General features: G+C 41.1%; 2 protein-coding genes across 3 annotated transcripts; one reads left to right on the forward strand and one right to left on the reverse strand.

Moving 5' to 3' along the window:
• The first annotated feature begins 3609 nt into the window (after positions 1–3609).
• Positions 3610–15736, forward strand: LOC116310717 (N-lysine methyltransferase SMYD2-like). The gene is made up of 13 exons (XM_039598764.1): positions 3610–3938; positions 4132–4346; positions 5828–5891; positions 7237–7347; positions 7458–7518; positions 8327–8451; positions 8833–8900; positions 10630–10732; positions 11414–11524; positions 12544–12664; positions 13400–13574; positions 14133–14241; positions 14948–15736. Exons 2-13 carry the CDS (start codon positions 4153–4155, stop codon positions 15026–15028), a joined length of 1323 nt encoding a protein of 440 aa, XP_039454698.1. The 5' UTR covers positions 3610–3938; positions 4132–4152; the 3' UTR covers positions 15029–15736.
• LOC116310716 (tyrosine-protein phosphatase non-receptor type 14) lies at positions 15479–58129 on the reverse strand. Of its 2 annotated transcripts, none has more exons than XM_031727594.2 (20): positions 57738–58129; positions 43209–43621; positions 40770–40945; positions 31391–31488; positions 29711–29778; positions 29212–29282; positions 29019–29106; positions 28840–28928; positions 28642–28729; positions 28362–28444; positions 28062–28122; positions 26517–26595; positions 25080–25549; positions 23690–24988; positions 22228–22368; positions 21023–21241; positions 18151–18279; positions 17681–17915; positions 17405–17568; positions 15479–17128 (listed from the first exon to the last, which is right to left on the reverse strand). In XM_031727594.2, exons 2-20 carry the CDS (start codon positions 43380–43382, stop codon positions 17000–17002), a joined length of 3861 nt encoding a protein of 1286 aa, XP_031583454.1. In that variant the 5' UTR covers positions 43383–43621; positions 57738–58129; the 3' UTR covers positions 15479–16999. The 2 variants fall into 2 exon arrangements, with proteins under 2 accessions (XP_031583454.1, XP_039454697.1); XM_039598763.1 differs by lacking the exon at positions 57738–58129 and adding an exon at positions 43766–43988.
• Positions 58130–72089: the final 13960 nt, after the last annotated feature.

Below are 72089 nucleotides of genomic sequence, written 5' to 3' on the forward strand. Positions count from 1 at the left end.
AACACACTCTTAATTCACTGGCCCAGTCTTGTATAAACTGGGAAGACTGGGTAACAACCTTTTCTTTATTTTCTTTAGGGTTTAACCCAAGCACTAAAAATCTACCTATTTATACAAAAGACTTTCTTTTGGGCCAAACAAGCCTTGAGTCTACAACATCTTGTTTTAAATCTTTCCCCCCTTGGACACGAATAGGGGTAACCCTTGTTTTTCTTTTCTGAACTCAGCAGTATGTGTCATATTTTGGGTCTGCTTCTAGAACAAAATGATTGGGTATGTGTCAGAGAGTGACAGTCAGTGAGAGTGACAGTCTACAGTTTACTAGGGCTACCCTTGGAAAAACCCAGAACCTGTTCTAATGGTCGTCGAACCAAAACTCACCATTAAAGGTACACTGGAGGTCACAAATGTCATCTTTATGGGATGGTACCGTGATTAGCACTCTTATCTCACAGGAAGAAGGCCAGTGGTTTAAGCCCTGACTGTGTTTTTCTGCATGGAGTTTTCTCCATTATTCTCCCACAGTCCAAAGACATGCATGGTCTGTTATATGATCAATCAAGTGCTGTTTGAATGATTTGAATAAATACTCAAATTGAGGCCAAAAATGTGTTTCACAGGGTCATAAATACCTTCAGTCCTTTATCGCAAAATTGAATTTATTCAAGTTTGTTTTGAAATCCCAGAAATGCATTCATGAGATCTCCCATTCACAGGAATTAGATCGATGGACAGTAGACACAGCTAGACAACCAGGAGACATGTTATGATAAAGTATCAGTAAAATATCTCAAAGTGGGCTCAATCAAGTTCCTGTCAGCAAGATAAAAAGAACTGAACTTGTTTTAGGCCAAACAGGTCAGACCTACTGTATCTATTTAATACATCTGTCCTGTCTCTTCTTTTGATTTGCCCTAACAGGGTTTTCTTGAGAACTAAATCTACTTAGGATTTATTGTTTCTTATTGTTCCTCATCATTGGAAAATTATAATCCATTCACCTAATCTCTTCCTACCTCCCTCTCTTTTAGATCATATTCATCAAGATCATCCCCTCTGACAGAGCAAGAAATCAGCACAACGGGGAGGTCTAAAGAGATAGCGTACTGGAACAAGGGGGTTTCTTCCAAATCAAATCAGGTTCCTCTGATGTAATCAAGACGAGACGCCAGAGACGACCGCATAATCTCCCAGGGACATGCTTCCCTTGCTTGCCACGTTATTAAAAAATGAGGAGGAACAAATCTTTAGATTGAAAGACTGGAAAAATGGAATTATAATAAATCGGGGGAATCTGGGGCAAGGTTGGATAAAGCCTTCAGATACAGATGAGGGGCAAATCTTCACAGTGGTTTGTGCTTGTATGTGCGTGCATGTGTACGAGAAAGCGAGCAGGCACGCGCACATGTACTGTAATGTGTGGGCATGGTTGGTTATGAAATATTTCAATTTGCTCAAGATCAAGTACCTGACCTGAGCCTGTCTGCGCTGGTGGGGAAAAAACAAAACAACCTCCCCTGAAAACCCCCCCCACAGGAGTCCTAGTTGTCCCATCAGATAATCTGTCTGTATCTAAGGTGGCTTGTGGACTGTGATGCTTCCTCGATGGGTTCTCAATCACTTGAGGCTGTGCTTACAATAAAGCACCACATGATGGCACAATGTGACAAATGTGGATGCCAGACAGAAAAGGAAAACTCCCTCTCTTTCTTAACCTGGGCATTCATGATCTCCAAGATGAATAATGTGCCACTTTTATTACAGAAAGTAATCAAATATTAATATAGCTAAATGTTTAACTTTATTATTTTTATGGTAACTTCAAAAAACAGCACCCACACAACACAATGATTTAACCTGTACCACAGTGCGAGCATCAAGTGTCAAGACCTTCCTGGCCTTTACCACCAGATGGCCTTGTTGAATTGCACTTTAAAAGAACATAACACTGTGGATATACTGCAGGCCATACATATGTCTTATACCTTTCTTGTGTTTTCATAGTCCATTAAGATATGCAGCACAGCAAAGAAATAAAACTTAAATAGTGAAATAACTGAAAATAAGAGAACTGGTTATTGTTCCGATACAATGATTAGCTACAGCACAAATTAAAAGAATGAAGAAACTCTTAAAAGCAACACCTTCTGCACAGGTGACTGAACAACCAGTCGTGGTTATTATATAGTTAACTAAAACTAAGCTCAAATAATTAGATAATCAAAAATAAAAACTTAAAAGAAAATAAACACTGACCAATAAAATATTTTTAATAAATCAAAACTAAACGAGACTTGATTGTTTAGTGCTTGTTTGTGGTCCCAACAGATTTGTGCCTTAGGTAATAGAAACTCTTGGTAATCCTGCTACATTTACTAAATCTTCTATCAGGAACTTCCTGGGTGACTTTTGATGAAGCTTTCTTTTTTATCACTTATCACTGTGCCACACTCTGAACTTTACATTGCATTTTATCAGGCCTGAATTATTATAATCAATTTTCACTTGTCCTTATAAAACCTACCAGAAATGCCTGCAGGTTGCTCAGAGTATCGGTGCGCGGCTTCTAACGAAGTCAACTATGTATCAACATGTCACACTGGTGCTAATTCAGCTGCACTGGCTCCCCGTTGACTTCAGGGCGACCATTAAGATCTTAGTTTTGACTTTTAGGGTTCTGCAGGAACACACACCAGTACGCATGAGAGAAATTTTATCTTCATACGTACCCAGCAGGTCCCTGAGATCATGTGATTGCGGCCTGCAGGCTGTGCAGCATCTCTCCCACTGAGCTTAAGAACTTTTGACTCTGTGGTCTTTGTGCTATTTATACTGAAAGGTGATACATAAATGAAACATTACTTTACCTTTTATTTTCAGAAGGAGCAAAGTCACTCTGACAACTAAAACAAAAAATAAATTGGTTATGATTGTCACTTATAAATTTAAAGTTAGATAAATAACTGATCTACGCACACCGGTCACTTCACTTCAACAACTCATCAACACAAATATCTACTCAGCAGTAACTCAATTCATTTAGAAATGTAGGCATGGTCAAGACGACATATTAAAGCTCAAACTGAGCATCAGAACAGGGAAGTGTCTCAGAAGGTGCAGATCATCTCTAGTGTAAACAGAGCAAATAGCCAGTGAGCGGCAGTTCTCTGGGTAAAAATGTCCTGTTGATGTCAGAGGTCAGAGGAGACCAGACTGCTCTGAGCTGAAAGGAAGGCCACACCAATTCAAATAACGTCCTGTTACAACCAAGGTATGCAGAAGAGGATCAATGAATGCACAACAAGGCAAATGAGCTACAGCAGTAGAAGTAGAAGAAGTAGAAGAAGAAGTAGAAGACTACACTGGATGCCACTCCTTCCAGCTAAGAAGAGGAAACTGAGGCTATAATTGGCACAGGCTCACCAAAATTGGACAAAAGAAGAATGTGGTGCATCCTGCCTTTTATTAACGCCTCAGACTCATGGTGGTGTTGTAATTATGTGGGCGACATTTCCCTTGCATACTCAGATGCCCTCCACAAACATCAGAACAAGAAACGTGGGACAAAAATCTGTGAGCAATGTTTCCAGCAACTTAGCAACGCTGGGGTTAAAGAAAGCTCAACGGCACTGAAGATGTATCAGAGAGAAATGTATCAGTGAATTTGTAAAACATTACTTGACGCCAAAGAGAATCCATACCTTTCAAGGAGATGAAGAGCTCAACATCACACCTGCAGGAATGCGCAATGTTTCACGTTAATCAGACTAATTTCCTGTTGGGTGTAATGTTCTAATGATGATTGTCGACTGTTACTTTTTTAACTCCGTGTCCACTAGGGGCGATGTTGCACTCATTTTTGGTTGCTCCTCATATCTTTCAAACACTTGGGGAAGGTGGTGGGGGGAAGAAGTTCATTGATGACGACATTTACACTTGTGAGTGCATGAGTGACTTTTGCCAAGAGGCTTAACACTTTAATAGCTGTAAAATTGCTGTGTAGCTCCTAAAACCCATCGGCTGCTTGTTTGCTGAGTCCATTCTGTGCCTGAATGCCACTGTGAACTATTATTGGAATGGTGACGCCCTAACACTTGAAGCTGGGATGCCACATCCCCCTTCTCTTCCAAGTCTCTGGGCTCATTCTGAGAGATGACACCCCGGGCAGGAAGCACAATGACGGGCAGCATCGAAGGACTGGAGAGGTTTGACAGCCCGGGGAAGGGACGAGGGCTCCGGGTAACCAGACCATTTAAAGTTGGAGAGCTCCTGTTTTCCTGCCCTGCCTACTCCCACGTGCTGTCAGTGAAAGAGAGAGGCTGCTACTGCGAGTTCTGCTTCACCAGGTTAACACTTTGGCAGTGCATCTTTTCCTCACCTCATTTTTTTTAACTGGAAATGTGCTTATTAGTAGTGAGGACGATGTGAATTGTAACTAATGTTCTACTTGTGAATTTTTCCTGCAGGATCATATAAATTCTGCATATTTAAACACAAATATAGGTGCTTGTGCTGTCTGACATTTTTGTTTCTGCATGCAAGACGTTTGAATAAATGTGCATATCTCCTCAGAAGTTGTAGATTACTCTGCAGTTGTTTGTCCTAGCCTAAAACTGAAGTTAGGCCATTGTTATGCAGGTGTATGATAAAGGCACATTTAGCTAGAAAACCGGAAGACTGCCAGTGTATCTTCTGAGCTGTCAGCAGCCAAGAAGAGCTAGAGGATGGAGCCAGGTTGCAAGAAGTATTGAGAAGAAAATGTAGCTTGGTCAAGTTAGCTTTTATGTTTATTTGTGTTTATTTTGACAATCTAGTAAGATTTGGCTAACAAAATGTAGAGACTGTTGGTCAGTCGCCAAGTGTTTTAGGAATGAAAAAGATATTTTTACTATTTATTTGGCACTTAAAATTGTAAAGTAGCAAGAGTAAAGGTACGCCACATTATACATAGCCTGTTACACAAATTTGCCACAAATTTGCAATTTTAGGTGAAAAAATATAGTCTGGTAATATGTTAACACAGTTTCAGGGCTTTAATTTTATCAATCTAAGAGATGTGTGCCATATTCTAGTAGAAAAGTAGAAGAAAAAAGGTTTGGAAAGGCTTTTAATTAACTTTCAGTTTGGAAACAGAACCTGTGGAGGCAGATCTGTTCATAAATTGGTTCGATATACTGAAAGATCATTGTTTACATTCATCAAGAGCCATTAAAATCAGTTCTGTAAAGCTTGCTTTAACTCAACAGTTGAGCAAGAGACAGCATCCTAGAGACAACGTCCTTTGTGACTTACGCAACTTTACACAGTTCAGTGGTAAGTTGACCCCTGAGTTACAGTTGCTCTTTGCAATAGGTAGTTTTAGTGCGTCATGTTTTCCCACTGGTTGCTCCAGCCTGTAAGTGGCTTATGTAAACCTGGTGTGACTGCGGATGGTAAGAGCCTCAGAATTATACTGGTGAACTTTTTGGCTGCTTTACTGATTCAGTGTGTTAAAAAGACAGCTGGCCTGTCAGAAGGCCTGCTCTATTAATACCACAGTAGGTTTTAAAGCCCTCCATTGCTATCAGTTACAACAAGCCACTAGCAACTGCTATTTCATGTGTCAAAGTTATGGAGCAAACATTTAAATGTCTGTACATGCACAACTGAATACTATTATGCTACTACAATCCAGTGTTACATAACCAGATGCATTCTTGTGGATACGTTGTCCCTTTGAAAATAAATGGTGCAAAGATGTGTACGGTCTCAGGCTGATTTCTTTTATATCAACTCAGTGCCATCCGCAGGGTAATAAAAAAAAAAAAACTTTTTTTGTAATTTATAGGACACAGCATTTGGCAAGATGTGGGAAGTGCAAGAAAACCTTCTACTGCAACGTGAAATGTCAGGTAAGAAAACATCCTGCAAAGTTACAGCTCTTGTGTGAATTCTTATTAAAATGTCTATATTAAAACTTGGAGCTTAAAAAGTCTATTCCAGTAGTCATAAAGCCAGGGTACATCGCTGACAGGTCGCCTGTCCACCAAAGGGGCCAACACATAGAGAAACACAAGCACAAACCCTCACATCTCATACTTACAGCCAAAATAGATCTACCAGTTGGACCGTGGGAAGAAACCTACACAGGCATGGGGCCTCTTTGAATCATTAGATTTGAACCCAGAACCCTCTTGCTTTGTCAAACACTGTTCCATGCACTGCATTCACTACTACGTTATATATCTCATCATTATTTTATGGGTAAACATGACATCTAATCAATGTCTTTAGGCTCTTCTAATGTAAATCCTAAGAAGTGTAAAATGACAAAAATGTGCAACTGTAGAGAGGACAAACAAGTAGCGACACATCCTCAAGCTAAACTCTATATTTCTGCTTCAGTACTACTAAAGGTACAGTTGACAATAAGTGATAAAAGCCAAAAAGATTTTCAAATTACCCTGCTCTTGCAGCTCTGCTCTCAATGTTCCTCCCAGCAGACAAGCACAGGCATTTGCAGATGCTTCATGTGCACATCTAAACAAAGTAAGTCAATTATAACATTTGATTTTATGTAAGATTGAAACCCGATTCTCCTTGGTGAAAGTCATCAGCTTAACTCATTGCACCATGAGAGCTTAGCTTGCATCTTAAAAGGATTTCTATGATCTTTATTTAAATATCTCAAAAGACCTGCTATTGGCCAAAGTCTCCCAACATTTGCTCATTTTTTTTAGCCTGAAAACCCAGAGCAGGTGTACTGGTCTAGTTCTCTCTGAGACCTATCAAATTAGAATTTAGTTTTCATATCCAGTGTCCAATGACATAAATATATAATTCATGTGTCTTGTAATGTAGTCTCAGCAGATGTACAGCTTAGCTGAACTTGGTTGTTCTATGCAGTTCTATATGCATGTGTACATAGCATGCTCTCTTATGGAGTGTGTAGGATGCAGTGTTGTTTATAAAGTTGGGGACTAAGCAGATAATTGAGTGGACCATTCCATGTTGGAGGAGTGAAGAGGCAAGGGTAACATTAGATTAACAGAGTGCCAGCATGCCACCATGCTACAGCTTAATGCTACAGCTGGTGGTGTCGCTTAGGGGTTGCCAACTGTTAGGCCTTCTGTTGTAGTGGGACATAAACTGTCAATAGTTGACTGAATTGAATGTACTCACATTTCACTTGGCCATAAAGTAAAGAGGTGCTTTTTGTTTTTTTGTATGCTATTATTACATTTACGCACTCCTTAGAAAGGAGACTGGGCCATGCACAAGCTGGAGTGTTCAGCAATGGTTGCTTTTGGAGAGAACTGGTGCCCGTCAGAGTTATCCAGGCTGGTGGCGCGAATCCTTGCAAAGAAGGTTGGGCAGTTAATAATACATAAAATACAATAATCTCTTTCTGAAGCGTTGTCCAGCACATGCTGGAGTTTCTTAAGGTCATTTCTGCTAACCATGTCTGTTTTCTGCAGAAAATGCAGAAAGAACGATGCATTTGTGAGAAGATGTTGCTCATAGGAGAGATGCAATCACGTGAGTACTTATTTCTTTACAACACAAGGAGAAAAAGCATACATGATTTCTTGATGGTGACTTGGCTGTTGTTGCTCTTTATGAACCACACTTATCTAGCCACCTGTGTAGTGTCTGTGCAGAAACACTCTAAAAGTCATTCTAAGAGATCCCTAGATACCCTCAAGATATCTCAGAGAAAAATCCACTGAGAAACATCCCCAACCACATCTATATATACCCTATAGATGTGGGTCAAGTGGTGTCCAGACTACATAACAAGTGTAAATGCTTGAACGTGAAATAGGAGCTCTTGGGCACACAGTGCAGATTGCATAAGTGTCTCTGAAGTCAAATGATGTTTGACCAAGTTAACAAGAAGAAACTTATAGTTCTTAGTACAGTGCAAACCATTAAAACATGCATTTAGTTCATTTATGTGAAAATCCAAATAAATCATGTAAACATAAATAGAGTTCAGTACAAGTGGATCAGTTTTTAGTGGCTTAACAAAACAAATGGTCTGGTACAAAGACTGGGCTGAACATTAGTTCAGAGTTCAAAGAAATATTTAATAAAAACTGAACTGTAACCAGAGCTCAAAAATATAATAAGCTTGAGCCTCGACATTACTGATAAGACAGGAAAATAACAGGAATCCAAAACTCAACTTACAAAACACTTTAGACCTCTCTAGACCCATCAACAAGTATAACCAAACAAAAAAGAAAATCTTAGGGTGAAATAAGCACAGCGCCATATCCTGGTTAAACAAACCAGTGAAATAATAAAATATTTTAAATGAAACCAAATTCTTTTATTGTAACAGACACAGAGGACGAAGATAATGAGAAAAGAGAGATGACCGAGGCAGACATTGCCGGATTGCATCGCTTTTACTCCAAACATTTGGATGTGCCGGACCACAAAGAACTACTCACACTCTTCTCCCAGGTAATGCTTTGTTATACAATGTAATTTTGATACAGTGAGGACCTTAAATATAAAAAATAAATTGTGGTATGAAGTGGTAAAAGTTTTCTGTATCTGTCCTTGTGGCCACTGAGCTGAAACGGGTGTTATGTAAGTGGTGCAGAGGGTGGTAAGGACCCATTAATTACCCACAGCCATTCTCCACAGTCACGTGTCTTACCTCTGCATCAGTATAGGAAGGAATCAAAACGGTGTGTTGATCCAAACTGGATTTTACTGACTTCTGGGTGACGTGTCAAACGCCAGCTAGTTAGTTGATAGCTAAGCCAAGCCAGCACACACAGTTGTAGTCTTATTTTCATCATAACTCGTCTCTGTTCTTCTCTTTGTCTTAAACAATAGGTTGCCTGCAATGGTTTCACTATAGAGGATGATGAACTTTCCCACTTGGGTACTGCAGTCTATCCAGAGTAAGAAAGAAATGTCACACACATGCATATGAGCACTTTTTGATCGATGAGGCATGGGCATAACTTTTCTTCATAAAACAATAATATATGACAGTAAGAAGGAAAAGCAAAAGTCCAAGAGACTGGCTCAAGGGTCATATGGAAGTAATCAAACTATGAAATGAATTGAAACGAGCTTTAAAGACCGAAGAGACAGTGTTACAACAGCGAGTGCTGACAACTGGAGGGGAAAAGCAAACACAGGAAGTAGAAGAGAGTTAAGTGAAACTGATTTTGGGATTTCCTTAAAAACAGGAATTGACTTAAATACAACCCCCACGCCATGAAAGGTTTTGTGAACACACGTAAGGTTTCAGCAGCACATATGCTCCACAGTACTTCCTTACACAACTCTACCTACTGTTGTCTCAGTGTTTTCTTTTTGATTTCCTGCACTTTGTGTTTTCTAATGACTTCTATGGATGTCAGTCTGTTTATTTAGCTTTAAAAGGCAGTTTGTTTGGTTCAAGTCACCAAAGGCCTAACTGTCCACAGGCAGCAATGTGCATGATCTGTTGATGTCAGTTCACCTAGTTACTTATACTGTAGAGTAGTTCATCAGTGCAGCTGCCTTAAAAATTAGGATTAGCAAAGAGTGGTGCTGGTTTAGCTCACTGGATTGAGCAGGCAACCAATATGCCATAAGGCTAATGCAGAGGCCTGGGTTTGAATCCACCCCTAAAGCCATTTTCTTATTGTCTTTCTCCCAGCTTACCTGTCTTCTCTCTAATGTCTAATGGATAAAAGCTTAAATCCCCAAAATATGTAAATTAGCTTCGGAAAACCAAATCAACAAAAAATGTGATGCTAGAAGGAGAGAAGAGGGGAGGATCAGTATACCGCCAGGACTTTTCATTTGAGCAGGGTTGTCAGTGACTTTGCTGAGTTCAAGGCTCAAAAGATGAAGTTCTGATGGGCGAGTAATTTGTGTTTTTGTAAAGGATTTTAAATATTGTTATCACATGTTGAACACTCGTACTGTAATATGCGCATATGTAATACATGTAGAAGCTGGTCAATTGGAAATGATTGCTGAATGGGGAATTCTAGGATGGGGCTTCTTTGGTACGGTGACTTCATCCAGTCAGTCTGCAAGGACCTGTGGTTTATGGGCTTCTCTGGTTTGTTCCATGCTTACAGACATTGCAGTTGTCCTTATTTTACTTTAGAAAGCTAAATCTGTTTGGGGCTTGTGGTAACCTATTTGAAAAAGATGGTGGGAGTTTGTGGCATAGGCTTAAATAAATGTGTCTGTTGCCCTGACTTCTGACTGCAGTTGTTGTTCATGATACTGATGAATAGCTGGATTATTGATTAATGCTACATGTTTCTGCACTTGCAATGCGTGTGTGTGTGTGTGTTTGTGTAACATAGAGAGATAGAGATGTGTGATGCTGTTTCCCCCAGTGGGATGTGGTGGTAAAGGCCAAATGAGGCTGAATTTGCCTTCTCGGGTCTTTGCTGAGGCATTTCCAGTATGCAGCCCTGGTAATAACATATGTCAGTGTCATGCAAGAGCTCTGTGCAAGCACAGTTTTAGCCTTGTAGTAATACCAATTAAAAATAGTGAGTGATCATGCAAATGCTAGGATTAATACTAAGCCTCAGTTTTCCCACCTTATCCATAGTAAGAAGGGTTCGCTTTTGTTTAAATCACTTTCTTTCTTTTGATATCTTTCTCTCTGCACAGCATGGCCCTGATAAACCACAGCTGCCTTCCCAGCGTCATAGTCACGTTCAAAGGGACATCGGCTGAAGTTCGGGCGGTGCAGGACATGAAACCTGGAGATGAAGTGAGGAAAAGAGACAGCTGCTATTAGAGGGGGTTGGGTCTTGATCTTTTTTTTTCTTTTAAGTGTGTGTGGAGGAGTTGGCTGGCCTTCCTATGCTAGGGCAGCACATGATAGTTATGTCAGAGTTATTTGTCAGTGGAAGATTGACTGAACAGCTTTTATGTTGGTAAAAAACTAATGATTTTTTTTATGTTCAAATTAAAGTGTGCAATCACAACTTTATTATAATCACTTAACATTAAAGCTAGAAACAGGGAAAAGAGCTAGCCTGGCAAAGGTGACAAGGTACAATTATAATAATAAAGTTTATTTCAACTGAACTCATCTTGTTTGTTTAGTCAGCATAAAACTCTTAGAATGACAGGTTACAAGTACATTACTAAAAAAAGACAAAAGAAGAAGAACAATATGACTGAGACACCATTCTAAAAATTATTAAGGGAAAGGTAGAGCACAGCAACATCTCTAATGAAAAGCACCATGTCAATGATAGGTCAGTGTGTCAAGAGAAGCAGGAGATCTGGTTTGAAGGAGGGATGCAGCAGTAGATTTCAGCCGGGTTATTTTTAGCAAAACCTTTGCCCTGCGTCTTAGGAGCTATGTGGCAGCAAAGAAGAGTTAACAATGTCAATGACAGAGAGTGTGCTTTATTTTGAATGCGTGTGTTAAATCCCCTTATAGGTGCTTATCAGCTACATAGACCTCCTCTACCCAACAGATGACCGCAATAACAGGCTGAGAGAGTCCTATTACTTTATCTGTGACTGCCAGGAATGCAAAAGCAAGTCAAAGGTAAGACCTGGTAAAATGTAGAATGGAGATTAAAGCCGAAAATTAATAATATGCATCATTTGGATGGGTGCACTTGTAAGGACTGGGAAATGCTACATGCCACAAGGTATGTACTCGCACCGGCCACTTTATTAGATACACCTGGCTGGTACTGGATTAAATCTCCTTTTTCCTTCAGAAGTGCCTCAGTTCTTTGTGCCATAACAAGGTGCTGGAAACTCCTCAGAGATTTTGGTCCACATTGACATGATGGCAACACACAGTTTCTGCAGATTTGTTCAGTGTACATCCTTGATACAAATATCCTGCCCCACCACATGTCAAAGGTGATCTGTTAGATTGATATCTGATGATTGTGGAGGCCATTTGAATACAGGGAATTCATTGTCGTGTTCAAGAAACTAGTTAGAAATTATTTGAGCTTTGTGACATTGTACATTTTCCTGCTGTAAGCAGCCATCAGAAGATGGGTACACTGTGGTCATGAAGGGATAGAGATGATCAGAAACAATGCTCATTTGGTACTAAGGGGACTGAAGTGTGCCAAGAACCTAGCCCCCACACCATCAGATCACCAGAAGCCTGAACCATTGAACCATTACTTTCATGTTGTTTAGACTAATTTCTGACAAAAACATCAAAATGAAATTGAGACTCATCAAACCAGGCAAAATTTTTCCATTTTCCATCAACAAGGCATTTTCACCTAGAACCCTGCTGCATTTCACACAATTCTCTATAAACCCTAGAGATGGATGTGTGAGGAAAATCCCAGTAGATCAACAGGAAGTCCTTTCTTCCCCATTCTGATGCTCAGTTTGAACTTCAGCTGGGCATCTTGACCATGTCTACATGCCTAAATGCACTCAGTTACTGCTATGTGCTTGGATCATTAAGATATCTGCATTAACAAGCAGGTGAAGAGGTGTACTTAACAAAGTGGCCAGTGAGAGTATAATTTAAGAATTTGGAAAGTATTGTTTTGACTCTCATGCTCTCTCTCCTGTCTTCATCTATAGGACAAGGCAAAGTTAAAAGTACGTAAGCAGAGGGATTCCATTGAGCCAGATGTCATCAACAACATGGTTCGCTACGCCCGGAAAACTATCAGAGAGTTCCGGGAATTCAAACACACAAAGAATATCCTTCACTATCAATAGATATCGTTTTGGGCCTTCTACATTTTATCGTAAACTTCATAAGGACCAAGAGGTGAAGAGTTCCTGCAAGAAATACTGTCAACAAGTAGAAACATATCAGCAACGGTTCAGCATTCAAGCCTAAGTTCCACATTCCCCTGCTTTATTCCAGTCAGTATATTATAATTATTGTCTTACAGATGAAATAGCTGCTTGACATGTATCATTTTTAAATAATTTATTTAGCTACTACACATTTTTACCAGCAGCAACAACATGACCGAGGGGAACTACAACAACAACACATTTCTGTACCTTAACACGTTTATATGACTGTTTGCCGTAAAGATAAACCCTGATATCAAAGATGAAGTCACAAAAGTTAACAAGCGTTTAACTGGGAACAAAATGAGGATTGGAGTTTTACACAGGTACTGAGTAGTGACCTTCTGAGGTGGAATGCTTCTGTCCCAGAGTCTTAAGGATTTTTAACATATTTGGAACTCCACAGATGTCTTCATCATATACTAGAGTGACAATAAAATACAGTGGGTGTGGTCTGACAAGTCCACACACTCAGTCTATGAGTAGACGCTCAATGAAGTTAAGACTGGTGGTTCTAAGACAACCAGTCTTCTCAGTCCAGACTTTATTATTTAACAAGGCTCACTATATCATCAGAAGCCCATGTGAATCCTTTGCCAACTATGAGCTTGTAGCCTTGACTCAGTGCCACCCCCTAGTGAGTTGCTGGAGATGTGCGAGCAGAGCCTGGAGGAAATGGGAGCCGTGTTTGATGACTCCAATGTGTACATGCTCCACATGATGTACCAAGCCATGGGGATTTGCATGTACATGCAAGATCTAGATGGAGCTATCAGATATGGCGAGAAGCTTCTCAAACCTTACAGGTATTAAACATAAAAACATGTCCCCTCCCTCTGCTGTTCTTTCCAAATGTATTTGTTGTTGCTGTGTTTTTGTTGTTTGTTTGTTTGTTTGTTTGTTTTGGGGGTTGTTGTTGTTTTTTGGGTACTTAAAACTGATCAGATATTACACACTGTATTCCTGCAGGTTTCTTTATTCTGGGTAATGTGTTCATCTAAGTTTATCTGTGCCTTAATCTTCTATTTGTTTACATCGGAAAAATCTAAATATGAATGAATTATGCTCATCTAAACCCAATAAGCCACCATACATACATACATAATTTCAGCTTTTAAAATCAGCCTTTTTCACATCGCTGCATTTGATCAACCGTTATGATATTAGCTCGTGTTTAAAAGCATTTTTCAAGTAGTATTTTTATTCCAATCTCCCAAAAGCTGGTATAATTTTGAAAATTTGCAAAATTTTGGGGTTTTTTGTGTGTTTTTTTACTAACTGTACTGCGTCTAAAAAGATCGGTGTTATCTTAGATGTGTCTTTTTTTTTCTTTCATTTGCTTATGTGAACCTGGTCCAATGCAGCCATCTCTATCCACCTTACTCCCTTAACGTGTCGTCCGTCTACCTGAAACTGGGCCGATTGTACTTGGGCCTAGAGAGGCAATCAGCGTGCACCAGCGCTCTAAAAAAGGTAATATGACCTGCTGAGGTTTTACATTAGACTGTCTAAATACTAAATAAATACTAACCAGTGAACAACTATTAATAAGGTATCAGCAATATTTTTTCTATTACACTGCCTGGCCAAATAAAAGTCACCAGCTGGATTTAACTAAACTTATACACGTAAGCGCTTCTCTCTGTATAATTACCTGAAGTGATTGAAATGTTTAACCCTAACTAACTCTTATTTCTTAAACAACCAGGTCGAAAATGTATAATTATGTTTAATAGTGAAATCAAGTGCATTTCTACATTCACAATGTGAAGAGAGAAACAGGAAATAAATAGCTGTGTAGGCCTAATGAAACCACTTATCAATTGGTTAATTAGAAAAGATTGGATCTGGAACAATGGATAAAGGTCTTATGAGTCTGGCTTTACCCTGTTCCACAGTAATGAGGCATCAGGATAAGAAAAGAGGCAGATGAAGTGATGCACACATTATGGCTAGTGCCTACAGTACAAGCCTGTGGGGGGCAGTGTTATGACCTGGGTTTACTTGAGTTGGTCAGATATTATGTGCCCAAAAAATGAGGTCAGCTGATTACCTGAATACACTAAATAATAAGGTATATAGAAAATTGTTCAGCTTTAGTATACCTACACATTTAAATAACATACATACAGCAATTGTGTGATGTTAATTAATAATATATTTACTTGCATATCCACAGGCAATGGCTATAATGGAGGTGGCTCATGGGAAGGATCACTTTTACATTGAAGAGCTGCGTAAAATGATAGCACAAAAATAAAGAGAACAAGAGAGAAATACCAAGACTGATCCATATGGACTGCATACACTTTCCAAACTCTGTCTTATCCAAATAATTTATCTTGGTTTTTCAGTAGTATGTCTTCACAGTTATTTATCCTGTATCTACCTATCAGTTAGACGCAGGATACTTTTGCAACAAGCATTTATTGTGGAATTTGCATGAAAATGTGACTTTGTGGAAGGTGTTTTTTTTTAATCAAGTAAATAACTTTGATTTGGCTTGAGACTACAGCTGTACTTTGTAATCCAAGAGTTGAGTTGTTTATGGAGGTACGCAAATAGGAGGATCAATGCGTCATCCAATCAGGAGCGCTGCATCACCATATGGGGCCTGTTAAATAAAATGAATGTGTCCCAGTGATGGCGGATGCTTCATATAACTCCTTTCATCTGATGTTGATGTTTCACTGTGATCTCGATGCTGCACTTTTAAAGAAAATAAGGCTTTATTGCATAATGAGCAAGTACAACAGCTTCAAACATGTCTGGGGAGAGAAAACTGAAAAATGCATATACAAAACATATGTACACATATTGAAATGTATTTAGAAGTTCTGCCAAAAAAAATTAAAAAAAGAAAACTTGAGGGGAAAAATTAAATATTAACAAACAGTGGAATGCTGTGTGAGAAAATACTGTCAAAGAGAACCGGAGTGCAATAAAACACTTAAATGTCAAGAGAGCACGAAGCTTATATTTATCAGAGAATATATACATTGAAATATTTTTTTAAAAAAATGCATGCATAGTTTACTATGTTGCGGTATTTTAAGGGTACCAAGTCGAGGAAGGAAACTATAAAAACACTTGCAGAAATCTTTTTTCACATGCCCATTATGTACAGAGTTATGCTGGACATGGCTGGCTTTGCATTACAATTCAGAGAAGCAGGAAAACATATTTAATGCAATATGGAAATAAATCATTCAGAATGCAATTTTACAAACAGGACAACACATTTTTCTTCAGCTGGGTTTGGATACGATTACTAGAATTTCTTTGTTTCTACAATGAAACCTAAAAAGTAATGAATTTAGCCAAAAACCTAATCAGAACAAAGAGTGTATCAGCCAATCAGCTTCTCCCTGTAGTTACATATTACTACAATAAGGCACAATGACACATTATACACAGCACTTACTGCATATGGACAAAGTTGTATCACCAATTTCAGAGTTTTGAAATATTTATGATGATAAATGATAAATTTTATATCAATTCTTTAGATGATAAAGAATTACTAAAGTGTACTTTGTTTGCATGTGTGTGTGTCTGCTTGAAAGGAGCTTAATAGAAAGCTGGGGTTTTTCCAAAAACTTAAAAAGAGTTCAAAAGATCAACATGGTTGCCATGGCCAAGGTGACCACAGCCTTTATAGAAATAAATAAAAACATTTCTTACAAATTTGAAGTAAATACGTGCTGTATTAAATCAATACAGGAATAAAGGATCATTTTAGAACAGTGATTTAAGAATACTTTTGTTTGGCAAACTCTTTCAGAGTATAGCAATAATACTGCTGCCACCTACTGTTCATGCAGCATAATGCCATTTCTAATGATGGCTAAATGAGAAATGTACCAGTCGTGCGATCTCTCCTATTTGAAACTGAGGTTTAATTTCTCGAGATACTTCTTAAGAAACCTGAAGCTGAAAAAACCTGAAGGAATATGCATGTTTCACACAAAAAGTCCAAGATCAAGGGGGAGAAGGAACAAAATTTGAAATACACCGATTAGGAGAAATGGCTGTCAGTTTCTATACAGGCCCACCAGATCTGTTCCTCCCTTGAGGTGAGTTTTGGGTTAGAATTTACATACAGATGAAGTGCCACACAGAAAATACGAATCTCTGTTCTTCCTTCCCTCCAGCTACCAGTATACTGTGTTTGTTGTACAGTCCTCATGCTGACTTTAAGTACTCCGGATCAGCCGATAGGTGCTCGGGTTCAAATAAGGCGGGAGTTCTTGAGAAACTGGATAAGGACCTGGTGGACAAACTTATACTGGGATATGGTCTGTACCATTAGCATCCTCTGCTGCCTCAGCTCTGATAGCATTGTGGGAACCTCCACGGGCTGAAGGGGAGAGAAGAAAAAAGAAAGAAAAGGACAACAGTGAAAGCCGGTCAAATGTTTTTGATTGAGGTGTAACTTTATGTAGGAATAAAATTAGATAAAAGCGGGATTATGTATATCTTGCATGTAAAATGTCCTAATTTACCAAGTAAAAAAACCTGCTTCTAAGGGATGCATGTATCCTGCGACTGTCAAAGAAAGTCAGGGACTCTAAAAATGTTCTATACCTTCACTAAATTTTAAATTTGCAGCCCCTTAAGGACATCATCCACACACCTCATTGTGCTCCAAACACCTGATCATGAGCTCAGTTAGGATGACCACTCCAGTACGACCTACGCCGGCGCTACAGTGCACCACCACAGGTGGATTGAGGCTCTTTGAGGTGTCCAGCATAGAGTTAGTGTGTCTCCTCACAGACTGGATCTCCTCCAGATATGCTGCAGAAAAGAAAAGTCACATTGATGACATGTCTAGTCTTTATGCTGGCTCTGTTCTTACACATATATGATTAAGCATATTTATAATAAAGGACGGGGCGGTGGCACTTACAGAGAAATCCCAGTACATATTCAGGACAGCCCTGCTCAGGCCAATCTGTGTATTGCAGGTGCCAGACCGTCCTCTCCTGGCCAGACAGCAGGTGTTTAACCTTCAGCCCCGTAGTGGCGTAGCACCCCGAGTCCGTGCGAAATTTGGTGGTCACCTTGAACTTGCCGTGAGTGGCTGAGTTGTGTTTGGAGCCCAGTTTAGGCCAATAGCGGTGACTCTTGGACCTGCCACCCTCCTAGATGAAAGGACGACAAGCGCCAGATGAGAAGTGATTCGTGGGTGATGGGAACGAAGAAAAGAAGCAGATGAGGCAAAATAGATGTCAACAACGAGTCCTGACCCTTAGAAATAAACCTAAAGTCACAGTGACACACACTCGCCACTGTCATTTCTCTCACAGACAGGAAGCTATCGGCCACTAAAAAAGAAAAAAAAAATCCACATCTGTGTGTAAGTGTGTGTCAGTGTACCTCCTCGGCAGTAACCATGGCGATAACGTTGACCCCCTGCTCCCAGACCATCTGCCAGAAGTCAGCACAGGTGTTGGCTAGTGGACCCTGGGTAGCAATGTAGTGCCATTCCTCCCCTCTGATCATGACCTGGGAAGACATGCAGAATCAATTAGTGGATATTACAGTATGCAGTGCATATGCAATCAGCCTCAAATATACAAACAAACACTTATTTGTTTATCAAGAAATTAAGCCAAATGAAAGAAAACAAACACAGGAGCAGATCTAGTAATGAACTATTATCTCCAAGTAGCATAAATGGAAACATTGACAGATAGCTAAAAGTAAATGACTGGCAGTTTACATATTCAGACTCTAAAGGCCTTAGTTAGCATGTTAAATGTTAAAGTTCACAACAGTACAATTAGAAAAAGACTGAATAAGTATGGCTTGTTCGGCGGGAATGATAGGAGAGACCCTCATCTCTCTAAAAAAAGAATAATGTGGAAACATGGATTAGGTTTGCAAAGTTGGACAAATGAGACCACAGTGGAGATGTTTGGCCATAATGCAGCAACGCCTCCAGCATAAACACCACTGCCCACTGTCAAGCACGGTGGAGGAGAGGTGACAAGAAGTATTCTAGTCCAATGTGAGGTCATCTGTCCGGCAGCTAAAGCTTGGCCAAAACTGGGTCAAATGTGACAATAACCCAAAGCAGCAAATCTACAATTGAATGGCTGAAAAAGGAAAGAATGAAGGCGCTCCAATGGCCAAAAGTCTAGACTCAAACCGACTAAAGTGCTGCGGTAAGAACTGTGAATAAATGAATCCACACAACCCTGACTGAACTGAAGCAGCATTACAAAAAAAAGACTGGACTTAAATTCCTCCACAACAATCTGAGCAACTGATTAAAATCATACAGAAAATCATTACATTCATTTTACAAGCTACTGAATCATGGGATGTACTTAGAATATCACAGAACTGTATAGAGTCTAGTGAAAACCTTATTTATTTATAAAAGTACAGCCAGCGTTTGAAATTGTTGACTATAAGTAAAGTTTAACTGTTGAAAATGTTAGACTGATGTGTCAATAATAATCAGCTGCAGTGGAAGTAAAAGTAACGAAAAGACGGTACTCATTGATAAACAGCTAACGCAGTTTATTGTAAATGATAAATTGCAGACTGATGCAATTCCTCAGAGTAAAAAGCAAGCTGAAAGGAGTCCAGGTCAGGTTTAAAGTCTGTCTTACAGGGCGGAACAGAACAGGCTGAAACCAATGTATTAAAGTCAATGACTGTATATAAACTATAATTAAAAAATAGTGCTGGCTGCTAACAGAAGTTCAGCTCACCTACAGACGTCTATAATATTCACAACCACTGGAGGGCAGTGTAAACACCTGTTACTTTTATCCACAGCAGGATCGCTGTTCTTTCATTTATAACTCTATTAACTCCTTATCTCTAGTTTTCTTCCATTTCCCCTTCCTGATAACCACAAGACCACAAATAGCACTTAAATACATCCAATCTTTAGCTCACTCCGACCACAGAAACTTCAGTACTATTACATAAAGGGCATGTCTCAGCTGATTTCTCAGGCCACCTCGTGACTATAAACACTGTATTAAGAGACGGATGGGGAATACACAAGGTCTTTTTGTTCTGCGGCAACCACCTTAAATGATAGGGGAGTAAGAGGGTTACACTGTGGTAGGCAGCGATTCAGTGCTGCTTGGTGCACAACGTACACATGGCATGCAGACGCACGCGTACGCACAAGCTTGCATAAACATACTGGTTGCAACTAAACATGAATAAAGAGCCAGTGAGAGCGACTCAGGTTGTTTAAGAGGGTTTTGGAGTTTGGACAACATTCTTTGGGAATTCCACAAGCTCTGAGAGCTTAAAGGCACAAACAGCCTTCAATAGCTGCCTTTCATCCTTTCCTCCGAGCCATTCCCTGCTTAGCAATGACCACAACAAAGACTAGAACAAAACTGAAAGCATCAACTTTATACTCTGTTTTCATTTAGGCTGTATGATGTGGGTGTTGCAAGCCACTTTGAGACTGCAAGTCTGTTTAAGAGCCATGTAGATAAACCTAAGTATTGTAAAACAACTTGTGATATATTTTTATTACTCAAGTATTTCTTCTTAAATTGAAACCAACCAGCAATCAAGTCACAGTTGCAGAGCTGACATTATATGAGCCACCCGAAGAAAGCCACAGCTACATGAGTTGGGGTGATATCTCTTATCATCGCTGTCCAATGAAAAACATGTGCTTCTGATTTTGGTTTGGATAAAGACATCTTGATTGATGAGTTTAGCTTCTTAAGTTTGGATTGTGCTTTTCTTTGGACATCACTCTTCAAAATGTACGAATTTCATGGGGAGACACAGAAGGCTTTAAATCTGTCTAACTCAGCACTGTGCAAAAGTCATGAAGTGATCAAGTACTCATCTTTTTTGTTCTTTTTTTGTGTGTATATACAAAAAAGAAACAAAATATGTATATAGATATGTATAGATACAGATATATAGATATGTATAGATATAGATGTATATTTGAATGTATGAAATATGACAAAGATAACTTCCACAGTTTCAGTTTGACACATATTTTCTGTTTCCGTTTGAGTAATTTTTCAACAGGAAGGTGGTATAGATATATATATATACATATATATATATTTACATACATACATAATGGAACAAAAGTCAGCCAGCATCCAGAAAAGAGCTTTGAATATCCATTAAGGCACATGGAGAAATATTACTGAAGACTACAGGAAAGGAAAGGAAGGGTAACTCAAGACTTTTAAACAGTACTGCAAAAGCCTGATCACACACAGATCAGCACAGCTGTGTATACCTTGATATGCGAGGCATTTATGTAGCCCGTGTTGTTCTCCTTGTTGGGTACAAGCTCAACTCGATTCTCCTCATAAGGAACAACATCTCGGAAACGGTTGCGCTCTGCATTTTCGGGCAGAGTTGCTGTTGTGAGAATACAGTCTACCCTCTTCTTGGGCACCTGCTCATACTCAGTAAAGACCCGCTCTTCTTCTAACTTCAACTCCAAGGTCTTACACTAGAGAGAGAGAGGGAGAGAAAAAGTACAGGGTGTTTATTATTCAGAAGTCTCTCTTTCAGTCCCCAAAAAGGCACTCATTCATTTACATTACACCCCGACAAAGGCATTCGAATCCAACACTGTTATTGTAACACGCTCACATTTTTAAATTCTCATCAGTCTCCTCATGATGCTCACAAGTATTCATACTGAATCAATATAGTCAGGAAAGAGCCGAATACGCAGCAGCAGTGGTGTTTATTAGGCCAGTCATGTCTGAGAGGCCAGAATCTCTGTCTGTCTCTCTTTCTCTGTGGCTGGCTCACTCTCTCTCAGGTCACATTCTTAACATACCAGCAGGCCCAGAGGCGATAAGCACCACCGTGCCACACGTTCCACAGCCCACTTAGGGTTTGCCCCCATTAGCTTAGCAACAGTTGGGACAAAGACTGGGATTCACACCTCCACACTCAAAAGGGAGCCAAACACACTGGGGATCTATTTGGGCAGTGGAATTCATTAAAATTATGTGATTAATAGAGACTGTGAGTTTTGGTATGACGATGACCAAATAAACTTTTTGGGGAGCTTTAAAGCTTTTATGATTATTTAAATAAGTTTAAATGAGTAAAGAGACCTAATCCAGAACATCAACTCTGATATGTTATTCTTGATATCAGTTCTTTAAATACTTGTTTTAATAATTGTGACTTTTTTTAAGAGATTAAAAAGCCTTTTCTATCTTTAATATGATAAGTTTCCAAATACATACATGTCAGTAAATCCCAAAGGTTTTGGGTATAGTAAATGTAGTAATAAAGTAGCAACAAAACAGAGGATTAAAATGAATTCACAGCAGCATATTTTTAAAGGTTGTCTGTTAATTAGCAGGACTTTTTTACTATATGTTACAAAATATACAGAATAATACAAGGTTACAGTCATGAAACCCTTAAACTTTAACCATAATAATGTATATGTTGTACAAAAAGCAAACATCCTACCCTTTCATCAGTAGCCGCCTTGGCGCCTTCCTCCCCTGGACTCTCGGGGACAGGCATTCGGGCGACGTAGAGCCCGTTGAGTGCGGCCATCATCAGCGGCCTCTTCATGGAGTCCACAGACATCTTCTGTCTCTCCAGCGTCTTCAAGAGAGAGAAAAATCCTGTTGTCATGCTTACAGGCACCAGCAGGTTTGCAAGACTGACTGACCTGCCATTGCACGAGTACAGTGTTCACGCAGATGTGCATGAGCTGTAGTGGGTGGGGAGAATTTCACGTGCATGTGCATAAACTGCCCGTACCAATCCCCTTGTAATAAGTCCAAAGGTGAGAAACAGGAAGCCCACTACACAAAGCCTATTAAGAAAGAGTTCTTATCCATCTGGTTGTCTTCATCCTCATTTGTCCTTCTTACATGTTATTAATTGTTTCATCTTTGTTTATTCCCACCTACCTCTTCAGCTTCTGTTTGATTACAACACACTCTCTGTCATCCTGACTCTCTTTCTCGCTCCCAAACACTGACCCACATTGCACCGTCTCCTTCCTCGAAGGATTACCTCTCCTAATCTCTGATGCTATTAAACCTCCAGGACAGTGCCGCCCTTCCCCTTTCCACCTCCTTGATCCCCCATGGGGCAGTCAAAACAACAGCTTGGGGGTCATAAGGGGGTATCCTCTATGCATAAGATAAAGCAGCTGGCATAAAAGGGCTCTAACAGCTTTGGACAGCAGTAAGAAGAAAACATTCTTTAAGTTTTATTGGCTAAAATCACACACACCTGCAATCACAGACAGACGGGTTTATCTCTAGGAGACAATTATTTATGACTGGACTGGTGCTGGGTCAGATGTTTGCATATTAACAGAAAGCCCACCGACACAAAAACACCAAATTCAAAGAATAATCGGAAGGCTTAGTAAGGCTTTTAGCTGCCTCGGGGAATTCAGAGTCCAGTGCTGCCCTTTCAGGTGCTGAACCCCAGATTACTGCTAATCAGGAGCTTTGAAGCTAGTGAGCAGACAACAGACTGTAATATTTAAAACTATACCAGTACATTGGCTTCAGAGGTGTCAGGCATTGATGTTTTATTTAATAATTTCATGCTAAAAATTTTTATTCCATATGGAAAGGTAATCGAAAAAAAATTGTGAATGTTATAAACATAGATAATAATACAATGCAACATATGATGTTAAATTTTAAGTTTAAAAAATGTATTATTAAACAGAAAATGTCTTGCATTGTATTATTAAGTAAAAATGTGTTAAATTGTATTATTACGTAAAATAATGAGTTACATTGTATTATTGAGTAAATGTGTTATATTGTAATATTAAGTAACAAATGCATTACATTGCATTAGGTAAAAAATTTGTTACATTGTGTTAAAATGTAAAAATGTTTTAGTTCTAAAATTTGAGGGAACGGCTGTGAAGATGTACAATGAGTGAGTATCTTACCCTTTGAGCGATTTCCCTCTCCACTATGCTGTCTTCCAAGGAAAACATCTCTGATACTGGCCTCTCTTTGACCGGCTCCTTCCTCACCCTCTCCTTCACACTGGTCAAGTCCGGTTCTGAAATGGATGGACCTAAAACTGCTCCATTCACAACACTCTGATCCCCCCGGGTCAGTGTCCCACCACCACCACCACCTCCACCACCAACCCCAGGCCCACTAACACCCTGGCTCTGTCCAGTCTTTAGGGCGCAGCCATGGCCTTGGCTTGGGTCCACTGGTCCCTGGTTGCCCTGTGGTCCTTGATTATGGTTGGTGTGGTGGGTGTTGTTGTGATTGTGGGTGTGGGTGCGAGCTTGAGCATTGCTTGCAGGTCTAGGAGGGCCCGGGTATTCTGGAGGGGGTTTATTGGGAAGTTTGGCCAGAGCAGCCTGGAGTTGTGCACTGATGCTAATGTCCTCGTTGAGACCTGGAATTTGAACGTCCAGTTCAGGCCTCTCCTCTTCTTCCTCTTCCTCTTCTTCACTTTCACTGCTGTGTATGAGCATGGTGGCATTAGAAAGAGTCTTTTGGTGCTGATAAGTCACTGCCTCAGGTGCATTCTTGGCAGGCTTCATGGGCAACTCTTTTGGCTGCTGAGGTGGAGGCTGAGGTTGAGGTTGCGGCTGAGGTTGTGACTGAGAGTTTTGAGGCTGGGGCTGGGGAATGGACTGAGGCTGAGATGGCATCACATGTTCTCTCAGAGTATTCCGCCGATGAAGAGGAGCATTCATTCCTTTCATCACAAGGCCTTCCATCGCTCCTCTCATGCTGCTTATAACCTCCATGCTGTGTCTCTTGCCCAGCGTGGACCGGTGCTTAGCAGCTGCAGTTAATGGTTCACTGACCTCCTGCAGGGACTGGTGCACCACAGCTGAGCTGTCAGGCTGGAAGGTTTTGACTGACAGCTGCACCATGCGGGTAACCAGTTCTGGACTGCTGCCGCCAATGCGATGCCGATGGCTCGCTAGGTCTGGCGTGCTGGTGGCCGGGCGAAAGGAGCTGGAAGGGTAAGGTGGAGGAGGCCGTGACATGTGGTTCCTCAGCATGTTGGCTGTAGCTGCATAGTTTCCCATGTTGTTCCCCTGTTGTTTGGTATTTGCCAGCTCGGGTGTGCTGACTGTATGAGAGATGGAGCTTCCTCCACCTCCACCGCTGCTGCTGCCTCCACTTTCATTAACTTGGGGTGAATGGCACGGACCCTGGCTGTTGGCTGGTCCTCCCTGATGAGGGCCATGGGACACCGGCTTACTATATGTGATCTGCAAGATGAACAGTCACAAACTGATGCATTGAACTAGGAAGCTAAATAAACTTAATTAAATAATAATCTCAGAGCATCCTAACCCTTACCTGTGGTGTATACGGAGCAGGGCTGGGTGCCACACCATGATAAGGGCCCCTCTCTCGCATCTCTGGCTGGCTGTACACTAGAGGCTCAGGCTGCCGGTAGGCACAGGCGTTGCTGATATTCAGACTGCGTAGCGACTGGCTGTGAAGGTCATGGTGAGCAGGGAGCATGCACCGCTTCTGCCGCATGACAGCATCGTACTCAGGCGTGGGCCGATAGGATGGTGCGATGATGGCACTGTGACGGTGGCTGGGGATGTAGTCAGGCCGCATGAGCTCACTGCCAGGGATGCTGAGGTTGGAGGACATGGGCGAGGGTGGGACAAAATTCTGGGAACGATTGAGGGAGCTCAGGCTGGGGCTGCTGTACATGCTTCCGTTTGGCACGTTACCGTTTCGGTAGGTAAAGTCCACTGTACAGCGATCTAGGCTGCTCTCTGACTTGTAGTACGGGTCATCATGGAAGATACTGTCTGCACAGCAAAGGAAGCATGGAAGCACAAACAAAAGTGTTTAAAGAGGATCACAAGAAAATCTGAGCTGCAAACATCTTTAAGCAATTTGCGCACTAAAACTAAACTTAATCAAACAAAGATTTTATTGATCTTTGAAGCTCTATGACTGTTCACATACTTGGTACCTCAGTATTTCATATAAAAACTTAAAAGAACACACGGTTTGCACAGTGAACAGTGTTGGAGCTTAAAAGAAAGAAAATCAAAAGGGAACATACAAAAAATTTAAAGAAAAAAAAATGAAGGGAGGCCAAATGTTCCTGTAATCTTGCCAGTGGTATGGTGAAGGTGGTACTGGGGGTTTTCCAGTCTTGCAGTTTAACTGTCTAAGCTGTTATAAACAAGCTGAAATAAACACCCTTTGTGGCATCCCGAAGGTGGCAAAAATGATCACTGCTGTTTTGTTGGTTTCACAGCTGCACCAACCACCACAGAAAAATATGTCATGTTATTCCTTCCCGCTGAGCAGAGCGCTCTCCCGTGTGAAACTATCCCATGTTCACAAGGAGAAGGAAGACAAGCATAACCTCTGTCCGCACAATCGGAGTATGATGCCTGAGGTCACACTCGAGACCGATCTCACGCCCACACGCAGTAGCACACCCAGAATGTTTTTCCACTCGCTCGCTTTTTATTGTCAAGCTGACATGAGTGAAGCTCTTCGGATTATAAGGCAGGCTGAGTGTGTGAACGCGTCAATGAAAGAGTGAAGCATAAATGAGGTCACCGCTCTGCACCCCAAACGTTGGGCTCTAATTGGCTGGGAGACTGTTAAAATGCGAATGGGCTGTGAGTCACACGCCTGATGGGAAAGACACAATTAGGAGGACTGTTGTTTTGAGTTATTGTCAGGGAGGCAAAAATCTTAAATCACACTGTGGTTAAAGCAGGGGGAGAAAAGCCACTCTAAAACAGTAACACCTACCTTGAGAGCTCTGTGTGTCCTGATAATGGTCTCCAAACTGGGAATGCACTGACTGGAAGTTACAGGATTGTGGCCGTGGCTAAATGAAGAAATTGTAAAACGGTTAAAAAGTGTGACATTGGAAGATCTCCTGATCCTCAAAGTGATATTTCAGTTTCTTTACATCACACATGAAACCATCACTTTACTTTTCTGTCTTAACACATCAAACACAATGGCTGACTGTGACCAAGCCAGATTGAAGCTAGTGCTGCCGATCTGTCATTGGACAAGGTTTGCGGTACTCTGAGCACTCCAGTGGTCTGACTGAACATCTATTGTGCCACATTTAGCCTCACCATTGTCTGGCCAGCAGGGAGGGAGACGCAGAAATCACTGCCTTCGCTGTCGCACCGGAAATCAGAGCAAGCAACACCCTTTCTAACTTTCCAACAACACCCACCACACCACCAACGCATGCTAAAACCAAGGCTCCATGGCACAATTAAGAGCTTATAGGAAAGAAGGAGAACGCCAGAACTCTCAAAAAAATGCTTCTTTATATTTATTAAAGGGCAAAAAGATGCGTGTTTCAGCAATAAACCGCCATCAGCACAATTTAAGACAAACAACAATCACAATAAAAATCAGTGTGAAATTCCAACAACAATCAGAAAGCAGAGCTCTAATTGCATGATGAAAAACATCTGCATAGAAAACCATGCCAAAGGTAGCAGACATGTGCTAACAACTTAACAGTAGTTCTTCATTTGAGCCTTTAGGGCTTTCTGTTTGTAGTGCACGAATCCAGTATTATTCCCTTTATAGCAACAATGTTTCGATCGCCGCCTCTTCTAAGAAGAGGTATCATTTCACATTGGATTCATGCACTACATACAGAAACCCCAGAAGGCTGCAATTAGAAACTACTGTTAAGCTGTTTTTTGTTTTGTGGATTTGTGGATTTGTGGATTACATGCTTCTTTCGTGTGATATTTCATATACAGCCTTTTCACTTATATATAGTATGTTTCTAAGTGGTTTTGCTACTGTGTAGAATACTTTCTAGTACTGGCGGCAACTTATTGTGGAAATGTACACATTTTTCTCTACTTTTATGAATATAATGGAGTATTTGTTCTGACGGTGTCACAGTGTTCTCTTTTTTTCCCCTTTAACTCTAGTACCCTTAATTGATGGGCTTTGACACTGCAACAGTTTCGAGGGTAGCTGCATAGGCATAGACCACCCTCATAAACCTCTGATGCAAACCCATTCATTTTGCTCTGGACCTGAATATGACAGAAGCATCTCAGAGTTACTCCTAATAGGCTTTCAGGGGGTAAAGAGTTAAATTTTTGGAGTGGAAGGCACTATTAGTCTGTATGTTTGTATTCTGGACGATTAAGAGCTTCCCTGAGTGGGACAGCGGGGTCAGGTTGCTAATTGTGGACGTTTCTGTGTTCTCCCTTTGTCCTCCATTCTCGTCTCTTTCATATTGACCAGAGGCAATATTCAATAGCTATATCAAATCACTTCAAAACATACAAATGCTTCTCAGCATACCAGAGACAGGCGATGAGTCCAGGTTGGTCTCCTCCTCATTGGTGCAGGTGAGTGAGTGGGCCTAAAAGAAACAGACACATTATGTGAACAAATTAGTATTTTATTAAATGCAACCAGGTCTATAAGGTCAGTGAATGCTACACAGTCTTTTATAGCATACGTTTTTTTTTTTTGTGGGGTTTTTTGTATAACCTTCAACAGGTTGTTGAAATACCCATTAAAAAAATAAATGACAGACAATTGATATCTTAGTGTTTTAATGGCCTTCAGCGGGCCTCTCTGTGTGGCCTTGAAACTCACTCTGCACAGATCTTGTTCTGTTTGTAGAATTTGTGTCTGGCTGTGAAAAGGCGGGCGATGTACTTGGCCATTTCCATATCCTCCTGCAGACACAAACAGAGAAAAAAATAAATAATAACACCAAAAGTTTAAGGTGAACAGAAAAGGGGTATTTCTGTGAAGTCAAGAATCAACTCTCCCCAGTTCGTTTGTCACTCTGCAGGTATTTTGTGGACGCATACTTTTCCTGCGTGTTTAACCTCCCACTATAAACCTCTGTGTCTGCAGACACAACACTCACCATGTGAAAAACGATGGTGTCGTCTCTGCTCGTTATCTCCACTGTGATGGCTGACTTGTTGTGTGCAATGGTACCAATGTCCTTCCACCTTTATAACACACAGATGCAAACAAATGTTTAAAAAAAGGAACAACGGTTCCTCATCAGTACAGAAAACTATGACAATTCTTTCTTTCTTTTTTGAAAGGAGAAACTTACTTGTGGAGCATGATGGATCTGCCATTTCTGTGTTTAACAAACACTCCAATGAAAGACACGCCGATGAATATGTCATTGGTATAGTTGTCCTGTGGAAGAAAGTATTACACAAGAATGCATGTAAAATCTCTCAATCAAAGATTCTGATTAAGAGGCTGAGGGTGATGTAATTTATCTACCTTAGCTGGAAAGCTCTCCTGGCCAAAGCCATCCAGTTTTTCCACCTCCTTGATGTACAGCAGTTCTGCTTCAGCGGCCTGCATTCGACTGGAAAACACAGAATGGTACCAAGAATCTCATTGTCTCTATTTTACTTTGTCTTGGTGACACATGCATATATGTGCATACAGTATACAAAGTAGCTAAGAGTACCAGTGACTCTTGTGCTCCTCAGCAACTTTCTGGGTCCACTCTTCTAGCACCTCTTCTCCATTACGCCAGTTCTGAGAGAAAATAAAGACAGCAAAACATTGTGCAGCAAATAAGAGCAATGCAGAAGGAAGCTGTGCTTTCCCACAGAACATCATGTTGTTGGCAATGTTTAAAAAAAAAAATAAAATAATGCTCCATAATTTAATATTTTGTTTCTATTTGGTAATCAGTTCATATTAATTCCATCCCATCCTCCAACTCAAATTCTTCTTTATTCTTTTTGCTTTTTGCCTGTGAGTCAGGTATGCAGAGGGAGGAGGTACGCAGATGTCACAGGAATGTGTGCCTTCAGGCAGCACATACACAGAAAAACACACAAACACAGACTTTCTCTCCCTCTCTCTCTCTCTCTCTCACACACACACACACACACACACACACACACACACACTCACACACACAGTGCTAGAATTTGAATGGTAAAGGCTCGAGGACTCACCACTGGGAAAAGCACGTACTCCCTAAGGAAGTCCTGAGACAGGAATTGAGTGAAGTCTCCAAAGTCAGCTAAAAATTACAAACACAGATGTTCACATTTATTTACACAAAAACAATGAATTTCATTTGTACACTGTAGTGAGCAGCCTTTACACTATAAACTGACTGTGAGTTTGTTATTGTGTTTGATATCATTCAGTTGAGGTGGTAAGATGGTGCAAGGGTTAGCGCCACCTCACAGCGAAAAGGTTCTGGGTTCGCAGGTCAGCTGGGAACTTGCAACAGAGGGAGGAGAACAGGTCATCTACTAATAGGGAGGATGGTGGTTTGATCCCTAGCACTGGCTCAGTATCCTTGGGCAAGATACTGAACTGATGCATTAATCAGAGTGTGCCAATTGTAAGCTCTGAGTGGTCAAGTACAGTAGAAAAAAGGAATCGGTACAGTCCAATATGGACTCACTGTGTTCACCCTGCAACCCATCTTGCGTGGGTTCTCAATAGGTATCCTGGTTTCCTCCCATCATCTAAACAAACACGTTTGGTTAACTGGAGATTATTAATTGGCCACCGGTATAAATTTGAGCACAAATATTTGTCAGAGACTGGCAACCCGTCTAGTGCGTACCCAGCCTCGCACCCCATGACAGTTGGGATAAGCTCCAGCACAACCACGACCCTGAATTGGACATGCATCGTGGTTTGGCCATACATCCTGTCGGCCTTTCTCTTCGATCTATACAGTTTCCCTAATAAGAAAAAAACTACTGATTTAAAAATAAAATAAATTTATGTTACGAAGGTGTTAACCCAATAGGACAAAACGTCGGGATAAATACAGTTTTTCCAGTTAAAACTAAGGCAATTTCATTTGTACAAATACCTATTATATTCTGCTAGCTCTCTTTGTGAAATTACCCCTCAAGATTAGAAAAGCAAATGCTTAACATTAGAAAAAAGTCTGTTTTAACTCAACTGTCATCTCAACTCAACTGCATCCACAATGGTCAAAGCAATGCAGATTTCATACATGTAGATGCTTTGTCATGCTGTTGTCATGGTTACCCAGGGACAATCACATGAAGCTACCTGCGGCAAATGTGCTCTTCAGGCCGTGGACATGTCCATTGAGTCCTAAAGTGTCCCTGAGTGTTTCTTGTTTTATTTGATGGAAATATATGTGAACTTGTGTACTGTGCAATACTATTAAAGATAACAAAAACAAATATCTACATAACAGAAACAATACCACCTGCACAATCTCTATAACATGTACAGTCCTCCTGATATTGCTTGTACTAAGTACCTAAAAAGCATTCTGTTGTTTGCCGGGCAAAAGGAGGTCTAGCACAGGATCCTCACCTCCCGACAGATAAGAGCCTTCCTGATGCTGCTACAGCTAACCTTGGAGCAGCTGATAAGCAAGCTGTCTGTTTACATTCCCCTGGGACACAGACAGCACCCAGGAACTGAAAGGATGGAGCGAGGGTGGGTGTGTGTGTGTGTATGTGCATGTGTTAGGACTGATACCATAGGAACTCAAGTGGACTGGGTTCTCCCTGTGGTATGCAGCCATATAAGGTAGTGAAGTCAAGATGACCTGAGAAAGTGTGAGTTTGTGCTCACTCTCACTCTCTTGCGCTGTCTGTCTCTCATTGGGAGACTTGTTCGTGTAGTCTTACCTTGTACTGCCAGGCCAGCAAGCCTGATCCCCTGCTCTACAGAGCACTGTAGACGTCCATCCAACACCTCCTTCTTTACCTGCAGGTAATACTGATACCTACAGAAAAAAACAGGAAAGGAAGGTAAAAAAAAAAAAACAACAGGGATAAAAAGAAACCCAGACCATGTTAAATAAAATTTTTAATTTGTCCAGTGCATTGATTTATGATTTATTTATCTCTTTAGGGATTTTAATAATGAGCCATTATGTTGTAACCATCCAAAGTAGACTTACTTCAAGCTAAAAAAAAATGGTATGTACTCCTATTGAAACCACACGACTATATAATGTCAGTTTTGTTTTAACAAAAAGATGTTTCATATGCGATCGCTGACAAAAACTCGACACATAAAGCTAAACTGAAACAGCAACATCAAAGGCACTGTTACCATGGGAATCTTTAAACCTGCAAACATCAGGTCGAGAAACCACCTGAGCAATGATCGCAGTCGGGAAAAAAGGTCTGTACATGATCATAGCGCAACGCAAACCGGAAATCAGAGGATGTTAACCTTCAAAATAAAAGCTGTGTTTCAGCACTGTACCCAACATATATCAAAATGTGTAGCTTTTGATTTGAAAGTCTCCCTTTCTGCTGTGTGCTGCACGTTTTACTATTTCACTTTCTCTTGAAAAGTAGTTGGGAAGTGTTTGCAGACAAGTCAACATCTTTAATGCAAACTTTGAGCAACCACAGTAATCTGCTAGCAATCAGGCCTGTGTGACTGGAGGCTTGCATAGGCACTTGGCTGCATAGTCACATGTCCAAAATAGAAGACAAGTTAACGTTACATTATTGGCGATCACTTTACTGCAAAATACAATATAAGAATTTTCTGAAATATCAGTGGAGCAAATGAATGGGAAATTCACTTCTAGAGCTGGAGCCTTTGGAAAAAAAAATAAGAGTGGTCACTTTTGAGCTCAATACCTTCAAAACTAATTCCAATGAGGATAAACTGCACTTTGTGGAAAACCATGTGGAAGCATTGAATCTAGGAAAAACTAAATTGAGACCATAAAAATCATTTGGAAAAATTATACTAAAGACACGGAACAAGTGAAAATTATAATCTTTTTCTCACAGATTTCTAAACTGGGAGTGACCCCATGTTATTTTATGGTAATTAGCAAACTGTGATTGTAAACTTCTGCCATACCTGCTAAAAAGTAAGCATGCTCGCTTTTAGCTCAAAGCCTTGCAGAGTTGCTAGAAAGCATACAGACCATAACTTTTTAAAATCAGACTGCATCTGTATGCATTTTATAGCTAAACTGCACAAAACACTGACTAAGTGGGTGGCAGCATTGGCACTGTTGTTCGCTTTCAAAAACTCTTTGGTTAGTACCTTTTTTTTTCTTCATATAAGCCACACTGTCTCCAAACACCACTTATATAAAATCGAGTTGGAAAACATGATGGGTTCCAGTTTGACACATTTATCCAAAGAAAGTAAGAGGAGCTGTGCTCAAGGCGCTGCACATTAGCAACTGAAAGATGGCCAACATCTGCTGAGACACCACAGAGATGTATTCCTCTGCTTCTGGTCTGTGCAACTGAAAGTATGTGTCAAGAAAGTATTGGCAACGGCATTAGCTGCTCAAAACAATATCAGTAAGCCTGTTGCCGAAGTGAGGAATGAGTGAATCACCTCTATTTGAAACAGCAGTGAGTCATTTTTGACTTGAGTGGAATGCCAAATGTATGCCAACGGGGCTGCACAATATGATTTTATAAAAGGCATGTTACACGGGGCTGACGCAACTAACTCGGGGTTTAATCTTCAGCAGGAGCAACACAAGCTTGACAAAAGTGGACCATTATAATTGCAGTGCAAATGTGAGGCAAACTGGGAGTCATTTCACCGTGGTTTTAGGCAGTGGTAGCTTTGCCAAGCGTAAGCTGATATGATGACACAGCTCAGATTGTTGAGCGGCTTTCACAAAATGTGGTAAAAGTCCCAAAACCGAGAGGCTGAAATACACCGAGCTCCTAAAGTTTCTGTGCTCCTTTTGTCCACTTTTAGTCGTGGTCCAGCTGGATGTTTGTCTTTTGAAGAATGGAGTGGCCACACAAGAGGAAAGAGAGAACTGTCAGGGTGACCGGGCTCAGCTGCATAAAAACTCACACGCCGTTTCCTGTTGGCTGCCATGGCGACCACAGACTGAGTCTTTCCAATGTAAGCTGTGAGACACCTTTTCTGATGTGCACACACACACACACACACACACACAGTCAGAAAGAGTATGCAAGCCCATGCCAGAGTAACCAAACATCTATGTGGAAACCACTAAGTTACATGCTTAGTCATTCACCCACTCTTCTTCTTCATGCTCAGAAGTTTTAGTTCATTTTCTGTCCCGAGCATCTGCAAAACTTGGTTTCACTCCTCGCCTGCACATTAGCTCCCACCTATCTTTTTATTCACCCCCCAGTTTCATTTTCACGCCCGCCATTATCGCCTCACATATTTCATGATTCATATTCTCTTTGGCATTCTTTCCCCCACTTCTCCCTTCTTTTTTGAGCTCCTCTCAGCATACTCCTGGGCCTATAATCTGACCCCGCCCTCCTCCCTCACCCTGTCATTACACCCGTTGGCTAAGCTGCCATTCCGTTCCCGTGGCAACCCTCTAATTAGCCAACCCCAACCACAGTGGTTGCAGCGAGAGGCGGAGTCTGATGCGGTTTAGAGGGGAGGAGCCAAGCGGGACACAAAACCCTTCAAATGATTGTGGACTTTGCTTTTAAAAACTCTCTATGTTTTCCCAGCAATCGCTGTATGGGGTCTGGAGGAACGCTGAGGTCAACAGAGGTTGGTTCTCATTCTGAGGTTCAATGGTAACAACATGATGGTGTTTATACATACGCGAAGCCAGCAGTGGCGAGGTGGACAGTAAACTGTTGAAATAACTCTGAACAAGTGGAAGCGTGACAGTAAAAGTCTCAGAGCGTTCCTCATGGGAGAGTCCACTTTACACAGAACAGCCACAAACGCAGCCACATCTTATGGAGCTGTGGTTTCCTGTATTTTTGGCTTCAGGCCTTGAAATCAAACCTCTACAGGTTGACAAAAACTGACCCCCTCCCTCAAAAAACAGCCAAAATTAGTCACCCTTTATGTACAGATAAGTTTCTAACTACCAAGTGCAGTTTTTTGTAACTGATTAAGTCAGATTAAGGGAATTATTAAAATCAGATGGCTTGTAATCTTTTAAGAGTGTAATAGTGACAATAACCACAATAATATTTTTTGCCATGTATTAAAATTCAGAACCGTTTATTCATTAATAAGCCTACAGAGAGTCTAAGAAGTGTAGAGACTGACCTGTTTTATGATTACAACCTGATTCTGCACAAATAATAAAACCCATACGAGTCATACAGCACTTTTCATTAATCACAGTCTTATGCTTGTGGTTATTACAGTATGGTTATTCTAGAAAGCGCACATCCTTCCAGTGTTTTGAGACCAACCACAATTGGACAGATGAGGCATCTCCAGCATTTTCTGGAAGCTCTTCACTCAAAGTGGCAAAGGCTTTTTAGGCCATGTGTCTTGGCTTTTTAAGGAGGGGTTTGGATTTTCCAGTTTTCAAAGATAGAAAACTACTGGTGCATTTCTAAAAGTACATTTTTAGGGGGGGGGCTTTTGGTGTATCCAATCCATATCCAAGCCAAGATGCCGTGTCACTCTTTAAGAATGCGGATTAATTTTAAAAAGCTAATAAAAGGCTTTAGTGTATTCAAAGGATAGCCAGTGATTTCCAGATTTCATTTCCACTTATGTCTACCATCCTAATCTACAACCTGCTTAAAAATGATTGGTCATTAAAACCCAGACTACAAACAGATAAGAAGAACCAGAAGGCTTCCAAAAATCTTGTTCCTTGCCTATAGAGTTTACATATTCATATACAAATATCTGCCTTTAAGTCACTTTATGAGTTTGTCTCATCAGTCCTAACTAACTTATATCCTTTTTTCATGCATATTTTGACAGCTGTAATTTTTTTACTGATTTTCATTTTCATGCTTCAGTGCTTTTAAATCTTATGACTCAAGTATGGCACGAAATCAAATTCCTCATTAATAGCCCCGGGTGCATTTTTATCTGCAGAGCTGAAAATGTTGCTTTGAAATGAAACCTGAAATGAACTGCAGCAAAACCATCAGACAGCAAGTGCTAAAAAACTATGTTAATGACCCAGGTTGTGCCTGGGTCATTACATGAGGGTTTTTAAACAAGAGGGTTTTTAAACAAATTTGAAATAGTCATCTATATTAAAATGAATACAACAGTCCTCAAATGTTACTATTTTGCAGACGCTGACTTTGAATGGCTATAAAACTGTAAATTACAAAATAATACGCAAAACTCACCACAAAATGATTTTAGAATCAGATCCAGAAACTTCCAAGGTTACCAAACAAGTATAAAATGTAGGAGCTTCAATAAAGAGTTAAAACACTCGACTGCATTTAATGATACCAGTTTTTAAATGGGGGAATAAACAACTGCTGAAATTGTAGTAAAAGGGAGCAAATTTGTCCCAAAATCAGCTCATTATGTTTTCATAGAACAAGACAAACATCACATAAAACTGCTAGCAGCAGAAAAACATTTTATGACATTCAAGACTTGCATGCTTGCACATACTTGTGCACAAAGAAACCCTTATAGTCGCACGCACCTGGCATGTATGTCAGAATGACATCACAATGCTGTAACAGCAGGTGAATATACATACATGGACATGAGGTAGCGCTTTCCTTACTAGGGCTTTTCTTGGGACTTCCACTGTGGCAGAGTGCTCTGCTGGCAGTCCAGGCAGCCTCGCAGGCACAAAGAGCCCTTTATATGCCCACGCATGTTCAAACCCTGCTCAAGACATGCTGCCAGATGTCCAAGCAGTCTGGACAACAGGCCTGCGAGCATATGCGCATGTTTGCATGCATGAATGTATGTGTGTACATATGTTTCAGCCCCTCCTCCATCTCGACCACCTCTGGTGATAAGGTGACCACCCCTTCAGCCCCCGGGATGCGTCCAGACGGCTTGTGTGGGAGGCAAGAGAATATCACTTTGAAATGTGTTGAATCAGCAAGGGGCACAGCCGAGTACAGCTGTGTGTGTGTATTGGTGATAACTAGCTGAACAAAGCTAGGATTTCAAGGCTATTGGTGCTGTTAGCCTTAGGGGCTGCTGCGGCCAGCTGGCCTTGCTCCAGTCAACGGCTCTTCGTTCAGGCTCCTCATTTTCAGTCTGCGAGCCAGCTTTTCTCTCCTTTCTATCAGAAACATACAAGTAACAGAAGGCTTTAACCTCCTCACTCTATGCAAGAGTGTAAGATGTGTTTTTGGTGACAACAGGTAAAAGTACTCTATTTACAAGTGAGCTGTACAGTATATCTGTAACTCCTGCCTAGTAATTGTACTGTTGACATCCATGTCTAAGGATAATATATAAAAATTAATGAAGGCTCAGGGGGAATTTAACAAGATTAAATCAAAGATAATTATCACCAATTTAGTATCTGACTAAGTGTGAAATATTTTAATTGTTTAGTGAGCTCACAGAGAGCTGTAACCAAAATCTATTGAGTTCAACCTTCATTCCAAGTGAAAGTGGACACATTTGAAGAAATGCTCCCAAGATATTAAAATATATATATATATATATATGTATCTGACAAGAATTGGATAGACGCCTAGAAAAACATTATAACAGCTATGGACATATTTCACACAAGCGCAAAGAGTCTGTGTTTTTACAAACTGAAGTAGGAGTGACCAAACATTTAAATATTATGACTATAGGGTATATTGGAGAACTCTCCATGGTGAATTTGTAAGTATATACAGCAATGGATGCAGAGACCCCAGCTTCCCCTGCTCTGACTCATTTTTGCCGCTGCAGAGAAAGGAAGCGAGGGAGGAAGAAACAGATGACTCTTCGAATGGGAAGAGCGGGAGATCCAATATCAGGTTACATATCAGCCAAATACTGAACATCAAAGACCTGACCACAACATACGACTCACATTACCTTCTCAGAAGATCTAAAGTCTACAAATGTCTTGCCCATCTCATTTCTACTTGTTCTTTTTTATTGTTTTCGTATTACTAAATTGCTGTTAAAATGGACCGAAAATGCATCACATCTTACCTTAGTGAATGTGAAAGAGTTAGCATGCATTTAAAATAATAACCTTTTTTGACCTTTAATTTAACTTTTCTCAATAGTGGTTCTGTGAAATAAAACTAATTCAAAGCACCAACGCCTAAAAAGCCAGATCTACTCTGTCTCACACGGTTTTCCCAAACAAACAGACTTTACCACGTGGACACATAAATATGTATAAGGTCTTGCGATAAACACACGCAGGCAGACAGCTCAAACCACATAAATAACAAGGCTCAAACGTGAGCTGAGTTCTGCTGCCAAGCTTTTACTTTCTCTGCCCCCACTTGTTCTTCCTCTTTGCCTTTGTCATTCTCCCGCCCACCTCACCCTCATCAGACCAGGTGTGTAGAAGCAATGACAGGGATGTGCTTCCCTGGATCTGATCCCGATCAACCTTCAGACAATAAATGATGTGTATTTTTTTAAAAAGGGAGCTGCGACTGTGCCTATTCCCATGCTGACTGGCTGATTTCTCAAAGGACAGAGCGATTTGAATTTAGTAAAACCCATCATAAGGCGTATTGGATAATAAAGATGTTTTGAGAGTTGAGGAGCTTGATATATATATTTTTTTTTTTTTTTAAAGGATGGGTCTTTTGGAAAAGTCTGCCTCGTGGGTATGCGTACGCTCTCACAATGTGGTGTATTGTAACGTCTGACAGGGCTGCAGCTGGCTTCTGAGAGGATTCTTGGGGGATTGTTTGAGGTGTGTGTGTGCATATGTTTTGTAAACCAGACCCCCCACCCCCCCACCCCTTCCCCCCTTCTCTCTTCTCTCCATCCCCTTTACCCCCCGCACTTCTGCTGCAAGGAATGTGTGGTCCGCCTCCTACGCTGGACGGTCGTGCCAACATTCCTGACTAACAGATGAAAAAAAAGAAAAGAGAAAAGTGAAGGAGACAGGAACACTGAGAAAGAGCAAAAACGTAGGACTAAACTGATCTGCTCTTGATAAAAAGTAGAAGGGTGACACCATGTACAGGGATTGCAAGGAAGAGAAAGGGGGGCTTGAAAAAAAGAGACGACCATTGTTTCCTAAATTGCCCCTAAGCCCCCATCATAACCCCCTCAACCCTATAACCCCTGTGTACACACACACACATACACACACATCATAAAAGCCCTCAGGGGATTCCATGAATACCATCCCTTTACCAGAGCAGATCCTGGCTTCTGTATAATAAACCTGCAGACACACTCTCTCTAGACAATTTACTCTCCTCTGTCAGATCGCTCACAAATAAATTACTTCACCACTTTCAAAACAGGCTAAGTGCGGGCATGCATGGTTCTCAGAATTACTATAAAAGGGTTAACACGCTGGCAAAAACACACACACCTTAAAACTAACTCTAGTGTGAAAACGTCAAGCTGTGACCTGCAATCAACCTTTCCCACTTCCCGAGAAGCAGAAGCCACAAATTCACCAGCTCAGTGTGAGGCAGACCTGCAGAGTTCGGCGCGTCAGTGTGTGTGAGAGTGTGTGAAGGAATATGAGACGGCAGACTATCCGCTACACACTGACCCTTGCCTGCACTCTTCACAGCTACCCAACATGCTCATTCACACACTCATTCCAACACACACACACACACACACAGTGGCACAAGGAAAGACTGGTTGCCGCTGATGACATTATCTATGTCATCAAAGAGATGTTAAAGGAAGTATCTTTGAAGTTTCTGGAAAACACTGATTCACTGTCTTCCTGGGAATTAGCTGCTGATCAGTTTCCCCTTCATACTGGTATGCTAACTATGAAGCTAAAGCCAGGAGAAGTTAGGATGGCTTACCAATAAGCCCCCATTCACAGAGGCTTAGAGACAGGTCAGCAAACCACTGGCAACCTCTGGTCAAGAGGTAAAAAGGATTATATTCCCGCGACCGGATGGCAAGTGGTGAAATCAGCCCAACAAGGATGCTACACCTAAAACCTCCTTATGTTTGCTTTGGTTGCTAGAGGATTGCCACAGTCGCCTGTAGATTTTGTATGGAAGAAGGCAACTTGTTTGCAAACGCTTGCCATTTACTCATCAAGCTGTGGTGAAATTTGAAAACGAGAAACAGAGAATGTTCACCATCCAAGGAAAAGGTGCACCGTTCAGTGCAGCACCATGTACTACATGCTAGCCAGCGACCTACAGCAGCCGGTCGCAAAATACACACTTTGCTTTAGCAAGCAGTGTTTATATACTGGTTATCAGATGGTCGCTGACCAGTCTGAGACTGAGGCCTGAGATTGTTAACAGAGAAAAACTAAACTGGCTCTATCTGAAGGTAGAAGATGCATAATCCCCAAGTACAAAACATTCTCCACTTTTTTGTGTTCCTATCAAATGATATAACTTTGAAATTACTAGGGGTTTATGCTGCTTTTTATGGATATATTTTATCTTATGATAGACGCAGGCTAACCTTTCCCAAAATCTTTGCAAGAGACTGTATATAAAGGATGGACAACACCATAGTTGTTTGTTAATTTCAACATTAGCTTGAATTTTAACGACCATAATAACTGACAAGGATGGGTAGCAGTTGGCCGTGGAAGTTATCGGCTAAGAATAATAAGACTGGATAGCTAGATCCATCTATAAACTTTATGGTTGTATTGCAGCTTGTTAATAAACATAAAAAGTATATAAAAAGTAGAATGTAATTTACTAAAACTGACAGTCAGTCTAATTAACGACACAGGAAGCCATTATTATTTGTCTGATAATTTCATTAAAAAACTTCCAAAAGGCACCATGAAATAAGTCAAAAGCTCCATGAAGGCCAAGCAGACTTTCAAAACCAGCTGGTGTTTAAATGTAAAATTACATTTTTATTTCTCCACATTTTCAAAGTGACTGCTTTTAAGCTCCTGGCATACTAAATAATGAAGAGTTATGGGACAGTAATCATCTACTTTAGGAGACTGATCACATTTGGCTTCTTTGTAGCCAGAACCACTTTGAAACGTCAACCAATATTGACAATTAGTGATGAGAGTCATGAGAAGAAGATTTTGCAGTATTATGGCAGCGTTTGGAAAGCACTGTTACTACTGCAATTCTCTAGATAAAGCTAAAGCACATCTGCATTCTAATCATGTGGCTTTCTCAGTGACTTGCGTAACTGTCTCACAGTTACCATTTGGAGATTCTTTACCTGGTGGCTTCTTGCTCCAGCCGGGAAACATTGGGAACATAGAACATGACTCCAAAGAAGAGCAGTGGCTCATTGCCAAACTTGTCCAGCTGCTTCTTGAGGGGTTTCTCGAGTTCCACCCAACGTTTTTCCGGGGTCTGGGTCTTCCCTTGGAACCACAGTCCAAAGTAATGTGTCTAAATACAGGGGGTGAGGAAACAAAAATAAGTTGTGTAAGCCAAAAGGAGTATAAAAGAGCCAAATAAATTAATTCGCAATAGTGGAAGCAAAGGGCTAATGAGAGAGGCTGTAGAGATATACCAACTGACCAGTCAAGGGAATCGGAATCGCCCAATTTCAAGCATTCTTTGCACTTAATGGTGGGACGCCAGTCAGTCACGTGAAAATCCAATTAAAACTAGGTTTCCTTCCATGCATGCACAACATGAGCACAGTGGTGCAGGTAAATAGTCACACACACATTCACAGCTACATGGTAATATGTTGTTAGCATGGAAGCTCCTTACTGTGAGTGAAGACAGTAAAGTGGAAAGGTGGCCACCACGAAAAAACAGACCTAATCAGACACTTAAATGACCTTCACCCAGCTAAACTTTGACATTTTAAAGAAGATAACAAAGTGGCAGACAAGCTAGCAGCCTCGGTATGAGCAATGGATCAAAAGAGAAAAGGGATGATATCCTGTTATCTGGTCAAGTTATAAACATCCTGGAAAATTATGTAACTGATATATGTTTTGTTATACAAACCTGTTGCACCTGCTTTTGTTTGCTAAAGTAAAATATGTCAGGTAAAAGTGGGTGTACAGCAATTCATTTTCAATTATTTTTACATCTTTATTTTCACTTTCTTTTCAGTTTTTTCAGTGAGCAAAGAATCAGCAAAAATCTAAATCTGCAGGTCACGCATAGAAAAAAAAACAGCAATTGGAATCAGCCAAGAAACCTGTAGTTGGTGCATCTTTAGATGGGATTTCTCAGGAGAGAAATGGTAAATGAGTTGAGAAATACACTGAAAAGTATTGAGAGATTAAGCGCCTGAATTAAAAGCACACATTTCTCCTTAACATCCGACGAAACCTTTGACGTCAGCAGCGTAACGCTATTAATATTAAAGTGGAATCATTGCAATATCATTACCTAGCTCACTAAATCCAGTGAAAGTCATTAGTCTTGTTATCCAAACAAAACGAACATATTTAAACTGAAAGTGAAACACAAAAAGCAAGAATAGACCAGTTTATTTCTCCCTTCACGTATGATGGTTCTGATAAGAAATTGTTGACATGAGATGCCACCATGTTGTCAGGAAATCCATGCATAATGAAAACACAAACATCAGCTCACAATCCATTGACTTTTGTAAAAACACAACATACTAGTGGCACGGGTTTGTCTCTGTGTAAAGATCTCGTGAACTTTTTTTCCACCGTTTTATCTCACGCAGTACATTTGGCAGAACATGTCATTTAAATGTCATGTTTTTAATGTTTGGTTATTTTGTGTATTTGTGCATTTTTCATAGGTTTCATAAAAGGTTGAGCACACAGACTTGGCCAGTAAAAAGTCAGAGAGAAAGTCATAAAGCTGGTAACTGAAACGGCGCGCACACATTCATGCGTGCAGACGGCCACACACTTCAGACCTCAGATTTAACAGCGAAGACGAAAACAACACGCACACTCTGACGCACACATAATCCTGAGACGGTGTGCACACGAGGGGCAGACAGCCGCTACAGCTGGGGTGCTTCATCGCCTCATTTATAACATCGCTGACACCCAGCAAATACCACAACTCTGTGTGAGTACACTACATCGCCCCTCGCTCTTCTGCGCTGTCAGCAGCTCCAGCAGGTGCAGACACACTCTTGAGCACACATGTTCATCAAATTTAATTACCCTTGAGCCTAACACGCACACAATCGTCATGTGATCTTTGACCTAGACAAACCATGCTTTTTACACACAATTCGTTTGCTTTGTGTTTTAAGGTGTAAGAACAGGAAAGGAAAGTGAGAAATCATCAGAAGTCCACCTGCTGGTAGAAAAAAAGCACTGACAATAATGGGAAATAGAAGAGGAATGAGAGGGACCCACGGGGTAGGGGAGACAAGAGGACGAGCAGTATGTCTTTCTTCTGCAGTGAAGAGAGGACATACGTAATCACGCTTCATTAGAGACAAACAAAGACAGTGAAGGAGAGACGCAGCAGAGGGCAGGGAGACATGCACAGGGTGTGGGGAGAGACGCGTGGCAGACACACAACCAAACTCAGAGTAAAAACAAATGCCCACTCCAACTCCCCATTAATTACATCCTGTAGCTGCCAACGGCAGACAATTTATAACACTTGCAAGCTCAGATAAGACAAATGTGTCAGAAACCTATCACACGTCATACTATCTCAAACTAACATGCACATGTGTCACAACACTAACCTCCCGCAGCTCCAGCCTTTGGGCCACCGCCTCCAGACATTCCTGTCCCGTACTCTCCACTGACAGCGTGCATTCAATCACATTGCTGTCCAGCAGGCGGATACGCGTCACAAAGTAGTTCTTGCTCAGGACATTGTAGCGCCTTGTGCGCCGCAGCTTCAACCGGAAGGGCATGGCTGGCAGGAGGTCAAGGCGGGGTCGTGGCAGAGTCAGAGGTCAAATGTCACTCGAGAGCAAGCAAGCAGAGAGAGGGGTGGGAGGGCTCTATGACCTGGCTGCTGCCCTCCTCACTCTCGCACGACGCCAGCCACACCACCGGGCGGAGAGATGCAACCTGGCAAGGCGCTGGCCCATTCCCAAAGGTGTCCAGAGAGGAGGAGGAAGACGAGGAGGAGAAGGAGTACAAACGGGTGCTGCAAAGGGAGATAAGAGAGGAGGATCAGTCAAACACATAACTAGCTTAAAAAATGATTTAGAGTTTTATGAATACATTCCCTTTCCTAAGAACGAAGATGGTTTTCTAATCAGTGAATAGTCTTTCAAATAATCCCTCCCACCTTCCATAAACAAGCAGAAAGTAAAGCAGATAAAAAAAGGAGTAGTTGTGGTGCTAGAGCATTAGCACAGCACAGGAATGGTACGGCAGCAGCCAGACAGCTTTATCCTATAGTTCGGGCAGCTGCGCTCTCTGGACTCCCATGAGGCCCGGCGTCGGGCAAAGCTGGGAGACAGAGTCAGAGATGTGAGGCTATGGATGAACAGACATCAAACGGCCGTGCGCAGACATCCATCTGAACCCGGCAGCTGGCTTTGAGGAACTAATGGAGCTTCTATCTGCCTGTGTGGGAGGCCCTTCCTTTCCTTTTTATCTCTGCTCTCTCTGCTCGACAGGAGCACAGTGCCAGACATTGTGGAGCACAGTGCAGCGGTGTGTGTAAGATCACACGCCTGCGGTGGTGGCACATATGTTGCCACAGAAACACTTTTTGCCAGCTACTGACACAAAACCAAACAAAAAAAACCCCACATCTTTGTTGTTAATAAGAAACAGAAGTGTGAACTCGTGAGGTAAACAAGAGAACACACACGGGGAAGTTTAAAAGGTTGAGCTAGGTGTTTGGGAATGACTTTGAATGCAACTGGGGTGCTCATCAGTTCATAGCTTTCATGTCTGTAATGAGGAAAGTCCTTTGAAAAAGAGCATGACAGATATAAAGGCGGAACAGAGTACATCCTGTAGGGGTGTACTCTGTATATCGCACATACTCAATCATATTTTAAAAAGTAAGCTTTAAACGGAGCTGTTAGCCAGCAATCTCTAAGGAATTTCAAATAATCCTGCTAATATCAATGGGATTAAATTTAAATAGCTAAAAGCAGTGTCATTTTAAGGGTGGTGGCTACTTTGTAGCCTTGTTAGACAGGAACTAGATTACAAAACTAAATTAAAAAAAAGCTCCACACCTTGAAAGAAGGGAAAAAAACAACTTCTCCTTAAAACACAGACAAACCAAAGAGACCAGAAATTGAACGCTACAAAAGACAGCAAGGAAAATTATGCAAAAATAAATACACACATGCATGAATGTGAGGGAAAAAGAGCAAAAACATGACAAAGCAATGTTCCAACGATTAGGTGAGGAGCAAGGGAGAAGGAGGTGGAGTAAAGATGGAGTGGATGTGTTGCTTCTTGTCCTGGGCTCTGGCTATGTGCTGCTGATAGTCAGCTTGGACCCTGGCCCAGATTCCTCTCTACCCTGACTGGAAAAACAGAGCACACCTGACACAAGTATGCACCACAAGGAAGGAAAAGTGTGTGTGCGTGCGTGCGTGTGTGTGCGCGCGCGTGTGTGTGTATAACAAGGCTGAGTGAGCAAGAGAAAAAGACAGGGGAGGCAGGCTTGAATGAAAGAGGGCAAGAAGCTACAGAGTCGGGTTGTTTGCTACAATTTTAATTGCACTTGCTTCACGCTCATCTTTTGTAATGGCCTTGCCCCTTTGGGAGCCGTAACACATTCCTTACTCCTGAGTCCTTCTGAGACGGTAATGTGGCATCATCTTCTTCGTGTGTTGTTGTTTTCTTTCTTTCTTTCGTTTTTTTTAAACGGCCGTTTGCACTAACACATACGCACAGGGCGAGAAAGCCTCAACGAGTGACTAACTGGGTTACATCGGTTGAGTAAATCAGCTTCACTTTAGGATATATGTGCACGCTGACCCCAGTCGTCACATGACCCTTAACCACAGACCCTGCGACCCTCCTCACTGACTCCGGCTTAGGGTAAGTGACATCACAGGCTGACAGTAAAACCTTCCCAAAATGACTCAAGAGTGTTTCCCGAGCACCCAGGCCTCCAAGATCACTGTCAACAAGTACACAGACAAACACACAAAGACACAAATAAAGACGCATACTTTCACTGTGTAGTGTACAAACATAGACAAGCATCAACAGGGCACACCGCAAACATATACACAAGATCTCTCTCAAACACACACACTCACCCCTTCACCAGGTTCCTCAGAGGTTAGCCAAAGGACCAGACAGCAGTTGGTGCAACTCTAAACTAGTAATCAGTGGCTTGGTTAGGAGTGTGTGGTAGAGTAAAGCCAGACAGAAAGACAGACAATAGTTTGGGATCTAACCCACTCCTTGATGAAAAAAAACAAAACAAAACAAAAAATGCCCTGCTTCAGTTCTGCTCCTGCAATGCAGCGACTTTTTCTCCTGACCGTCGTGTTTATTTCCAGCGTGCAAAAACACCATATACGTTTATGAATTTGCACATTGTAATTTTGTGGCACAGACAAAACGAGAGGGAAAACTGAGGAAAGAGGCTTGTTTTTCTTTTTGAGAGTGGTGAGCTCTTTCTAAATATATGTGAAACCATTCCCATCTTTTGTTATGTTTGTTGTTGTTGTTGTTGTTTTATATTCCCCCACAACTGATATTGCACAGGGGTAAAAAGTTGGAATCAAGTAGCTTTTTTTTCCCCCTTAATGTGCGTGCTTAAACCACAAACCACATTACCACTCAAGTATATAGGGGTTTTTTGAAAGACGCACTGTGGGTTGACATTTTTACACACATTTACATCAATCATGATAAAAACGATTGTGGGGGAGCTAGCCGAACCTCCGAAGAAGTTTGACCTTTTAGTCTTGCATACTTTTAACTGAGCACCATGGCAAACAAACGTCCTGTCAGCATGGTGTCAGATACATCTTTAATCGAGCATTTTTGGGCTTGTGCATCAAGGAATCAACACTACTTATTTGACGCTGCAGTGCACAAGTTGTGTCTTCCTCATTTAGCAATGAGAGTATTTAATTAAAAAGCTTCCTAGGTTTTTTTTTGTTTGTTTTTTTTACTGTCACGCTTCTAGCTGCTTTTGTCACTACACAATATATGAGGTTAAACAGCTCTCCGGAAAACCACAGGTCCATTTTTTGGTCAGGGTTTCCTTTCATATCTTGGTTTTCCCTTACTGTAGGCCTGATCACTTAATTATGATTTGATCCCCTCGTGATTAACTTGTTACCTGAAAGATCTCTGTGGAATATTAACATCATGCAACACATGGGTGTTACGGCACAGGAACACTGAAATGCATTAAAATATAATGGATATTTGTGTTGTCTTTTCGACCTTGGTTTAAGAATTATGATACTCTATCCAACATGCACTCACAACTTTATATTGGGTAGAATTATCATAATTGTTGTGACTATGATTCTGTTGCACTAAGGGACAAAATTTCTTGGCACAGCCAAGAGGCGGAGGAAGATGTATTGATGGGATTCTGTTGGTAACGACCTCCCGTTTGTAGCCAACTGTGACATGTCTGAAAGGGGTGGAGGACCGACTCCAAGGAGTTGCTGCCCCAAGTTAAGGAGTTTAAGTTCTCATGGTTTTGCTCCCGGGTGAAGGAAGAAGGAAGCAACGGGTTGAGAGACAGATTTGTGTGGGGTCAGCAGAGATGCAGAGGCTGTACCGGTCTGTTGTGGTGCTGAGAAAGCACCCTCGGAGGTGTCTGCACAGATTTTGTCCCTTGGCTGGCTTAGTAGCACCTCGAGTTTCTCCACAGAAAAAGTGGAAGTAGTGGTCAAGGGATGGTCACCCAGGATGGAAGGATGGATGGATCTGTGGATTTCTATACTGTGGCGGAGGTGTGGTCCCTGGCTCAGCTGCAGGGGAGGAGTGGTGCAGTGAGCTCAATGGGGCGGTGCCGGGGAGGCAGGTGAGATCACAGCTGGTGGCGTTTGGACTGATGATGGTCTTTTTTCCCCTTTTTAGTGAGGCGGGAGACAAGAGAGGGGAGTTGGAAAAGCTGAGACCAGCGCTGACAGACTGTGGGTTGTTGCATAAAACCCTAAATAAACGTGACATCTGTGAGAATAACCAGTGTGTGTCTGGAGTGCGTTCTACATATACCTTTGTAGTTTCAGTACTCCCTTCTATTCCTTTCTGGAAAGCTTAATTACTGGTAGCTGACAATAGAAATGCTATTGATGTGCACTGAAATGCACAGAGATATGCCTGCCGCTAATAGGGTTACTAAGCATTGTGTGAACTTATCTGACAAAGGCTTGAATGAAATGGATGCTCCTTTAGGTAAAAGTGCTACACTTCAGCTTTCTTTCTGATTCATACAGAAAGAAACGAATTGAGAGGATGTTCTTTTTTCATACTCTGTGGATGTCAAAACAATTGGACACACACAATTATGCTCAGAAAGAAAAAATAAAGCAGATTCTTGCATTAACTAACCAACTTTAACTAAGTGTAGTAAAGTAAATTTGTTTGTGGAGTTTCCCTTTTTGCAGTATTTAAACTGGTTCAGGATGTCTGAGTTTGGGCTCAATAATTCAGCAACTTCAGCGAGACTGCATGACGCAGTGTCAGAAAAAAAAGCAGTCCTGGCCTTTTATAAAGTGACACATGGCAAATAAGAAAATAAACAGTTTAAACAGTGTTAAAGGCGAGAATGGTGACTTTTGCATCAGCAACATTTAAGCACATACCAAAGTCATGAAAAATTGTTTTCATCATCATGAAGCTGCCGTGAGTCTCATCAGCTTCTGAACTAATTGTCTTCTAAGATACCTGTCCTGCTCTCCATCCTGTAAGGCCAACAATCAAAACAATGGCACAGCAGGAAATACTCATTTCACTAGCTGGGCCCACGTCCTCAATTTAGGTTTGACAGCGATTTAGTAGGTAAAAGTGAGTGCTTTGACATGAATTGAGCTGCGGTTTGGGGAAGGCCTCGAAGGGGACTGGCGATGGCTCCCGGGCCTGGTAGATCCCCATGCACTAAATAGAAATGAAGAAGTTAAAGAATTGAGAACAAAGAGGGAGGGAGGGTGGGGCACGTAAACGAGAATGAACAGCTTGCAGAACTGGGGGAAACTACATAGATGACAACCGGAAGGAGCATGTTTGGAGGCGTGGTCCTGCTCCTGAAATTCCGATACATAATCTCCAACAAAAGAAAAGTCCTGCATGCAAAAACTGAGACCATTTCCAAATAATTTCAAGTGAGATCCTTTGTATTGAGCTGGAACAGAAAGCTTGACAGGTGTAAAAACTGTTGCCAAAGTGGGCGGGATTTGAAAACCAGCTACAGGTTAGCAGCTGACAAAAGATGGATTTAAAATGAGTTTGTGTTTTTTTTTTAAGAAATGCTGACATGGGTTTCCTCAGCTGGGGAATTTCTGCAGAAAACCAGTAGATGTTCCTTCACTTGCATTGTCCCCAACTCGACTGATTTATTTTCTGCAAAAACCTCAGCTTGCCTCAGGCTGCAGTGTTTTTCTGCCAGTCACCTCTCTACCCACTCAGGGATAGATTCTGGGGCCACCTAAAAATTAACCAAATCAAAACATGCTGTGACTTACAGGCCAAAAAAAAAGTGCTGCTTAAAGCTGCTAACTTAGAAACAAAACATTAAAAACAGGCATAATTGTGATATCCATTTCTTTTACATTACCATCACAAAGACTCATTTTAAACACAACGTCTTCTCAGGAGCAGAGCTGCTAACGTGCGTGCTCCCCCTCTGCTCTGGTTCATGCCGGCCTCTGTCTCGCTTTGCTCCATTCACGTCCACACAATAGCGGGAACAAAACAGCACTTTGTCACCTACTGCTAAGACCATTAGATGCAGGCCGCCGAGAGGCGAGGAAGCAAGTGTAGCGTGCGTAACTCAATCAATCTCATCTCTGTTGCTTGTCTCTGTCTGAAATACCAACGCTGCCCTCCCAACACCCCCAGCTACCCTCCTGTTATACACAAGCACTGTAGCAAAACAAATGGGTGCTTCACAGCTCGTAATTACACTTCCTCCTGCGCAGTCGTTTTACTATTTGGTCTGTGAACCTAAACCGAATAGCTGGAGTGTAAATCGGGTATCTTGTGCTCAGAATTTGTGTTTTTACAACTAATTAAAGCATGTGGTTTTCCTAAATCAAGAAATATAGGGCTACTGGTTGTTCTTTTTGTATAATTAATACAAACAGACTGTTTCATAGAAGGCTAAAACAAGCACACACTTGCATTTTTCAGTAGCTAAACTCACAAATAGTTTCAGCGCTCAGACAGTTAACAGTCACAACAAAGACCTACTTAACCTAAATTATTTTTATATGTGAACTTGCTGTATTGTCCTATCTGGTAACCCAGCGAACTGCTACTCCAAGCACAGCTAAATCAAAAGAATTTGGAAACACTGCCAGATTTCGTCTGATATTTCTAAAATCTTCTTAGGACTCTGATCCTCTTGTGGCCCACTAACTTAAAGTTGAGTTCAGTAGTGAAATGTTTTGGGGGAAACACACCTCTAAGTCCACACACACTCCTGGAAACATTCAACCAAAGTCTGTCTGAGTATTAGCTGACCCTGGACAGAGCATTATCTTAGCAGTGAATGAAGGTGTGTGTGTGTCCAGGTGCCCTTCACTTTTCTCGACAAGCGCTTAACCGATCTACTTCGCACTATCACTGGAGACCTAATGATAAGCAGCACTGAGTTTGAAGTTGTTCTGATGTGCATTTTGGTCAGTTTGTGAGGCATTCGGGGAATATCTGTGATTTGTACTCAAATAAACAACCACAAATAAAGTTCCAACACACGAACACTGCAAGAAATTTTCAGGTCAGCAATTAAAAATAATGGTTCTCACAACATACGGTTCATTCTCTGGTGGTAACGTCAACCTAAACAGCTACTACAAGGTGAATTTTCACTTGTTTATCCAGCTGCCCCAGTTAATATTAGCGCTGCTCCTCAGGTGTTTTTCTGTTTATTAGCCACACACATGATCCTCTTGGTGCCACCTTTTTCCTCCTGACAAAAACAAGACGATAACTAAATAAAAACTAATATACGAGGACAAAAACTATGACGCGCTGACGATGAATGAAAAATGAAATGAAAATATTCTGGAGACACGAGATGTAATCACATCTAATTAAGCTGTGTGGAAAGGTGCGACAAGTTTGGAAGCGATCCAATCAGAAGTAACTTCCTTGTGGTGTAAGGTTAGACACGCATATGATATGCCCCCAGGAAACAGTACTGTATACAGCTAGCTCCCATGCTCCCCGTTGACTAAAACTAGACTAACGTCATTTACCGCTGCTGCTCATTTCATGTGTGGATTAAAAATGCACCAAAGTAGCCCATGTTGCCGTATCATCACTAACACCTCATTATTGCAGTGGTGATGTCAAGACATGTATGCAGATGTCCAAATCTGAAAAAGCACTGTACTCATTCTGTTCATGTAGAGAGACACGTGCAGTATTTGTCTGACTGGCCTTTGCTGTACAGACTGGACAATCTGTACAGGACTAAAACATAAACTTTGCCATCTTTTGATATTTATCAACGAGTATTAAGGCCACATTAAGAAAAAAATTGCAACATTGTAATTTCCTTTGTAGTTTACTTATTACTAAAACTGATTCTAGTAAAACTTCACTAAGTCATCTACACAGGGCATTTTATAGAGGGTAAAGCAACGTCAATCTCCACACTTTATAGTTATGCTGCAATAGGTGTAGACTGCTGAAGGAGTCCCATGATGCATTGAGTATTTCCTTTTCAGTCATCTTTCTCACTAAACATGTGTTAATAGACCTCTCTGCATTGAATCACACTTGTTATTAATCTCTGGCTCTCTTCCACAGCATGTCTTTATCCTGTCTTCCTTCACTCACCCCAACCGGTCCCAGCAGATGGCCCCGCCCCTCCCTGAGCCTGGTTCTGCCGGAGATTTCTTCCTGTTAAAAGGGAGTTTTTCCTTCCCACTGTCGCCAAAGTTCTTCCTCATAAGGACTCATATGATTGTTGAGTTTTTTCTCTGTATGTATTATTGTAGAGTCTACCTTACAATATAAAGCGCCTTGAGGCGACTGTTGTTGTGATTTGGCGCTATAAATAAAAATGAATTGAACTGAATTGAATTGAACTTTGACTTTATTCTAAAATAATATTTTGACTTTTCGCTCAAAATTTTGACTTTATTCTCCTAATGAGCAGTAATGTGTTTTTCTTAATGCCTCGTCATAAACATTTGAAGAAAGCACAGTACTACAGAGATCACTCTCCAGACACGTCTCAGGGACATTGGCACTGTGGATCAGGCCCCTCTTTGTCATCTGACACTCTGCCCATGTGTGTTTTTGTCTGACCCAGAGGATGTGTGTGTGTGTGTGTGTGTGTGTGTGTGTGTGTGTGTGTGTGTGTGTGTGTGTGTGTGTGTGTGTGTGTGTGTGTGTGTTCACTTTTACGCCTAAAAAATCCTTTATTAAAAAGTGAAAAATAATAATATATATATGCATCTACTTTTTCTTCCCCGCACACAGGCTCCACTCACTCACCCTGCATAGACACAAACATACTGTATATCTCACACAAACACTAGCAGCTGCAAACAGATGGTGGAGGCAGGCCACCAGACTGTGTTTCTAACAAGCGCATCTGCTTTCTCACTTTCCAGCTCTCTTTTTTTTTTTTTTAACTCCTCCAGCTCCATCTCTCCGAGACAAACACACCCGCAAATAACACACTTGAGGACACGGCGGCGAGAGTGACACAAACACAGGGCAAAGCGTTCGCACTGTTGTGACGTGCAGACAGCGAAGGGGCCATGTCTGCAGCTTCCCACACGCACACACGCAGCTTTATCTCGCTTCAACCTGGACTTAAATGGGTGAAGAAAATTGTTACACTAAGTGAGAGCAGACTCTCGCCAATTACATTGTTTACATACCCATTGCTATCAGCGAATGAGACATCAGGCCCTGTTTTTAAATTCACTGAACTGCTCTGAAAGGATCACCGCACTGACAAACCTTCAAAACGAAGCTTAGATTCAAAGATTCGTACATACATTTCTGTGGGTTTTGCCAATTCTTTGAATCATCCCAAGCAAAGACATTTCTATAAAAAGTATTTTTTAGCAATCAGCAAATTTTGTCCGGTGTATCTTTTCAATAAACAGATTAAATTACTTCTTCAGCTGCTACTCATTACCTTAAAACAAGTGAAGGAGACATGCCAGTGAGCACTAACAACTATCACAATCACAAAAAACTCAAAATAACATCACTATCCGGAACTGGAATTCAAATGAGATGCCAAACTGCTTATATTTAGCTTGTGACGACCGGAAATACCATAGAATCAAAGGAAAAGTGCAGGAAAACAATAGAAGTTACAGTAGCAGTAGTGACAGTCACAGATAGGGAATGCCCAATGTTTCCCACTGGCACTGAAATCTAAACAGTGTCACTAAAACATGACGAGGAGGAGGAGGATCAAAGGCGGATGCTTTACACTGTCCGTATGCTGGTTTTCCAAACCAGCAATGACGCTCCTCTGCCGACTCATATTCCAGCAGGCAAACCGGAGAACTGATGTCATGCAGGCAGACTTGGATATTTAACTGAGAGGCACAGAGCTGGATTGTGTGTATACATGTTCCCTTTAAAATTCACATATAAGTCATTCCCAGCACCTGAATGAGAAAACAAAGGCTTTAGATAAGCAAGGATATGGAAAAGGCAGCAGAAAGGAAATAGGAGACACAACGCTGGTGATTCTCAGGCTCTTATCGTGTTGGTTCAGTTGGTGAGGATGGCGAGAAAGGAAGGAGTGCGTAAACATGGACAGTGGAACTGATAGCAGGCGGCTCCCAGCCACAACAACAAAAACACAGGACCATCAATCGTCAGCCACCGAGTCTGCAGCAGCCAAACCGCGATGCTCTTCACATTTTCCATAACCCCCCCTCTCATCTCCTCCTGGGAACCACATCACGGTCTCACAACCATACACACAAATACGACTCCACACACAAGCTCAATCACCCAAAAGCCACTCAGTATTTTCTCATGGCTGAGCCCCCAGGAGCCAACGGGGACGTCAGTAGCACTGAGTTTACAGGCCTATGAAAGCAGAAACACTTTGGTTTTGCTCGTGTTGACATCTGGCTGTATCTAAGACCCATAACGGCCTCAAAGGAAGGAAAAGTCACATTTTAAACGTGGGATCACATGGAAAATTTCGCCCCTTGATGCTCAAACCTCCTCACAAACCCCTCTGTGAACAGTCCCACATCACAGGAAGAATCACATGTTTTTAAATTCTGGGCTGTTCAGAGGTGGTGGGGGTCAAACCTGTTAAGTGTAGGCGGCAGGGCTAGCAGTGACTGACACCTAGCACGAAAAACACCTGGTGGAGTGTGGGAGACTTGGACAGGTCGCAGCACGCTCTCTACTCTGTTGTTGTCTGCTGGGCTGAGAGAACAGAGCGCTCACAGAGAGCACAAATCTGACAAAAGCATCCATGCATGACTGAATACACTCACCACATGCACAAGAGATACTCCTCACAGTCATACGCTGCACCTACAGCCAGCCGTTATATTATTACTTTACAGTAACATCACTTTTGTTAGCTTTTTATAGACTTTTTTTTTAAACAATAGCTGCTTTCTTGCTAAGTACCGGTAAGTGATTTATGTTCATTCATGAGCATATCTGCTCCTAGGTAGAAGTTCAGTATTGTTACTGATACCGACCCAGCACAGCTGATTGGTGAAACTTTAATACTTCTTTAGAACTAGCTTAGTAGTACCACCACGGGAGGTTTTAAAAAGTGCAGTTCCTTGAGTGGCCACTTGAGGCATTCTTTAAAAGCCTGCAAATCCCCATAGGCTCACATGTTATAATGTCCAACTTTACAGCAGAAATAAACATGTTTACAGCCTGGTAGAAGAAACAGTTTCGGTCTCTATTGCGCATCTCATCCTTCATGGGTGGTGTTTTTTAATGACTCGCCCATTTGCACTTTTTTGGGGCTCAAAGTTAGGGGCATGATCATTTTAATGATCATATCATTCGCGATAAAGACTGTATTCGTTTTTATGTGACCCAAGCCCAGGTACCTTAAAAGGAGCTACTTCACAAATTTCAAACAAAGCTCTTTACAAACTATGTGGAAAAAAAACTGCTCCCGCTAAAGATGAAGACAACAAACTTGCTCCACCACATGAGGCAAAAAACATGACATCTAATACAAGCAGGCTACAAAGGAGGAGATGCTAGCAGCCAGTGATGTGCAACCCAAATGTAAACAAATGTTGACAATGACAGTATTGTGCAAAATCCTGAAAAGGTACACGGTTAAGTTACTTTAATTCTTGTTAAAGTGAACTGTTAAGCAGTCACGTACTACTTTTACTTATAATTTGCAGGAAAACATTACCTCGGTTACTTTTGTGCTTACATTTGACTTATGCTGTGTCACTTGATGTTATATTGCGTCTCTGCTTTAATGCTGCTGTTGCTGCTGGCACCTTGTGGGAATAGATTCACACTTCACTAATTCACCAAAGGTCTTGTGGCAAAGAAAGAAACTGAAAAGCTTATTCATGCATTTATTTTCAGTAGGCTAGATTACTGTAATGGAGTTTTTACTGGTCTAAATAAAACATCAATTAATCAGCTGCAGCTTTTTCAAAATGCTGAAAATGGATCATATTACATCAATTTTGAACTCGTTGCATTGGCTTCCTGTGTGTAAAAGGATTGATTTTAGAATTCTGCTAATGGTTTATAAAGCATAAATATATTGCTGACCTACTTGAGGGCTATGAGGCTTCTGGGCCTCTTAGGTCCTCAGGAACAGATTTACTTGGAATAGAAGAAAACAAGATGAGGTAGGATTTAGTGTGGGTCATTTGTGGAATAAACTCCCCTCACACCTGCAGTGTGCAGAATCCATCAGCTATTGTAAATTCACTATTAGAAACGTCTTGTTTTCTTTAGCTTTTTTTCCCCAAAAAGTCTTGTTTTTCTAAACTGCTCCAACATCTCCCAATGTATATCTGTATGTCGGAGCTACTGTAGTGATACATCATTAAAATGGTGTTAAAAGCTGACACGATTGTACGCTTGTGTCTTCAACCCAGGTTACAGAAATCGAGAGGTACACGACCGGCCGAAGTGACAACAATGCAACATAATTTTCTGTGTGGGCTTAAAAGAACCGTAACAACCCATCTAAGAAGTCAGAGCTCCACCTAAACATCCAAATACGGTCACTTCTCACACCAAAACGGCAACATAGTCAAAGGCAAACCTAGCATTGAGGCTTCAAAACAGGACTTCACAGACCTGTGAAGTAGGTGACATAGAGGTGCTTACATCCATCATTTAAATACAGTCTTTGTATACAACTAAAGTTAAAAGCATTGCAAGGACAAGAAATAACTGCTAAACATCAGTTTTTCCAATACAAAAAGTATATTTAAAGGTAGAGTATTAGCATGTAAGTTGATATAGGGGACAATTATTTACACACTGAAACACTTGATTTATGAAAAATACACTACAGTGTCATTACTATTAGATGTGAGACTTTTGGTTGCACATGTGAGTGTTTTATATTGGGTATGGCCAAAGAAGCTATCAGCAGATTAGCACCTATTTTCATTGCAGATTAGTTTCATCTGTATTTAAGTCAATGCCTTGGACATGTAATCACTTTTAATCACAAAAAAGAGGTCATAGCCTTCTTCACCCCTTCCATTTTCTACTGCAGTGCAGCTATGGTGTAAAATAACAAGTGAACCACAAGCTGACTACGAAGGAATTCTATGCATTTCTTCCACTTTGGTTAAACTGTTATAACAATAACTACAATAACTGCTGCTGCTGCTGCCTGTTTTTTTCCCCTCTCTTCCTGTGGTACAGTGTGAGCACTTGACCAAAATTACAGGTATGTTTGCACCACACCGTAATCAAATGGCCTCTAGACTCAAATGACCATTGGCTACACAAACAATAGCCACTTTTCCTTTTAGACGCAGGCTCACATTAAGCAGTAAACACCTATTATGATCTTACCGGGCTGACCTTCAACAAAACACCCCTTTTGGGAATTAACATTTCAGCAACTTTCCTTGAATAAAAAGCAGGAAAGAGAGTGCCAAAAATGGCACTGAAAGACAAACTAGATTTGTGACTCTCTACTCCACAAAAGAGAAGCATGGATGGAGGTTTCTACTCTGCCTTTTAGTCCTTTAAAAATCTCCACCAGTGTTTTAAAACTGCTGTGTACACCCAAGCCACTTGCTCGGGCACCATGTAATTTACGCAGCATGCCTTTGAGCTTATAAAGACAGCCAGATGTGTGTGTGTGTGTGTGTGTGTGTGTACACCCTACGCCTCCAGCAGCTATGCTGTGTTGCCTTTACTCCCCTTTTACAGTAATGCTAGTTGTCCAAGGTGCATGTTCAAACACATTTTTCTTTTCTACACAAACAAGTACACACAGTTTGCAGCCAGGGTGTGAGGACATCAGTCCATCATCAGCTTATAGAGGAAGGCTGCTCATACTCAAACACACCATTCAGCCACCAAGCTTGTTTAATACAATTCAACGAGGTGAATTTACAGATGCATTCTCTGTCAGGGATTATGGAAATGTAATGTACACATGCAAAAATGACAAATAAATGAGGAAGGGCCAGAAATTCCAGGTGTTGCGCACTCCACATGGCAAGAGCCCACTGCCCAAACCCAAACTGGATCTTACAGAGGGCTCCATTGGGTCTCCAAAGCCCAGTTCAGTCGTGTAATTTCACGATTACCTCATTAACTCCGGGGAATCTTTCAGCGGTTTTCCAGCCACACACAGGTTCTCTAACTTCCCAGTTTTCTCTGGAATCGCACAGACTCCCATCTTATTAGATGTAGAGGGGGATTTAGAGGCTCTGTCTGTGATGGTGATGCATGTTTATGTGCAGGAGAAAGGGGGGCATTAAAATAGTTTGGATCTCCTTTTTGCCCTACGTGGCCAAGTCATTTGACCTACATCTAAGCACTCCTACTGTGGACTTTACAAGAGTTTGGATCTACTTCCAGATCTGCAGGAAACCATGAAGAGCAAAGCTTAACTCTTTTTGACTGAGGTAGATTTTCGCTTTTTTCCCCCCCGTTAAAAGAGAACTCACCCCTGATCCTGCGCTACATGCCGATTTCTTCTCCCAGCTGAAGAAACTCTTCTTTGCTTGTCGAGGTTTGGAACTCACGGCAAACAGATAATCCACCTTAAGTTATTTAACTAACTTTAAAAAAAATTAAAAAATATAAAAATCCGGCATGAACAAGAAAAATCTGCGTCTTCTCACATCAAAATGAGCTCAACCTTAACAACAACCAAAAAAGTCGCAGAGGCAGACCAAATCTTGAGCCTCCTTCTTCTCGCAGTTTTGTTGCCTTTTATTTTTTTCTAGGAAACACAAACAGTCACAAAAAGTTGTCCGACTTGGATAAAGCGACGTGGTCTTCTCTCGCTGGGACTCTTCGTATGTTTATAGTGGTCCCTCTAGTCCAATGGAGGCGTTCAGGACAGGCGGACAGAGCCGCTTGCTGCAGCTACGTTCAAAAGCTGAAGACTGCATCGGAAAAATGAGCTTTACGTTGAACGTCCCGAGAGGCTTAAGTTCGAGATAATAGTCAAAGAGTCCGAGAGGAAAAACCTATTAATTAATTGTCAAATTAAAGTTTTTCTTTTTATTGAGTGTATTTGTTATTTTTGTAATCATATGTGAGTATTTCTTTTTTTAATTAATTTATTTATAACATTTTTCAAATTAAGCAATCAAAGGAAAGACTCGTCCATTGAATTTCTCTAAACTGTACTCAGAAGCAGTAAGGTGGGAATTTGGCAGGCCTGCTTGTAATTATGACAATACAGTTTTAGTGGATTGCAGTGATTGCCCACGACCTTTATAAAAGCTTTAATTATAATAAGTCTCAGTAAGTTGGTGAAAAATTGCAGTTTTACGTTTAGAATACAATTGCTTGGATAGACTCCAGCAGCCTAATCTGAGGCAGGCTTTCTTACATTAAAATAAGATAGGACACAATAATCTAATCTAATTTTGACAAAACACAATAATACAAAGCATCGAAAATGGATTATCTTACATGTGGAGTTTTAAAGTTTGGGGGGGGGGTTGTATTGTTAAATTATTACTGGGGCAGCACGGTGGCACGGTGGTTAGCACTGTTGCCGCACAGATCCTGAGTTCAATTCCAACATCAGGCCGGGGTCTTTCTGTGTGGAGTTTGCATGTTCTCCCCGTGCGTGGGTTCGCTCCGGGTACTCCGGCTTCCTCCCACAGTCCAAAGACATGCAGCTTGTGGGGGTAGGTTAATTGGATAATCCAAATTGCCACTAGGTGTGAATGTGCGAGTGAATGTGAGTGTGAATGGTTGTCTGTCCCTGTATGTTGGCCCTGCGACAGACTGGCGACCTGTCCAGGGTGTACCCCGCTTCTCGCCCTATGACAGCTGGGATAGGCTCCAGCGCCCCCCGCGACCCTGAAAAGGATAAGCGGAAGCAAATGGATGGATGGATGGAAATTATTACTGCTCTTGCTTGAGTAAGCTATTAAAAAAAACACGAGACAACTGGGCTATGAGACTGGACGTGCCGTTTTCGCCGCTCATTTGCACCCCCCCCACACACACACACACACACACACACACACACACACACGCACACACCTCAGAGGTCGCACTGTGAAAGAGGACCTGAACGCAACAGCGCCGTCCCCTCAGGAGCGCCGCCCCCCTCCACTCTGACATCAGACCTGAGGAATGCGAGGAATGCCGGGCTCCTGGGAGAAGTCCTCTTCGTTTAATGGTTTTCCAGGGGGGACAGAGGTGACTAAATGTCGAACAAAGGAGTCCCCTCACTTATTTATGTCAGATCTTTTGAGTTACAGCCATGGTGGAGCGATAATGAACTTTTTTTTCAAATGCATGTCGACTATATTCAGATTTCATTAAATATAAACAACTGTTTTGACCTAAGACTGATAGACTTAAAATTATACAGTAATGTATAGAGCAATGACTGCCTGGATAACAAACTGCAAGTGACTTTGAGGATCTTATAAAGGAAGAATATATCTTGTTTAATGTGCCTCACCCACTAGCTTCATGCCGTTACAAGCCCGAGTGACCATTTCAAAGCATACTCCATAAATATCACCGCTGATGATCAGTCTTTGCATCCTACAAGCACACCACTGCGGAATATTTCATTATACCACAGGAGAGGAAAAATACTTTTTTTTTTTTTTTTTAAAGTGCAGATTCATTATTAACATCCCTCACAAGAGGTATTCAGCTGAGCTCCTCTTTGGGAGGATCTGAGACTCAGTAAGAGCAATCAAAGTGCAGTAGAGTCACCTCAAAATATTGTTTTCACATAAAAGAAGCAAAAGTCTCGGCTTCTTTTTATTTACTCTAAACTAAAATAAGGCTTATTAGTTGGGCAGAAAATAGCACTAATTCAAAGGTAGCACAAGCCATCTTATTTGTGACCGAATTGCAGCCTCTTGTGGCTCAAAAGCAATTGACAGCCAGCAGGAGCAGAGAACCAGGATCTTAGATAATCCTAGTTAAATCATTCAAAAAATTTGAAATAAGTGAAAAAGGTAAGCTAAGAAAATAAGGACATGACCTTGTCCTTGTCCATCTGACAACTAGTCGTAATAAAACTGATTCTAATTTTGAAACAGGTGTTGATTTTGATTGATATATTAGAACAGATCATCTTTAATCCTAAACCGAGCCTTTGGAACTTCCAGTAACCTGAAATGAATTATTGCTTCAGTGCAAATATTGTGTTACACCTGTGGCATTTAACAGCCTACCACGTTATGCGTGCAGCAACTGCAGTTTTGTGGGACGGACAGCTTTGAATATGCAGCGTAACAAAAGCCCTGCATTTAAGAATTATGTAGGAAATATTTCTACTGAGAAACCTGACAGTTTAAGCTGTTGCCTTGAGGTCCAAATTCCATCCTCCATCCTTCTCCTGCTTTACCGGCATATTAAACGTCTATTCTTCCGAGCAGTAATGATAAACTATGGTATCATGGGGGCCTAATTATTAGCAGCAGATGCATTTTGCATTTTGCTTCTGGAACGACAGATGAAATATCACACTGCCAACTTCTCAAACTTTATAGATACAACCAAGAAAAAAAAACATTTAAAAAAATCACAAGCCCCTAAGACTTACACAGAAATGTTTTTAAAGTAGATGAGGAATTACTAACAAAGTTCTTTGAAATATCAAACTAAAAAAACAGGAAATGCTCTGCCGGGATTGTTTCTCTGTCATGTGTGAAAAATTCAGCACGATGATCTCAGCCGAGTTCTGATGATCAACAAGCTGATAAAAGAGATTCTTGAAAATAACAACAATGTTCAAAAGTTGAAGGAAAAATTAAACACGTCCATGCATTCCAACAACAACAAAAAAAAGGTCTAAAATTATTGAAGCACTGAACAGTTCAAGTGTAAGAGTTTTCAACAGGCCTTTAAAAAGGACACTGCAGCTTCAAGAGCTCCAAGTGAAACAATATGTTCTTTATTTTCTATTTCAGGCATTTTGGGGGAAAGGCCTTGCCTTTTGCTTCCTGAGATTTCCTGCGGGAGATGCCTTGGGAGCGCAAAATACTATCACTGCTTCATTCCATGCTACAGTTTGAAACACTCCTGAATTCAACAGAAGTGTTGTAATATTTGCTGATGAGGCTCCTGTAAACATTACATGGATCAACTGAAGGGTCGGGTGCATCTCTCAGGTCCTGTGTCGAGTCTTTCGTGGATTTTTTTCTATTCCTATTTATTGCTGCGCATCTGCTACTCTGTGGTCAGTGCTGTTGCCCACAGCAGGGAAGTGTCATGGTCCCAGCTGGCCCTGGAGAGGCCTTTTTTCTTCTGTCTCAGTCTCAGTGTTAGTGGTGGGTTGGATTTTCTGTCCCTTTTTGGGATTCCTGGGCTTCAGTTGGACATTTAAGGCAGCATTTAAGGACTGGCTGGTGCATATATTCCTTATCAAATCATTGTCACCAATGGGGGTAATCAGGCCCTGTGCCGAACTCATTTGTCCTGTTTAGAATATGCTATCAGTAATCTGATTCTCTTGTTTGCCCTTTAGTTAACTGAAGCTGGTTTATTCAGTAAGATCTCTCCTGGAAGATCTCATCAAGAAGGACTGCGCGCTTCACACTGGCTGGTATCCTTGGTTTGGAAAAGGACTCTTTCATTGTACACGTATAACGCAATTGTGGAGTTACGTTTCTAAAATTCTGTTCCACTTTAACGTGATTCAACTTTTGCCATTTAACTTACCAGGATCTCCTCTTGTCTCCCTATCCTGCAGATATAATCCCCTGTCATGTTCCTGTTGAGCTCTCCTTACCTGAGTTAATTATTTCTGTTTCAGTATTACCTATGAATACAGTCTGTAAACTGCTGCCAGTGTCTGAGTCTACGTTCTTGTTAACCGTGACAGGAGGTTCTGGGTGTGAACCTGGGCTTGGTGGAAGTGATCTGGAGTTTACTCTGGGAACACTGGTTGCCATCAAAACATGCCATGTTAATTCACTGCACAGGTTTCCCTCTGCTACGGTTCTAGGCGTGGGTTAAATGCAGAAAATTAAATTCCCTGCTGGGTTCAATAGAGAGCATCCTGTCTTAAGTTCAGAAAAATGTTGAGCCAGAGAACGACATCAGAATCAAAGAAAATCAGAACCACGTGTACAATGTGGAAAGAACGCCACATAATAAACTGGTTTAGATACTTCAGAATATCAGATTTTCACTTCTGCAGTAATGCTAAGAGTCAAGAAATGTGTAATTCTGATTACTACCAGTTTATTTTTCTTTCAAATAAACTCAAAATGCAATTTAATGGAAGAGATGAGAAGGCTTGAAACCAAAGTTTTATTGTGAAAGTATATTTTGGTTCATAATTTAATTTGAAAAGATATCAAATTTTAATTGTGTATTTCCTATATTCATTACACGTAAAGTAAAACATTTTTAGCCTTTTTTCAAATTATGGCTCACAGCTCATGAAAATCAGAAATCCACTAATACCCAGGGGACTAGTTTAGCTTACTGGATCAAGCAGGTGGCCCATATGCAACCCGGGTAACGCAGAGGCCTGGGTTTGAATTCGCTCTGAGGCCATTTGCTGCACCTGGTCCACATGGTTTTTTTCCAGCTAGCCTGTATTCTCTCCACTGTACAATCAAATAAATGCTAAAAAAACAAAAAACAAAACAAAATACACATAAAAAAGAAAGAAAGAATTTCAGTAATCCAGCCTAGTTCTGTACCTGCAACCACAGTCACGAGGAAGACGGCTGACTTGACAGTGGCCCAGATGATCAACAGTCATGTCAATGGAAAATTGTACTTAGTAGTCAGTATAAGCTTTTAATGATATAAGTTTGCATATGATAGAATACTGCATGATGACCTCTTGATGACTTAGACTGTTGTCCACTACAGGACTGTTTTATAAATTCTTTCTCACAGCTGAATAAGCTGTTATTATTTCACTCCTGCCAGGAAGAGGAAGAGCTGGACACTCTTATCTGACGCTCCCTAACAAGAAGAGAGGCCGCGTCTTTCTGTATCCCACAACACACATGCATCACTCTTATCTTCACTCCCTACGCACTAACTTTCCTCTGCCTATGAATAGACGTATTCACTGTTGTATTATTTTTGCATATAAATAAAGACAAGTGCAAGAACAGAACGCGCATCACAGGGCCCCCACTCTGGTGTGAGCGTTCTGTGACCGCCCTTGTATACAAGTGAAAACCACAGCGTCTGTGTGTGTTTCTACTCTTAGACTCTCAGCTGAAGAAGTGTCTTTAGAATAAATCTCTTGACAAGTCATCACAAAGAGGGTAAGCCACAGAAGATCATTGCTAAATAGGCTGGCTGTTCACAAAGTGCTCTATTGAAGCATATTAATGGAAAGTTGACTGGTAGTGAAAAATGTGGAAGGAAAAAGTGCACAAGCAGCAGCCAAGAAGTTGGCAGCGCTCCACAAGGAGTGACTGAGGATAGTGTCAGTCCATCCAGAGCCACAACACACGGGTGTCTTCAGGAAAGGAGCTGCAGCTGTCTCGATCTTAGACCAGCGTCCTACCTGGGCTAAGGAAAAAAAGAAATGGATTGTGGTCCAAAACCTCTTTTCAAATTAAAAAAAGAAAGAAAAGAGAAAAGGAAAAGCAGAGACAAGCAGAAGTCCAGTGTGTTCACACTCTTTGTGATGATTTGGGAAGCCACGTTTTACCAAATCCAAAGTCAACACAGCTACCAGGGGATTTCTCAGGACTTCATGCTTCCATCAGCAGACAAGCTTGCTTGCAATGTTGATTTCTTTTTCCAGAAGTACTTGGCAGCTGTAAGGTACAGGAAGATGAGGAACACCTGACCCTAAAATACACACAGGTCTCAATCAAAGCAACCTGGGCTTCAGTAACACCACAGCAGTATATGAAAGTTTACCTTGTTGAATTAAATTATAAATACATGTATCTTATTGTAAAAGGAAACACGAGGGGCTGAAAAAGATCAGTTTTCATTCTGCTGAGGGTCACCTGTAGACTGAGGTTTTTTCACATGCAGTTTGGCTGTTTTAGACATAATTGTGACTGATGGTAAATTGACTCAAACTCACCCAATCTTACATGACCTTTCAACACCCTTGCCTTGTTGGATCGATAAGCCCATAAATGGACTGGACATCAGTGTGTTTTCACTCTATTAGAGCCGTGGAGAACTCAGGCCGATATTTCACTTGAATATGTTGCGCAATGTTTAATTTAATCTGTGTTATGTGTCATGTTTGATCTTGATTATTTAAGTGTTTGTTGTAATTTAAGATATTATGCTTGGTAAATTCGTCCCACTTTGTTGATCTGTTTTGTTGTTGTACAGTTTTGGTAGATGTCATAAAACTGGTATGTACAAAAACATGAACAGGTAACCAGGACTCCAACTGGAGACATTTGTTTTGTAGTTTTTAGTATTGTGTGGAATAAATTACTTTTTTCTCCTTTTTTTTTTTTACATTCGCCTCTTTGTTTTTTACTACTGAATTGCATGCTAGCTTCCTCCTAAAAAAGCAGGAGTCAGAAACTTCATGCAGAAGCGACAAAAGGTCAGAAAATTGCCACTACATACACTCAAACACAGCCTATCACAGCTGTCTTAGAGCGAGAGGCAGGGTACACCCTGGCTAGGTTGCCAGGGCTAACACATAGAGACAGACAACCATTCGCACTCACATTCACACTTACGGGCAATTTAGAATCACCAATTAACCGAACCCCACTAACCCAACCAACTGCATGTCTTTTGACTGTGGGAGGAAGCCGGAGTACCCAGAGAGAACCCACACAAACATGGGGAGAACATGCGAGCTCCACACAGAAAGACCCTACCCTGATGAATGGGTTCAATACCCTGGGAATTGAACTCAGGACTTTGTTCCTGTGAGGCAAATATTAGATTAATCACTAATATGTGGTTAATCTAGAAGCTAAATGTCGTCTGCTTCACCTAATCCAAAGCAGTTTTAATGTGTGTTTGGGATCACTGTTCTGCTGGAACTGCTGTTTTGACGTGATGTTGAAGATTTTGGAGATAAATCTCCTTCATCATTATTTCATCTACTACCAGCAAAATGACCCCGGAGCATGATGCTGATGTTTGAAAGCCTCACCTCTACTTCTCCAAACATGCTTCTTGATTGATTGTGGCCAAATAACTCCATTTGTGTTACATCTGATCATAAAACCTTCCTTCAGAAGGCATTAGGCTGGTCCATGTTGGCAGCTGCATATTTCAGTCAAGGTTGAAGATGTTGATTTTGGAGTAGGAGCTTCTTTTTGATTGGCACCTTCTCAGTCCATGGTAATGTAAAACTCGCTTCACTGCGGACAGTTTAATAATAATGCATACTTTATTAATCCCATAGGAAATGACTTAGTCCTCTGCATTTAACCCATTCATTCAGTGACGCAGTGGGCAGCTACCAATCCAGTGCCCAGTGAGCAGTGTGTAGAGGCAGTAAGTTGCTCAAGGGTAGCTGTTTGATGGAATTGAACTCCCGACTTTCCAACCTTCTGATGATGGGGCAAATACTCTCTATACTGAGCTACCTCTGCCGCAAGCTTGTGTTAACTTTAACCGAGTGTGAGTTACAGGAAAATCCAGAACAAGTTTAAACTTGTGCACCCAATTCTTGTTTTTAAAAGTCATTAAAAATGTATGCTGCACAACCACTGACCCCTGGAAAAAGAACAATTCCCATATTTACCATGAGATTTATCTCCATTATGAGTATACAGAAACGTCCACTCATCAACCCAATCCAAATATCCTAACTTTATGCATCTGCTGTTTTTATGAGACATAAAATTCTACAAATGAAAATACATATTACTCACAGTTTGAGAACAAAGAATTCCCAGCAGAAAAAAAGAAGCCCCCTCACAAAAACAAGTGTGAAAAGAATTAGCTGAACAGCTGGAGTCATGACAAAGGATTGGTGAATGCCAGAAAAGCATAGCAGTCATTTATGAGTCAAATCATAATAATCATCTGAGTAATAAATGTGTCAACTAAGCTATAATAAAAAGAAAACTCTCTAAAGGTCTGGGACTCGCAGACAGCATGTTTATATCTTTATAAGCTAAATTCTAATGCACACGTCTACACGACTCTCGAGCTGTGCTCGCCTGCTGTGTGATGAACCAGGGTCCATCGTTTTGCCTGAGGCAAGCTCATGCCTGGCTTAAAGCCAGAGCAGTTTTTCTCTGAAGCTTATGTTATGGGATTTGATGGTGTGAAAAAAGTTCATCCTGGGATAAAGAACCTTGTAGGCGTTTTGTTAAACTTTCTTTAACCTATAGTGGGTTTAAGTATTAGCCAGTATGGCCTTTAAAGCCCTGATCCATGACAAGAGGTATATTTTATTTACTTGCTGAGGCCATGGCCACATAGATGAATACTTTTGAAAACGCACGTTCTATCGCTCTGTCTTGTTTTTTCAGAGATGTGCGTTTCCCACCCAGAAAAGACCCACCTTGAAAGGGGATAAACTTTAAAAACATCTCGACAGTAGTTATAGAAAATGTAGCTTTTGAAAATATCTGACCTTTCTAACCTTTTGCTGCATGTAAACATGGCTTCTCACTTTCCTTTACTTGAGGCTGTTTTCTCTAACCTCAGCTTCCTTCCCCTGTGACGCGAGGAAGGAATGAAAGCGAGTCGCATTTTCCATACGGGACATCCCTCTTTAATCTTTTTTATACCTTGAAGTGACGTCTGCCTGGCCATGACGCACAGCCGCGCAGCCTGACATTCGGCTTTCATGAATTGCTCTGGACAGTCAGAAAAGTGGCAAATATTTCACTTAAAGTCTATAATTAGTTTGTAAAAGTTTACAGGCACAGTCTATTCGGCTCTAGAATAGGTAGCCTTAATATTTGATGTAATAGCCTACTCTGCTGCTTGGTGGGGAAATAAATAAGTCACTATGACTGAGCTGAGATGCTTGGAAAGAAACAAGACGCCTAGCTGACTAATAAAAAGGTGGCATGACATTTTTTTTATGATTCACTTATTATATAAATCACACCCTCCAAATAACTCCAATGTGTAAAAATATGGTCACATCCTTTGTGTAGACATGGCTTTCGTTTTTCTTTCACCATCCATAATCAAACTTACAGTGACCGCATGCTTTCTACTTCCTACACGGGAACCTGTGAGGACAAAAGAAAGGACACGTTAAACAAAATCAAACACAAAATATCAAATAGTTTTTAATGTCACCGACTGAGAACCTGTGAGAAGCTTTGCTCTCACTGTGTGAAAATCTCTAATGTGGTATCAGAAATAATGTAGTCCTATATAAAAAAGGAAGGTTTCATATGACTCTCATAGGCCCCTTGCACAACCTTTAAGAGAAATAATTTGAAATAACTTGAAGTAATTGTTTTCTTACTGGTTATATCAGTCTCTCACGTCATTGTGGAGGAATTTGGCCCACTCCTCTTAACCATATTGCCTTTAAGGATTGCGAGCATTTGTTTATGCACAGCGCTTTTAAGGTCCCACCACAGTATTTCATTCAGGCTGGGTCATTGTAACACCTTGATTCTTTTCTTTTTCAGCCATTCTGGTGTAGATTCACAGCTGTGCACATTGTCTTAACCTTACTTTAGTGCACAAGGTGTCCACAAGGTGGTGGGTCACCCCTCCACCACTGTGCTTCACAGTTGATGTTTGTACTGAGAAGCTGTGTTTGATTTTCATCTAACGTGGTGCTGTGCATTATGGCCAAACATCTCATGCGTCTGAAAGACATTTTTCAAGATGTTTTGTCATTTGTTCAGATTCATCTTTTCAAACCTAAACCATCCTGCCACGTTCATTTAGAGAGAAGCTTTCTCTGTGGCAACCCTTCAAAGTAAAACATACTTGTTCAGTATTTTTCTATTTGTACTGTCATGAGCTTTAACATTTAACACACTAAATAAGAGTCTAAACATGTAGCTCTTGGTTTGTTTTTCCAGTTTCTCAGAGCATTGCATGCTCCGACCTTGTTGTAAATTTGCTGGGATGACCCCTCTTGGATGGTGGCATTGTGTTAACGCAGACCTGAATGCTTCAGACCAGTAAAGTTATTGTTTATAGACATGCTCACACTTCACTCATGATCAGTTAATCAAGTTCATTTGATTAGCACCACTTGGCTCCTATGGAAGCAATAAGGGTGTACTTCATATTTGAAAACCTATGAAAACCTTTATGTTTGGTTTTTTGACCCCCAACTGGTCGCAGCAGATGGCTGCCCCTCCCTGGTTCTGCCTGAAGTTTCTTCCTGTTAAAAGGGAGTTTTTCCTTCCCACTGTCACCAAAGCACTTGCTCATAGAGGGTCATCTGGGGTTTTTGCTGTTTTCTGTATAATTGTAGGGTATTTACCTTACAATATAAAGGGCCTTGAGGCAACTTGGTGTGATTTAGCACTATATAAATACAGCTGAATTGAGCTGAATTGAATATATAAGGAGTCCTGCTGTAAAGAAACTAAAGACTACTTTGAATGAAATAAGTACTTGGTAGGATGATCCTCTAGAATCCCTAACCATTAAGCATTGTCACAAAATTCAAAATATATTCTCTGTTTTTTAGAGATACCTTCTCAACATGAAAGAAACAAAACCCATAAGAAACTTATCTCTACTTAATATGTAAGAATACAATAATGACTCAAATGACACCTTATAAGGAGACAGGTAAGGTGTTAAATCCCCTTACCCTCCAATTCACTTTATAAATCGGGCATTCAAGCACCCTTTGTATTGGATTTCTGTATCCCTGTACTTAACTCAGACTCACTGCAGATCAGTGATTCTTTGTAGGATGGAAAACATCAGTGGAAAAGCTTTCTCATCAGAGACCCCGTGAACCTTTTTTTGAAAATGTCGGTTGAAGTCTGCAAGAGCAAACGTTGGCATTGATTTATTCTCCTTCGAAATGCATTCAAACAGCTGACACATTCAAAGTGATGCTGGCCAACAATCAATATCTGGGTTAGAGGTTTGCAGACAGTCAACGAGGATTTAAATAACTGGAGAAAACCTCCAGGGACAGACCTACTGATATCCAGGAGAGAGGGCACGAGGAAACATTATTACCTAATTGCCAGGACTCCTGTGGGATTAGGTTACTGCGCAGTAGCACAGGAATTACTGTTAACTCAGAAAACCAGCCAAACACAAGATCCACAAAGTCTTTAGGCAATAAAGTGTCCTTGTGTGCAGAAGTTAATGTTCCCTGTGTGTTAATCTATTTGCCATAACATTTGACAATCCACTCATTTAAAACTGTATGACACAGGTGAAAGCTCGAAGTTACCTTGGGCTGAGTGTGTTTTGTCAGCTGTGTTAAACTTGTAAACGTCAACCTTTTCCATGAACGGTTAGCTTCTGCTTCATAACATCCTCCCCCCGGAAATGAATCATTCTGTTATAACTGTTATAGGTACTATAATGGAAAATGTACTCCTAAAAAAAAGCAAAAGGTGTACTTTTTATACTTGTTTGTATAAAAAAAAACTAAACATTTAAACACATTAACGCACATTAATACAAATCCAGACATCTATAGCTCATGGACATCAGCCTGGGATGTGACGGCAACTATAATACAGACAGGAATATGGCATTCCCACCTTGTGGAGTTCATCTAATCAGGTCCTGTGTGCTGTTCTTATTATTGTTTCCTTTGAGGCCTCTCTGTACTGAGCATTGCTGATGCAAGTGTCAGTCAAACATAAGGAAGTCACTCCAACACGTCCAGCATACTAAGTTCTGTGGGGCTGGGATGTTTTTGCTGAACGTAGTAAACCTGCTACTCTCTGTTTATATCCAATGATTCGTTTATAGGATTGTGCAAAAGTTTTGAGCCACTGCTCATTTCTAGATGTTCTTTCCCACGGACCAGGTTTTCTAATAATTTCCTTAAAGTGTTTCTTTGGACATTGGTTGCTTTTTCACTCATCTTCACTGCAGTGCTTGTGCCATTGGAGCCACAAGCACTGCAGGGGCGTAATTTTCAGGGGGGTTAGGGCGGTTATGACCCCCCCAATAATCAGATCCAACCAGTATAACCCCCCCAATAAAATTGTGAATTATCTTGCAAAAGTAGGCTGTTGATTTTCTTTACTCATTTCAGGTATTACCAGCAAAATAGTTGCATGTTTAATCATATGGGTATTTACCCAGCTTTGTTTATTTAGACAGAGATCTTGACCACCCCCCAATGTTCAGCACAAAGTTACGCCGATGGGGGGGGATTAAATCAGGGTCAGTGTCCATTAAAGGTACAGGAACTCCAGAGATCCAGTGAGTCCGGAGCGACGAAGGCAGGGAGGCAAGCAGGCGAAGCGAGAAGACGAGCTGCCGTGAATTATGGCTGTGAATGTGTCGGGAGACCAGCATCCAGGAAAGTGTGAAAACTGCAAGGATGAGTTGATGATCCAAGGGTTACTATAACACAGGAGAAGACACAGTCAGCACAATAAGAATACAAGACTTGACTAAACATTAGTTAGCTGCCAGGACTAATGAAGGTTAGCAGACGATCTGGCGAAGAGCGCTCGTCTTATATACAGCCATCGGCGTAACTTTGTGCTGAACATTGGGGGGGGGGGGTCAAGAGCTCTGTCTGAATAAATAAATAAATAAATCTGGGTTATATTGGCTGGGTCTGATTATTGGGGGGGGTCATAACCCCCCTAACCCCCCTAACCCCCCTGGAAATTACGCCCCTGTATACAGCCACGGAGATTAGTAGCAGGTGTAGGCAATGAAAAGGCTGATGAGGCTCCACCCAAGGGCAGAGACCAGAGCCTGGAGGAAACACACAGCCACTCAACTGGACCATGACATGGTGTGCAGCATGTCCTTAAAATAACTGAGGAAACTTTGCAGGTGGAAGACAGAAGAAGAAGTAAATTGTGGAGTAGCTTCCTCAGAATCTGGACCTCATCATTACTGAAGTGGCTAGAATTGTCTTCACAGAAAGCCTTGATCCAAAAATGAAGCCTAAACTTCCACACTAGCCTCCCATTTTCCTTGCAAAAATACAAAGAAATGATGGGTAGCTCAAGACTTTTGTGCAGTACCATATCTCACAAACAGGGTCAGGTTTTCTGCCAAAATAATAAACCTATATCCTTATAGTACTCACGATGACTGTAATTATATTTAGGAATCCACTAAAGCAATAACTATTCTCATTGCAATAAAATGATCCTACATTGCAAAGGACAGGTGCTTAGAAACCAACTCAATGGTAAGAATCAGATCCACGTAACTAATGCCCACTAGCCATTAGAAACCCAACGGCAATAAGCAGGGGGCCACAGGAGGAGACAGATGCTGCTGATGCCATATCATGAGTGGGAGACTGACTAGAGTACATTCCTAAAAATAGCTGAAATACTACACATATACTGAATTAGTGTGTGGACACTTTAAATAATGTGCATGACATCACTCATATATGCTGGTTATGAACACTCATTCACTGTGAAGCTGTACAGTTTAATAAAGGAACAAGTCATGTTTCTTCTCCACCACCATCTGTAACACTTCTAAAACCTAAAACGGATTAATGAGATGATAATACTTAAATGGCAGGTGTTATTATTTGGTGGTGATTCACATCCTGTACAGACCTGCCTTGGGGTTGCAGTGTTATTAAATAGTGGAAGCAATCAACATCAGCGGGGAGCTGAATTACACTCCTAAGTGCTGTAGGAATGCATCATCTCTGTTTGTTATAACCTTTATTTCTCCACTGAAGAGGAGGCTTAGCAAGCATGTCCTTTTTCTTTTAGCATTCGCATCCAGTAATGACTCAAATTCACAAGCAGGCGCTGTCCAGAACA

Source organism: Oreochromis aureus, linkage group 15 (assembly GCF_013358895.1).
Source record: "Oreochromis aureus strain Israel breed Guangdong linkage group 15, ZZ_aureus, whole genome shotgun sequence".
Taxonomy (NCBI): Eukaryota; Metazoa; Chordata; class Actinopteri; order Cichliformes; family Cichlidae; genus Oreochromis; species Oreochromis aureus.

What these genes read in the sequence shown, in the direction of transcription:
- LOC116310716 (XM_031727594.2), bottom strand. Translation starts at nt 43,382, where the DNA reads ATGCCCTTCCGGTTGAAGCTGCGGCGCACAAGGCGCTACAATGTCCTG. An exon ending in AGTACGTGCTTTTCCCAGTG is followed by an intron (nt 29,283 to 29,710) that starts GTGAGTCCTCGA and finishes ATTTTCTCTCAG; the next exon opens with AACTGGCGTAATGGAGAAGA. An exon ending in AGATCCATCATGCTCCACAA is followed by an intron (nt 28,730 to 28,839) that starts GTAAGTTTCTCC and finishes TGTGTTATAAAG; the next exon opens with GTGGAAGGACATTGGTACCA.
- LOC116310717 (XM_039598764.1), top strand. Translation starts at nt 4,153, where the DNA reads ATGACACCCCGGGCAGGAAGCACAATGACGGGCAGCATCGAAGGACTG. An exon ending in CATAGGAGAGATGCAATCAC is followed by an intron (nt 7,519 to 8,326) that starts GTGAGTACTTAT and finishes TTATTGTAACAG; the next exon opens with ACACAGAGGACGAAGATAAT. An exon ending in GGTACTGCAGTCTATCCAGA is followed by an intron (nt 8,901 to 10,629) that starts GTAAGAAAGAAA and finishes CTCTCTGCACAG; the next exon opens with CATGGCCCTGATAAACCACA.